General features: G+C 46.4%; 1 protein-coding gene across 2 annotated transcripts; it reads left to right on the forward strand.

Annotated features, from left to right (window-relative positions):
- The first annotated feature begins 7,383 nt into the window (after window positions 1–7,383).
- Window positions 7,384–43,628, forward strand: SKP1 (S-phase kinase associated protein 1). 2 transcript variants are annotated; one of them, XM_089669953.1, is made up of 7 exons: window positions 7,384–7,478; window positions 7,564–7,647; window positions 28,239–28,335; window positions 38,012–38,085; window positions 40,620–40,763; window positions 41,010–41,150; window positions 41,686–43,628. In XM_089669953.1, the coding sequence occupies exons 3-7, from the start codon at window positions 28,239–28,241 to the stop codon at window positions 41,719–41,721; spliced, it is 492 nt and encodes a 163-aa protein (XP_089526079.1). In that variant the 5' UTR covers window positions 7,384–7,478; window positions 7,564–7,647; the 3' UTR covers window positions 41,722–43,628. The 2 variants fall into 2 exon arrangements, with proteins under 2 accessions (XP_089526079.1, XP_089526078.1); XM_089669952.1 differs by lacking the exon at window positions 7,384–7,478 and having other exon boundaries at window positions 7,509–7,647.
- Window positions 43,629–71,867: the final 28,239 nt, after the last annotated feature.

The raw sequence follows: 71,867 nt of genomic DNA on the forward strand, positions 1-71,867 counted from the left end.
TCTCAGTTTGAATCAACTTGCCTGGTTCTGGAAAGGTCTGAAATAGGTTTCCCCAGGGGGTCCTCTCCCAATAAATGATTCTTTCTCAGATATATAAAGCCTTCTGTTCATGGGTGGTTGGAGGGCCTGCGCTCTAAGTGGCGGGCTCACTTTCCACAGATGAATGTGGAGAACTGGGAGGATGTTTGCAAGTACCCATTTCAGCAATTAGTGGCAGTTAAGGATGGGCTTATACAGTTCAAGACATTACAAAGGACATATTATATGCCCCAGCGTTTAAATAGAATTTATCCAGGGGCTCACCCCCCACTGCTGGAAATGTACCCAACCAGATGCTGACTTCATGCATATGTTCTGGAACTGTTCTGCAGTTCAGGGTTTTTGGGAAGCAGTTACAAGGTTTGTCTCTGAGTTGACTGATACCCATACTGTTGACGGCTGAGGTCTGCTTGGTAGGTCATATGTACAGTTCAGAGCTGACAAGGGGATTTTTTTTTTTTCCCTAAAGGGCCCTTTTCTCCATTCCACAGACCTTTTACGGACATGTCACAGACCCTCAGCCTTGAGAGATGAACAGCTGCTACAGACAGCTTTTCCTAACAACATCCTGGGGTGGGGGGGGGGCTTGGCCCACCCCAGCAACCCCTAGATCCGGCCATGCTGCAGGGTGTATTTTTCCATTAAGCCCCCACTGCAGCACCCTGTGGTTCCTAGGGCTAACAACTTGGTTCTCTTTTCCCTACAGAAACCATTCTTTGAACCTATCAGGGATAATCCCCTAGATGACCTCTCCTGCATAGTAGCCTGTCTAGAGATCTGTCTACTACTGACCACTAAAATGAAACTTCTATATTTTAAAGCCACAAAGTTATTATCTGGTTGCAACAGTCAAGTATTTTTTTTTTTATTGTCTCAACATCCCTCACTGCTCTCTCATGCTGTGCTGCACCTTGCTGGCTATGTATTCACATCCCACTTTCCTCTCCCTTCTGCTGTGCTGTTCATTATTGTCTGCCCTTCCTCAGTACCGTACTGTGTACATATACCACTGTGCTAAAGGTTTATATTTTAAAACAATTTTTAAGGGCTTGTGAACATGGATGTAAAATACTGTGTAGTGTTTTATGTATGTGCACATCCTTACTAATAATAAAAAACATCTTTATGCAGCTGTATACTAGTCTGTGAGGCCAATTCACACAGCTATGTATTGCAGCATAAAGATCTAGCTGCATATAGCAGTCCAAAAATTTGAATACAGCTGTGCTGCCTATCAGTGCCCATCATTGTTTCATATCAGTGCAGCCTCATCAATGCACATCAGTAAAGGAGAAAAATTACCTGTTTGAAAAATTTTATAATCGAAACAAACTTTTTTAATTTTTTGCAGTTTTTTTTGTTTATAGTGCAAAAAAATAAAACACCCAGCAGCGAGTAAATACCACCAAAAGAAAGCTCTGTGTGAAAAAAATTATAAAAATTTTCATATGGATATAGTTTTGCATGACCGTGCAATTGTCATTCAACATCTGACAGCACTGAAAGCTGAAAATTGGTTTGGGCATAAGTGCCCGGTAGGCAAGTGGTTAATCCTTCTCTTTACAGGAAATGGTCCTACAAATTTGGAACACAGCTTTTTCATTGGACATGCCAATTTCAGATTGGTAGTAGATAGTCACACTTGGTTTCAGAATTAAAAGCACAAAGTGCTCTCTAGATCTTCAATGTGAACTGGGCCTCTTGATCAGAGATGATGTTCCTAGGAACACCATGAAGCCTTACAATTTCCTTTATAAAGACCTGGGCCATCTCTATTGCAGAAGGTACATACTATCTTCCAAGGTCTCTTGAGGACTGGTAGAGGCCTAAGTAAGCCTCAGGTCTTGCTCCGAGTACTCTTATTGCAAATACAAGTAGTGCATGAATTTGCATAGTCATTACAATCCTTGTCCATGTCTGGCCACCAAAATAAGCACTGTACCAGATCCGAAGTCTTATGAATCCCAAAATGTCCTGCCAAAGGATGATCATGGCATAGCCCCAGAACTGTTACTTGGACACTCTGGTACAAATATTTTATCTTCCAACCATAGAAGACCTTCCCTTGCAGATATAGTCACCTTGGGAGGAGAGGGAACCCCCAATGAGGCCTGTTTGATTTGTGAAAGAAGATCTGCTTGCAGTAGCAAAACGTTTCTTGCAGATAGCAGTGTCAGAAGTAGGTGGGTCTTTGGAATCATCAAACATTAGAGAGAGGGCATCAGGTTCAATGTTCTTCAAGCCCGGCCAAGTAATATGAAATGGGAACCTTGTGAAAAACAGTGCCCATCTGGCCTGGTGGGGTTTTAGGCATTTAGCCATTTTAAGATATTCAAGATTCTTATGATCTGTATAGATCAAGATGGGATGTGCTGGTCCCTCCAGAAGGTATCTCCATTCTTCTACAGCAGATTTAATTGCGAGCATCTCATGATCTCCTACATCATAATTCTTTTCAGCAGGAGACCATTTGCGAGAAAAAAAAAAAACACGACACTCGGTCTAGTAGAGTTTTTAGCCCTGGTGCTGTTACAGAACTGCTCAGACTATGTTTTCAGATGTGTCCACTTCCAAGATGGCTAGGATGGGATCTGGATGACCAGCAAAACTGAACACCCTGTTTAGTCAGCTGAGGTATGGGAGCAATGATAGTGGAAATCCATTAAAGTGTTTGTAAACCTGAAAAACACAAATCAATCTAATCATACAACTGAATAGATATTATACTACACTAAGCATTGGAGCTTAGTTTGATATCTTGAAGCAATCCCCTTCTCCAGAAATCCTACCCACTCTTCTGAACAGAATAAATCTGACACCAGCAAAAACTGCCACTCCCCTTCTCCTGTGAGTGGCAGACTGTGCTGAAGACGAGTCCAGCACAAGCCTTCGTGTATTACACTGCATGGGTAGGAGGGGCAATTGTGTCCTCTCTCTGCCTTCACAAGGTCAAGCTCCTGACAGGAACCCTCAGGGAACTCAGCTGCCAATGCAGCACCAGTGATTTGACATACACTTATTGGCCACTTTTTATTAGATACACATTGCTAGTACCTGGTTGGACCCCTTTTTGCCTTCAGAACTGCCTTAATCCTTCATGACATAAATTCACCAAGGTGTTGGAAACATTCCTCAGAGATTTTGGTCCATATTGACATGAGTTACTGTTGCCTTTCTATCATCTTGAACCAGTCTGCCCATTTCCCTCTGACCTCAACAAAGCATTTTTGTCCACACAGCTGCTACTACTGGATATTTTCTCTTTTGGAGCGTTGTCTGTAAACCCTAGAGATGATTGTGTGTGAAAATCCCAGTAGATCAGCAGTTTTTTAAATACTCAGACCAGCCCGTCTGGCGCCAACAACCATGCCAAGTTCAAAGTCACTTAAATTCCCTCTCTTTCCCATTCTGATGTTCGGTTTAAATTTCATCAAGTCGTCTTCACCATGTCTAGATGCCTAAATGCATTGAGTTACTACCATCCGGCTGATTAGCAATTTGTGTTACAAGCAACTGAACAGGTGTACCCAATAAAGTGGCATAATTTCAATAACACTGTGGTTACCATCTAAATCTACTGACAGCTGAATATTGTCCTGCTCTATTCACAGCACCTAGTTTGTGAATTGCTGTTTAGAGAGTTTTGCATGAGAATGTTTCCCAGTCCACATTGCCACTTTAGGCTGCAGGATTCCTAGGATGTTTTACTATTAACCCCTTCCTACCAGCTTTCTCCTGATTAGCACAGATCATGCGATGTAAGCAGAGCACCTGTGTATTCCCCTGGATGTACTCAGGAGATATGCCCAAAGGTATAAAGATGTCAGGTAGCTGTGCTGTTTGCATTCTTGAGCCAAGACTGGAGTGTATGTAGAACTGAGGAATTGTGTGACATCACACCTCCACCTACTATTCTCCGGTCCTAAGCCACGCCCACAGACCAGCAGTTTTAGAAGGGTTGATACAAGCTAAGGAAGCATTTTTATGAGGTACAGTCATAGCTGTATGTATGTTTACATTAAAATGCATTCATTTATGGCAAAGAGTAATTTTTTTTATAGTTGTGCAACCACTTCAATTCATTTCCGACAGAAACGTGCAAATCCTACAAAGAGCTGGATTCCTTTCTAGTCAGATGGGGAAAGCTATTCTAGTATGGCAGAAACTTTTTGTGGGTCCATCTTAATGCCCTCAGTAGAAATTATTAGCCCCAATAACTGAATGCTTTGTTGCTCAAATTCAAATATGGAAGGCCATCATCTATTCACCCCCTTCCTGGATGCGGACACAATTGTGAGCTAACCTGCAAGTCTAACTTTGTGAACACTGTTGCAGATCTGAGTCTCTGGAATAATTCAGGAACTAACAGAAGGGGATACCAGTTTTTGACCATCATTTTATTGAGTTCTCTGTAGTCCATGCAGAATCGGACGGAGTGATTTTTCTTTTCTATGAAAAAGATGCCTGCTCCTGCTGGTGAAGTGGAAGGATGAATGAATCTTTTATACAAGCTATCATCTATGTAATCCTTCAGTGCTTCCAGTTCATGCTTGGACAAGGGGAAAATCCACCCAAATGGAATTTTCACCCCGGATTACAGCTTGATTGGGCAATCATAGGCTCTACGTGGCAGAAGTGTGTCAGCCCCGTTATTGCTGAATATGTTCCAAAAGTCACGTTACTAGAATGGTTTGGCATAGTTCCACATCAGAGTCCATGCAAAGTAAGGGTGAAGATTGAACTGAAAGTCCTGAAAGGCAGTGCACACGACAGTAGGAAGATTGAAAGGGATGCACTGATACCATTTTTTGAGTGGTGAGTACAAGTAACGATACTTTTGGTCAAGTATTCACCAATACCGAGTACCGATACTTTGCGGTGCGCTTTGCGTCAGTACAAAATGTATGGGCACAAATTGCGCCGCAAAGAATAGCATGTGATTTGAACAGGAACACTATTCCTGTCCAAATCGCATGTGGGTTCCCCACTGCTCCTGTGTGAACCCAGGCTTGTCATAGCCTGAGTTCACACAGGAGCGGTGCAGGAAACCTCCCTGCACTGATACCGTGCTAAGCGGAGAGTTGGAGAGAAGGGCGTGTAGGGATGTATATCTTGGTGTCAGCCATTGGAGAATGGAGGCAGATGCTCCGGATTCTTAGCTGTAGGAGAGCAGAGAAAGCCGCAGCAATGCTCCAGATTTTCAGCTGTAGGAGAGCAGAGAAAGCCACGGGATTTTGAAAATGGTTTATCCACGGCTCCTGTGTGAACCCAGGCTTGTCATGCAGGGAAACCTCTCTACACCGATCCCATGCTCTCACACAAGGAAAAGCCGCTTCACAGGTCTGGGGATTTGAAATCCCCACGGTTTTCTCCCCTCTCCATGCAGGGATGACAGTACAGGCTAAACGACTTTTGATTGGTCAGCACCATTATGTATTTAAATAAATACCGATTTGGGTTATTTTACCAAAGAAATGTAGCAGAATACATCTTGGCCTAAATTTATGAAGAAGAAGTATCTATTTGCAAACGTTTATAACAGAAATAAAGAAAAACATGGGTTTTTTTTCTTCAAAATTTTCTGTCTTTTTTTTGTTAATTTAGCAAAAAATAAAAACCCCAGTGGTTATTAAATACCACCAAAAGAATGCTCTAGTTGTGTGAACAAAATGATAAAAAATTTAGTTTAGGTACAGTGTTGCATGACCGCGCAATTGTCATTCAAAGTGTGAGAGCGCTAAAACCTGAAAATTGGCCTGGGCAAGAAGGGGGTAAAAGTGCCCAGTATTGAAGTTGTTAAAGAAGAGTTCTGAGCAAAATTTGCCCACACTGCATTGTTAACTGCTTGTTTTTGTCTAGCACTGGGGTGTCCAACCTGCTGCTTGGGAGAGTTCTGCATGCAGCTGAGGGCTTTGCTGCAAGAACCCCATGCAAGAAAAGCCACTGCGGCTAGCACATATGGAGGTTTGCAGGGGATGCCATATATACCTATTGCATAGAAGTCTTGGTGGCAGAGAATGCAGGAATGAGAACATCTAAAGGGATGCCTGGGATGCTGTTTTTGTAAAACAGTTAAATCAGGGATTCTACATAGTGCCAGATTTCAGTTGCTCTCCCTGAAACCCCCCACCCACAACCTCCTCACACAGTTGCTAAGAACAGTTTGTAAAATCCATGATTTTTATAACTGTCCAGGAATGTCTGTTATGGAAATGCAGTCTGCAAATATTAACAGACAGATGTAAAAATCACAGATTTTACAAACTGTGAATTTAGGCTAGGTTCACACTACTGCAGGTATTGCAGCTGTTCCCGCAGCAGAAATATGCTGCTCTTTACAGGTGCGCAGGGCTGGCAGTCATTCTTAACAGCATCCCCATACATCTAAAAACAACGCAGCGCATTTTCAGGTGCAGGAACCAATGGGAAATTACATGCTGGAAAAGCACAATGCAATTTCCCAGACACTGTGGTTCAAAAATGGTGCAGGAAACTTTTTCCTGCATGAAACGTAGGCCGAGCAGCCCTTTCAAATGAATAGTTTGCCGTGTCCAAGCAAATGCTGCTCAAGACAATTCCTCTTCTTCCAATGTGGCCCAAGGTCAAAATATTGGACACCCCTGATCTAGGGGATTTCAGAGCAGAGAGATACTTACCTAATCAGCCGATCCTCCTAGCACAAGACAAGTCCTTGCTGTCCGTCCGTCCCCCCCCCCCCCCCACGCTAGGGGTCTCGTGAATGGACTGTTCCTGATGTCTTCATGCCCATAGACTGGCTGTGGGCATGAGGACAGCAGGAACACTCCACCACTTGATGTGGGGGGAATGTAGTTTTCTCAGTGATCAGGTAAGTATAGCCTTTTGGTGGCGGTGTGCATGGGAGAACATTTTTTGTTCATGGAGCTCTGCTTTACATGTGGGAAACTCAGAATACAAACAAAGACCAGGAATCTGACATTCCCAAAAGTATCAGACTCAGAGGACTCTTCATACAGGGGTCTCTCTTTATTACAGCAGCTGACATGGTTTCTAATTTTTTTTTTCTGAGGGCATTTTATATTGCAGCGTTATTTTAGGCACAGGGTCGCATTAGTGGCTCTAATCCATTCCACTCACTAACAACGTAAACATATCCAGCCATGACTTAGCACTTTCACCTCTTCCCCACACCCTCCCGCCGTTGTTAGGCGATTCCACTGCAACAAACGCTCGCGCCTCTTCCTCATTGGTCTTTCCGGCGTTACGTAATCCTATCCTGTCATCTTATTGGCGCCCATCACTGGGACGCTATGCGCCCGGAATTGTAGGTATTTCCAGCTACGCCCCAGCAGCAGGAAGTGTCTCCTTCTGCCACTTCAGTCTCTTCCATTTTCTAGTAGACTCAGCGCTCAGGGGCTTCTCGGAAATTGCGCACAGAAGTGTTTATCTACGGAGACAAGGTGGTTAGCCGGAGTATTAGCTCTAGTAATGGAAATTTTTTATGTTACGTTGAACCGCCCCTTCCTTCTTTGCTGCTTGGTTTAGGTGACGCAGTTGTGAGAGGAGGAGCGGTGTGGCCGGCAGATAGTCGAGATACTGAGGCCTGGTCTGTGGACGTTCGTGGTCGCGGTAATTGTGTGCTAAACGTATTTTTATTGTGCTTCTTGTGATATTGGGGAAACACATCGCATGGGAGTGTTATGGGCCTCGGCGTACTACTGCATGTGCCTGTGAGGACAGGTGGAGGGGTTTGGGGACCAGTCAGGCCTGTTGGTACTGATTCTTGTGTGTTAGTGACAAATACTCCTGCTATGTCCTTTCAGACTGGATATTCCACTGCTGCTTTATTTCCATGTACATTTTGTTTTAGTAACTCGGAGAAGTAGGACCAAAGATCGTTTGACTGTACTTCTGTGGGTTATAGGAGTGCAGTTCATTCTCTACTCCTGTGACCTGTATTCAGCCGACAGTGGGCTGAAGTCCATCACTGACGTCAGCCAGTTCTGAGAGATATCAAGTTCTTCCTCCTCCCTTTTTCACATTTGGCCCATCATTTTGGTTTTTTTTGGGAGGAGGTGGTGTCAGTAGCTGTTAGCTAGTTTTGACAGGCGCTTGCTTCTGCTCAGATTACCTAGGTGATCTGAGCATAAGTTTCCTCCCCCTACCAGCAGCCTTCTGGGACATGTCACAGGTCCAAGAAAACCATTGGATCACTCAGCGCAGGTGGCTGTGAAGCTGCAAGCAGTCGCATCTGGCTGTCCACAGTTAATATGCCAGGGACTGAAGACCAGTAAAAAAAAAATATGCAGGTCCGGGCACTGGGCAGGTGGTTATTTTTTTAAATGTAGCCCTTAACAGAGCGGACACCGATGTAGCATTAAGATCTGTATCCTGTGAGCTGCAGGGTGTGCAGATCTTCATGCTGTACCGGGAAAGGCGGGCAGTAGTGTGGCCAGGCTGTGGCAGCTTTCCTGAAGTACCCAATGATGGTACAGTGTGGACAGATCTACTGCTGGCACTGCATGAGGGGGAAGTCCTGAAGAAGCTGCCAGTGTCATGGGGAGGTGGGCCACCTGCCCTGTTGGAGCTGTGTGATCAAATGGCTGACAAGTATCACCGGGGGGGGTGCCAGCTGCCTACACCAGGGCAATGCCGAGAACACTGCCCACACTCCACTTGGCCATACATACAGGTGTGTAGGGGGTTATATCTGCCCTCTTATTGGGGGGGGGGGGTCATGTCTGACCTCTTATAAGGGGGTGGGGGTCATGCCTGCCTTTTAATAGGGGGGAAGGGCTGCCGTGCCTGCCTTTTAATAGGGGGGAAGGGCTGCCGTGCCTGCCTTTTAATAGGGGGGAAGGGCTGCCGTGCCTGCCTTTTTAATAGGGGGGAAGGGCTGCCGTGCCTGCCTTTTAATAGGGGGGAAGGGCTGCCGTGCCTGCCTTTTAATAGGGGGGAAGGGCTGCCGTGCCTGCCTTTTTAATAGGGGGGAAGGGCTGCCGTGCCTGCCTTTTTAATAGGGGGGAAGGGCTGCCGTGCCTGCCTTTTTAATAGGGGGGAAGGGCTGCCGTGCCTGCCTTTTTAATAGGGGGGAAGGGCTGCCGTGCCTGCCTTTTTAATAGGGGGGAAGGGCTGCCGTGCCTGCCTTTTTAATAGGGGGGAAGGGCTGCCGTGCCTGCCTTTTTAATAGGGGGGAAGGGCTGCCGTGCCTGCCTTTTTAATAGGGGGGAAGGGCTGCCGTGCCTGCCTTTTTAATAGGGGGGAAGGGCTGCCGTGCCTGCCTTTTTAATAGGGGGGAAGGGCTGCCGTGCCTGCCTTTTTAATAGGGGGGAAGGGCTGCCGTGCCTGCCTTTTTAATAGGGGGGAAGGGCTGCCGTGCCTGCCTTTTTAATAGGGGGGAAGGGCTGCCGTGCCTGCCTTTTTAATAGGGGGGGGGGGGTGGCTGCCTTTTTAATAGGGGGGGGTGGCTGCCGTGCCTGCCTTTTTAATAGGGGGGGGGGGGGGGGTGGCTGCCGTGCCTGCCTTTTTAATAGGGGGGGGGTGGCTGCCGTGCCTGCCTTTTAATGGGGGGGGGGGGGGGTGGCTGCCGTGCCTGCCTTTTTAATAGGGGGGGGGGGTGGCTGCCGTGCCTGCCTTTTTAATAGGGGGGGGGGGGGTGGCTGCCGTGCCTGCCTTTTTAATAGGGGGGGGGGGGGGTGGCTGCCGTGCCTGCCTTTTTAATAGGGGGGGGGGGGGTGGCTGCCGTGCCTGCCTTTTTAATAGGGGGGGGGGGAAGGCTGCCGTGCCTGCCTTTTTAATAGGGGGGGGGGTGGCTGCCGTGCCTGCCTTTTAATGGGGGGGGGGGGGGGGTGGCTGCCGTGCCTGCCTTTTTAATAGGGGGGGGGGAAGGCTGCCGTGCCTGCCTTTTTAATAGGGGGGGGGGAAGGCTGCCGTGCCTGCCTTTTTAATAGGGGGGGGGGAAGGCTGCCGTGCCTGCCTTTTTAATAGGGGGGGGGGAAGGCTGCCGTGCCTGCCTTTTTAATAGGGGGGGGGGGGAAGGCTGCCGTGCCTGCCTTTTTAATAGGGGGGGGGGGGGGAGGCTGCCGTGCCTGCCTTTTTAATAGGGGAGGGGGGGGGGGGGGAAGGCTGCCGTGCCTGCCTTTTTAATAGGGGAGGGGGGGGGGGGGGAAGGCTGCCGTGCCTGCCTTTTTAATAGGGGAGGGGGGGGGGGGGAAGGCTGCCGTGCCTGCCTTTTTAATAGGGGAGGGGGGGGGGGAAGGCTGCCGTGCCTGCCTTTTTAATAGGGGAGGGGGGGGGGAAGGCTGCCGTGCCTGCCTTTTTAATAGGGGAGGGGGGGGGGGGGAAGGCTGCCGTGCCTGCCTTTTTAATAGGGGAGGGGGGGGGGGGGAAGGCTGCCGTGCCTGCCTTTTTAATAGGGGAGGGGGGGGGGGGGGAGGCTGCCGTGCCTGCCTTTTTAATAGGGGAGGGGGGGGGGGGGGAAGGCTGCCGTGCCTGCCTTTTTAATAGGGGAGGGGGGGGGGGGGGAAGGCTGCCGTGCCTGCCTTTTTAATAGGGGAGGGGGGGGGGGGAAGGCTGCCGTGCCTGCCTTTTTAATGGGGGGGGGGGAGGCTGCCGTGCCTGCCTTTTTAATAGGGGAGGGGGGGGGGGGAGGCTGCCGTGCCTGCCTTTTTAATAGGGGAGGGGGGGGGGGGAGGCTGCCGTGCCTGCCTTTTAATGGGGGGGACTGCCTTTTAATAGGGGGGGGGGGGGGGAGGCTGCCGTGCCTGCCTTTTAATAGGGGGGGAGGCTGCCGTGCCTGCCTTTTTAATGGGGGGGGGGGGGGGGGAGGCTGCCGTGCCTGCCTTTTTAATGGGGGGGGGGGGGGGAGGCTGCCGTGCCTGCCTTTTTAATAGGGGGGGGGGAGAGGCTGCCGTGCCTGCCTTTTAATGGGGGGGGGGGAAGGCTGCCGTGCCTGCCTTTTAATGGGGGGGGGGGGAAGGCTGCCGTGCCTGCCTTTTAATGGGGGGGGAAGGCTGCCGTGCCTGCCTTTTAATGGGGGGGGGGGGGGAAGGCTGCCGTGCCTGCCTTGCCTGCCTTTTAATAGGGGGGGGAAGGCTGCCGTGCCTGCCTTTTAATAGGGGGGGGAAGGCTGCCGTGCCTGCCTTTTAATGGGGGGGGGGGAAGGCTGCCGTGCCTGCCTTTTAATGGGGGGGGGGAAGGCTGCCGTGCCTGCCTTTTAATGGGGGGGGAAGGCTGCCGTGCCTGCCTTTTAATGGGGGGGGGGGGAAGGCTGCCGTGCCTGCCTTTTAATGGGGGGGGAGGCTGCCGTGCCTGCCTTTTAATGGGGGGGGAGGCTGCCGTGCCTGCCTTTTAATGGGGGGGGAGACTGCCGTGCCTGCCTTGCCTGCCTTTTAATGGGGGGGAAGGTTGCCGTGCCTGCCTTTTAATAGGGGGGGGAAGGCTGCCGTGCCTGCCTTTTAATAGGGGGGGGAAGGCTGCCGTGCCTGCCTTTTAATAGGGGGGGGAAGGCTGCCGTGCCTGCCTTTTAATAGGGGGGGGAAGGCTGCCGTGCCTGCCTTTTAATAGGGGGGGGAAGGCTGCCGTGCCTGCCTTTTAATAGGGGGGGGAAGGCTGCCGTGCCTGCCTTTTAATAGGGGGGGGAAGGCTGCCGTGCCTGCCTTTTAATAGGGGGGGGAAGGCTGCCGTGCCTGCCTTTTAATAGGGGGGGGGAAGGCTGCCGTGCCTGCCTTTTAATAGGGGGGGGGAAGGCTGCCGTGCCTGCCTTTTAATAGGGGGGGGAAGGCTGCCGTGCCTGCCTTTTAATAGGGGGGGGAAGGCTGCCGTGCCTGCCTTTTAATAGGGGGGGGAAGGCTGCCGTGCCTGCCTTTTAATAGGGGGGGGAAGGCTGCCGTGCCTGCCTTTTAATAGGGGGGGGGAAGGCTGCCGTGCCTGCCTTTTAATAGGGGGGGGAAGGCTGCCGTGCCTGCCTTTTAATAGGGGGGGGAAGGCTGCCGTGCCTGCCTTTTAATAGGGGGGGGAAGGCTGCCGTGCCTGCCTTTTAATAGGGGGGGGAAGGCTGCCGTGCCTGCCTTTTAATAGGGGGGGGAAGGCTGCCGTGCCTGCCTTTTAATAGGGGGGGGAAGGCTGCCGTGCCTGCCTTTTAATAGGGGGGGGAAGGCTGCCGTGCCTGCCTTTTAATAGGGGGGGGAAGGCTGCCGTGCCTGCCTTTTAATAGGGGGGGGAAGGCTGCCGTGCCTGCCTTTTAATAGGGGGGGGAAGGCTGCCGTGCCTGCCTTTTAATAGGGGGGGGGGAGGCTGCCGTGCCTGCCTTTTAATAGGGGGGGGGGAGGCTGCCGTGCCTGCCTTTTAATAGGGGGGGGGAGGCTGCCGTGCCTGCCTTTTAATAGGGGGGGGGAGGCTGCCGTGCCTGCCTTTTAATAGGGGGGGGGAGGCTGCCGTGCCTGCCTTTTAATAGGGGGGGGGGGGGGGAAGGCTGCCGAGCCTGCCTTTTAATAGGGGGGGAAAGGCTGCCGAGCCTGCCTTTTAATAGGGGGGGGGGGGGAAAGGCTGCCGTGCCTGCCTTTTAATAGGGGGGGGGGGGGGAAGGCTGCCGTGCCTGCCTTTTAATAGGGGGGGGGGGGGAAGGCTGCCGTGCCTGCCTTTTAATAGGGGGGGGGGGGGGGGAAAGGCTGCCGTGCCTGCCTTTTAATAGGGGGGGGGAAGGCTGCCGTGCCTGCCTTTTAATAGGGGGGGGGGCGGGGGAAGGCTGCCGTGCCTGCCTTTTAATAGGGGGGGGGCGGGAGAAGGCTGCCGTGCCTGCCTTTTAATAGGGGGGGGGGGGAGAAGGCTGCCGTGCCTGCCTTTTAATAGGGGGGGGGGGGCGGGGGAAGGCTGCCGTGCCTGCCTTTTAATAGGGGGGGGGGAGGCTGCCGTGCCTGCCTTTTAATAGGGGGGGGGGGGGGAAGGCTGCCGTGCCTGCCTTTTAATAGGGGGGGGGGGGGGGGGGGGGAAGGCTGCCGTGCCTGCCTTTTAATAGGGGGGGGGAAGGCTGCCGTGCCTGCCTTTTAATAGGGGGGGGGGGGGGGAAGGCTGCCGTGCCTGCCTTTTAATAGGGGGGGGGGGGGAAGGCTGCCGTGCCTGCCTTTTAATAGGGGGGGGGGGGGAAGGCTGCCGTGCCTGCCTTTTAATAGGGGGGGGGGGAAGGCTGCCGTGCCTGCCTTTTAATAGGGGGGGGGGGAAGGCTGCCGTGCCTGCCTTTTAATAGGGGGGGGGGGGGGGGGGAGGCTGCCGTGCCTGCCTTTTAATAGGGGGGGGGGGGGGAGGCTGCCGTGCCTGCCTTTTAATAGGGGGGGGGGGGGGGGGGGAGGCTGCCGTGCCTGCCTTTTAATAGGGGGGGGGGGGGGGAGGCTGCCGTGCCTGCCTTTTAATAGGGGGGGGGGGGAGGCTGCCGTGCCTGCCTTTTAATGGGGGGGGGGAGGCTGCCGTGCCTGCCTTTTAATAGGGGGGGGGAGGCTGCCGTGCCTGCCTTTTAATAGGGGGGGAGGCTGCCGTGCCTGCCTTTTAATAGGGGGGGAGGCTGCCGTGCCTGCCTTTTAATAGGGGGGGAGGCTGCCGTGCCTGCCTTTTAATAGGGGGGGAGGCTGCCGTGCCTGCCTTTTAATAGGGGGGGAGGCTGCCGTGCCTGCCTTTTAATAGGGGGGGGGGGGAGGCTGCCGTGCCTGCCTTTTAATAGGGGGGGAAGGCTGCCGTGCCTGCCTTTTAATAGGGGGGGCGAGGCTGCCGTGCCTGCCTTTTTAATAGGGGGGGGGGGGGAGGGGAAGGCTGCCGTGCCTGCCTTTTTAATAGGGGGGAGGGAGGCTGCCGTGCCTGCCTTTTTAATAGGGGGGGGGGGGAAGGCTGCCGTGCCTGCCTTTTTAATAGGGGGGGGGGAAGGCTGCCGTGCCTGCCTTTTTAATAGGGGGGGGGGGAAGGCTGCCGTGCCTGCCTTTTTAATAGGGGGGGGGGGGGGGGGAAGGCTGCCGTGCCTGCCTTTTTAATAGGGGGGGGGGGGGGAAGGCTGCCGTGCCTGCCTTTTTAATAGGGGGGGGGGGGGGGGGGGGGGAAGGCTGCCGTGCCTGCCTTTTTAATAGGGGGGGGGGGGAAGGCTGCCGTGCCTGCCTTTTTAATAGGGGGGGGGGGGAGAAGGCTGCCGCGCCTGCCTTTTTAATAGGGGGGGGCGGCTGTCGCGCCTGTCTTTTAATAGGGGGGGGCGGCTGTCGCGCCTGTCTTTTAATAGGGGGGGGCGGCTGTCGCGCCTGTCTTTTAATAGGGGGGGGCGGCTGTCGCGCCTGTCATTTAATAGGGGGGGGCGGCTGTCGCGCCTGTCTTTTAATAGGGGGGGGCGGCTGTCGCGCCTGTCTTTTAATAGGGGGGGGCGGCTGTCGCGCCTGTCTTTTAATAGGGGGGGCGGCTGTCGCGCCTGTCTTTTAATAGGGGGGGGCGGCTGTCGCGCCTGTCTTTTAATAGGGGGGGGGGGCGGCTGTCGCGCCTGTCTTTTAATAGGGGGGGGCGGCTGTCGCGCCTGTCTTTAATCGGGGGGGGAGGAGGAGGCTGTCACGCCTGCCTTTTAATAGGGGGTCCTGTCGTGCCTGTCTTTAATGGGGGGGGGGGGGTGTCGTGCCTGTCTTTAATGGGGGGGGGGTGTCGTGCCTGTCTTTAATGGGGGGGGGGGGGTGTCGTGCCTGTCTTTAATGGGGGGGGGGGGTGTCGTGCCTGTCTTTAATGGGGGGGGGGGGTGTCGTGCCTGTCTTTAATGGGGGGGGGGTGTCGTGCCTGTCTTTAATGGGGGGGGGGTGTCGTGCCTGTCTTTAATGGGGGGGGGGTGTCGTGCCTGTCTTTAATGGGGGGGGGTGTCGTCGTGCCTGTCTTTAATGGGGGGGGGGGGGGTGTCGTGCCTGTCTTTAATGGGGGGGGGGGGGTGTCGTGCCTGTCTTTAATGGGGGGGGGTGTCGTGCCTGTCTTTAATGGGGGGGGGGGTGTCGTGCCTGTCTTTAATGGGGGGGGGGGGTGTCGTGCCTGTCTTTAATGGGGGGGGGGGGGGTGTCGTGCCTGTCTTTAATGGGGGGGGGGGGGGTGTCGTGCCTGTCTTTAATTGGGGGGGGGGGGGGTGTCGTGCCTGTCTTTAATGGGGGGGGGGTGTCGTGCCTGTCTTTAATGGGGGGGGGTGTCGTGCCTGTCTTTAATGGGGGGGGGTGTCGTGCCTGTCTTTAATGGGGGGGGGGGGTGTCGTGCCTGTCTTTAATGGGGGGGGGGGGGGGTGTCGTGCCTGTCTTTAATGGGGGGGGGTGGTGTCGTGCCTGTCTTTAATGGGGGGGGGGGTGTCGTGCCTGTCTTTAATGGGGGGGGGGGGGTGTCGTGCCTGTCTTTAATGGGGGGGGGGGGTGTCGTGCCTGTCTTTAATGGGGGGGGGTGTCGTGCCTGTCTTTAATGGGGGGGGGTGTCGTGCCTGTCTTTAATGGGGGGGGGTGTCGTGCCTGTCTTTAATGGGGGGGGTGTCGTGCCTGTCTTTAATGGGGGGGGTGTCGTGCCTGTCTTTAATGGGGGGGGTGTCGTGCCTGTCTTTAATGGGGGGGGTGTCGTGCCTGTCTTTAATGGGGGGGGGGGGTGTCGTGCCTGTCTTTAATGGGGGGGGGGGGTGTCGTGCCTGTCTTTAATGGGGGGGGGGGTGTCGTGCCTGTCTTTAATGGGGGGGGGTGTCGTGCCTGTCTTTAATGGGGGGGGGGGGTGTCGTGCCTGTCTTTAATGGGGGGGGTGTCGTGCCTGTCTTTAATGGGGGGGGGGTGTCGTGCCTGTCTTTAATGGGGGGGGGGGTGTCGTGCCTGTCTTTAATGGGGGGGGGGGTGTCGTGCCTGTCTTTAATGGGGGGGGGGGGGGTGTCGTGCCTGTCTTTAATGGGGGGGGGGGGTGTCGTGCCTGTCTTTAATGGGGGGGGGGGGTGTCGTGCCTGTCTTTAATGAGGGGGGGGGTGTCGTGCCTGTCTTTAATGGGGGGGGTGTCGTGCCTGTCTTTAATGGGGGGGTGTCGTGCCTGTCTTTAATGGGGGGGTGTCGTGCCTGTCTTTAATGGGGGGGTGTCGTGTCCGTCTTTAATGAGGGGGGGGGGGTGTCGTGCCTGTCTTTAATGGGGGGGGGGGTGTCGTGCCTGTCTTTAATGGGGGGGGGGGTGTCGTGCCTGTCTTTAATGGGGGGGGGGTGTCGTGCCTGTCTTTAATGGGGGGGGGGGGTGTCGTGCTTGTCTTTAATGGGGGGGGGGGGGGTGTCGTGCCTGTCTTTAATGGGGGGGGGGGTGTCGTGCCTGTCTTTAATGAGGGGGGGGGGGTGTCGTGCCTGTCTTTAATGGGGGGGGGGTGTCGTGCCTGTCTTTAATGAGGGGGGGGGGTGTCGTGCCTGTCTTTAATGGGGGGGGGGGTGTCGTGCCTGTCTTTAATGGGGGGGGGGGTGTCGTGCCTGTCTTTAATGGGGGGGTGTCGTGCCCGTCTTTAATGGGGGGGTGTCGTGCCCGTCTTTAATGGGGGGGTGTCGTGCCCGTCTTTAATGGGGGGGTGTCGTGCCCGTCTTTAATGGGGGGGTGTCGTGCCCGTCTTTAATGGGGGGGTGTCGTGCCCGTCTTTAATGGGGGGGTGTCGTGCCCGTCTTTAATGGGGGGGTGTCGTGCCCGTCTTTAATGAGGGGGGGGTGTCGTGCCCGTCTTTAATGGGGGGGGGGGTGTCGTGCCCGTCTTTAATGGGGGGGGGGGTGTCGTGCCTGTCTTTAATGGGGGGGGGGGGTGTCGTGCCTGTCTTTAATGGGGGGGGGGTGTCGTGCCTGTCTTTAATGGGGGGGGGGGGGGTGTCGTGCCTGTCTTTAATGGGGGGGGGGGGGGTGTCGTGCCTGTCTTTAATGGGGGGGGGGTGTCGTGCCTGTCTTTAATGGGGGGGGGGTGTCGTGCCTGTCTTTAATGGGGGGGGTGTCGTGCCTGTCTTTAATGGGGGGGGGGGGTGTCGTGCCTGTCTTTAATGGGGGGGGGGTGTCGTGCCTGTCTTTAATGGGGGGGGGGGTGTCGTGCCTGTCTTTAATGGGGGGGGGGGTGTCGTGCCTGTCTTTAATGGGGGGGGGGGTGTCGTGCCTGTCTTTTAATGGGGGGGGGGGGTGTCGTGCTTTTCTTTTAATGGGGGGGGAGGAGGAGGAGGAGGAGGAGTCTGAACGTAGCCTTACTCTCTCTTCTGCTGAGTGTTAAAAGAGCCCGACCCTTTCCTGACAATCGCCATGCAAGGTCTCTCCCCTCTCTGCTAGTCCCTGGGTGAGGTGCTGGAGACAAGCAGGGAGGTGTCATAAAATATATATATATATATATACATACATACATAATTTTTTTTTTTTTTTTTTTTTAGGACAAGTAGATTGTAATGAAGGACAAGTAGATTGGGACCCAATTTAGTCCCTTGGACAAGTAGCTTTCAAAGCCTTCCCTCCAATCTGCTCTCAGAGCTCTCCTCACTGAGCTCTGCAGTGTCATTTTAGCTCTCCGCCCCCTTTTTCTGAACTCTTACAAGCGTTATAAATTTAGCACTTTGAAAGGATATAGAGAAGAGAAGGTTGTTTAATCTCTGTGTTTCACCTTAGACCAGTAATTCCACTGGGTATATGTAAGAGTATACAACCACTTGAAGATTGCCTAACGTACATATACATTATGGCTTTTTTTTTTTCTTTTCAGGAGATGATTGGCTTCTTTGTAAAAACGGGTTTGAAAATTTTTGAAATAACTAATTGTCCAGGGACTGAATCGTGGGCCCCAATCTACTTATCCCTCATGACAATCTACTTGTCCAGATAAAAAAAAAAAAAAAATGTATCCAAAACCGTATTTAAATTGGAGGTGATTTTAGGAATGTCTGGGGCTTTTAAAAACAAGAGGCTTTATGGTGACTTAAATGTGTAATATTTTTAACATTGCGCTGTTTATCTCCACCTCCCCCCCTGCCTGTCTCCAGCACCGCACCCGGGGACTAGCAGGGAGGGAAGAGACCTTGCAGTGTGATGAACGATTGGCTGTTCATCAGGAAAGGGTGGGTCAGGGCTTATACTTTATCCCTTTCGCTGCCAGAGCTGTTTTTGCGTTTTTTGCACATGTTTAAAATATCATTTTAGGCCTGAAGGTTACATAAACCCCACATACATTATATTTTTTCCGAAAGCAGAGACCCCAGAAGATAAAATAGTGGTAGGACATGGACACATAGAATAACCTGCTGGGGAGTTTGCTGGCTGTAGAAATATACGGTAGAAGCCAAAAATCAGCAGCTGTAAAAACACCCAGTGTCCATGAGTAAGTGTAAAAATAAAATAAAAAATGTAAAGCGCCTCTGCGCTTGCGTGCATAGGTGAACACACGCTTCCCACACGCATATGTAACAGCGATTGCACTACACATGTGATTGGGTATTGTAAACCTGTAAAGGCTTATAAAGCATTGGCTATAGAGATTTTTAAATACCGTAGTTTGGTGCCATTGCATTAAGCGTGCACAATTTTAAAGCATGGCATGTTTGTTATCTCGTTACTTAGTGTAACACCATATTTTTATTTTACAAAAAAAAAAAATTGGTTATTATATTTGTGCATTAAAATTCATGAAGTGTATTTTTTCCCAGGTAATTGCATCCGAAAAACCACTGCGCAAATACTGTGTGACATAAAGAAAATTGCAAAACCCACCGTTTTAACCTCTACGGTCTCTGCTGAAAAAAATTTTTTGAAAAAGTGTAAGAAAACTCTGGATTTTTAAAGTGGATTTGCACTGCATCTGAGTACCACAAACCAAAAATGCTATATAATTTATTTTTAATTTTCAAAACAAACTCTCATCCATGTCTCCATGCTTTATTTTGATAAGAAATCCTTTTGAAAAACGCCTCCTGGCATTTCTGGCAGTGGCTATCTTGAGTAAGGTGATGATTCATGTAGCAGTTACCGTATTTGTCGCTCCATAAGACGCACTTTTTTCCCCCCAAAAAAGGGGGGAAAATGTCAGTGCGTCTTATGGAGCGAATATAAAGCGGCCGGTCCGGTATTTCCGCCGCCACCATATCAGAATACCGGGCCGGCCGCTCAGCTGTTCTCTGCGGCAGGAACTCACCTGTTCCTCGGTCCAGCGCTGTAGTCTTCCCGCCCCGGAATCTGTGACAGCCAGGTGCCCACTGCGCATGCGCGAGAAGCGCTGTGCTTTGTGAATGGTCCTGTGACACATGACAAGTCCTAAAAGACACCGGGCCATTCACAAAGTGCAGCGCTTCTCGCACATGCGCAGTGGGCACCCGGCTGTCAAAGTCAGGTGCCCACAGTATAGGAAGGAGAACTCCACGAAAGTGGGAGCGGGTACCTGTCAAATTCAGGTATCCTCCCTAAAGGTCCGCAGTCTCTGGTCATGCCCTGTGCTGTCTCTGCAGTCTCTGGTCATGCCCTGTGCTGTCTCTGCAGTCTCTGGTCATGCCCTGTGCTGTCTCTGCAGTCTCTGGTCATGCCCTGTGCTGTCTCTGCAGTCTCTGGTCATGCCCTGTGCTGTCTCTGCAGTCTCTGGTCATGCCCTGTGCTGTCTCTGCAGTCTCTGGTCATGCCCTGTGCTGTCTCTGCAGTCTCTGGTCATGCCCTGTGCTGTCTCTGCAGTCTCTGGTCATGCCCTGTGCTGTCTCTGCAGTCTCTGGTCATGCCCTGTGCTGTCTCTGCAGTCTCTGGTCATGCCCTGTGCTGTCTCTGCAGTCTCTGGTCATGCCCTGTGCTGTCTCTGCAGTCTCTGGTCATGCCCTGTGCTGTCTCTGCAGTCTCTGGTCATGCCCTGTGCTGTCTCTGCAGTCTCTGGTCATGCCCTGTGCTGTCTCTGCAGTCTCTGGTCATGCCCTGTGCTGTCTCTGCAGTCTCTGGTCATGCCCTGTGCTGTCTCTGCAGTCTCTGGTCATGCCCTGTGCTGTCTCTGCAGTCTCTGGTCATGCCCTGTGCTGTCTCTGCAGTCTCTGGTCATGCCCTGTGCTGTCTCTGCAGTCTCTGGTCATGCCCTGTGCTGTCTCTGCAGTCTCTGGTCCATCTCCCGTGCTGTCTCTGCAGTCTCTGATCCATCTCCCGTGCTGTCTCTGCAGTCTCTGGTCCATCTCCCGTGCTGTCTCTGCAGTCTCTGGTCCATCTCCCGTGCTGTCTCTGCAGTCTCTGGTCCATCTCCCGTGCTGTCTCTGCAGTCTCTGGTCCATCTCCCGTGCTGTCTCTGCAGTCTCTGGTCCATCTCCCGTGCTGTCTCTGCAGTCTCTGGTCCATCTCCCGTGCTGTGTCCGCAGTCTCTGGTCCATCTCCCGTGCTGTGTCCGCAGTCTCTGGTCCATCTCCCGTGCTGTGTCCGCAGTCTCTGGTCCATCTCCCGTGCTGTGTCCGCAGTCTCTGGTCCATCTCCCGTGCTGTGTCCGCAGTCTCTGGTCCATCTCCCGTGCTGTGTCCGCAGTCTCTGGTCCATCTCCCGTGCTGTGTCCGCAGTCTCTGGTCCATCTCCCGTGCTGTGTCCGCAGTCTCTGGTCCATCTCCCGTGCTGTGTCCGCAGTCTCTGGTCCATCTCCCGTGCTGTGTCCGCAGTCTCTGGTCCATCTCCCGTGCTGTGTCCGCAGTCTCTGGTCCATCTCCCGTGCTGTGTCCGCAGTCTCTGGTCCATCTCCCGTGCTGTGTCCGCAGTCTCTGGTCCATCTCCCGTGCTGTGTCCGCAGTCTCTGGTCCATCTCCCGTGCTGTGTCCGCAGTCTCTGGTCCATCTCCCGTGCTGTGTCCGCAGTCTCTGGTCCATCTCCCGTGCTGTGTCCGCAGTCTCTGGTCCATCTCCCGTGCTGTGTCCGCAGTCTCTGGTCCATCTCCCGTGCTGTGTCCGCAGTCTCTGGTCCATCTCCCGTGCTGTGTCCGCAGTCTCTGGTCCATCTCCCGTGCTGTGTCCGCAGTCTCTGGTCCATCTCCCGTGCTGTGTCCGCAGTCTCTGGTCCATCTCCCGTGCTGTGTCCGCAGTCTCTGGTCCATCTCCCGTGCTGTGTCCGCAGTCTCTGGTCCATCTCCCGTGCTGTGTCCGCAGTCTCTGGTCCATCTCCCGTGCTGTGTCCGCAGTCTCTGGTCCATCTCCCGTGCTGTGTCCGCAGTCTCTGGTCCATGTCCCGTGCTGTGTCCCACTCTTCAGAGAGCATTTGACTGGCAGTGGAGAAGTGTAATGCCTCTTCGCTGCCTGCTTTAACCAGTTCTCAATCTGCCAAGTCTCAAATTTTTTTTATTTCCTCCATGTAAAAAAATATTCTTTTGCTCGAAAATTACTTGGAACCCCTAAACATTGTGTGTTTTTATATACATTTTTAATTTTTCTTTCTAGAGAATAAAATGGTTGGTTTTGCTATATATATATATATTTTTTTTTTGTCACATGGAATTTGCAAAGCGGTTTTCCAAATGCAATTCTTTTGGAAAAAATACACTTTAATTTTATTTCACACAAACACTATATAATACGTAATCTTTTGTTAAAATATAAAAGCTAATGTTATACCAAGTAAATGGAAAACTTGCATGTCACAATTTAAAATTGCGTACGCCTGTAGAGTGGCGCAAAACTACAGTACTTCTAAAATCTCCATGGGTGATGCTTTTACAAGTTACCAGAGTCACACAGGAGCTCTGGTGATAGAATTGTTGCTCTCGCTCGGACATTGGCGAGGATACCTCACAGGTGTGGTGTGATCACCATTTACATGTGTGCAGGACTTGTGTGTGTTTGCTCATAAGCGGAGGGGGAGGGGCGCTTTAAAAACTTTTTTTTTTTATAAACTTTATTTCTTAAACAACATCCCTTGAGAAAGCACAGACCATAACAGGTCCTCTTTATAGAGAGATTTGGGGTCTATTAGACTCCAAATCTCCTCTCCTGGTCTTCAGTGCAGCTGGTCAGACAGGAGAGCCTGGGAAAGGTGGGGACACAATATTCCACTACCCGCAGAAGTGACCAAGCAGCTATTCAGCCACTTGAATCACTCTTTGCTGAAAAGAGAATCTGCAGCAGAAAATTTTGGCGATGCTCCAAAATTAAAATTCTGGTGCTGAAACCGAAAATTCAAGATGCACTTGACCAAAAACCAAAACAGACAGGTTTTTTGATTATTATTTTTTTTTTTTTTTTTTTTTTTTTAAATTTAACCACTTGCCCTCCAGAGGATTTACCCCCCCTTAATGACCAGGCCTCTTTTTGCTACTCGGCGCTGCTACACTAATTCAACTGATAATTGCACGGTCATGCAACGCTTTAGCCAAATTACATTTCTGTCCTTTTTTTCACACAAATAGTGCTTTCTCTTGGTGGTATTTGATCACTTGTGCTCCTTTTTTTTTTCTTTTTTTTTTTTTCGCGCTATAAATGAAAAAAGACCGAAAATTTTGAAGAAAAACTATATTTTTTTACTTTCGGCTATAAAAAAAATATATAGTAAACTCCGTTATAAATTTAGGCCAAAATGTATTCTGCTACATGTTTTTGGTTAAAAAAAATCCAAATAAGTTTATATTGATTGCTTTGTGTGAAAGTTATAGCATCTACAAACTATGATCTAGATCAGTAATGGGCAAACTACGGCCCGCGGAGCTAGGCTCCCGCTAGGCTCCTCTCACAGTCCGCCCTGAAGACCGGTGTAGCGTGAAAATCTGTCTCCTATGAGGATCTGTCCCCCCTCGACGTATCTGCGCATGTGCTGGAGATCGCCGATCGGCTGCTAATGCCTGAAACTGGCACATGCGCAGATACGTCGAGGGGGACAGATCCTCATAGGAGACAGATTTTCATGCTACACCGGAACGGCGCAGGAACACGACGAGAGGAACGCGTGGAGCAAAGGTAAGTGAATTGACACAGGGGGGACTTGGGGACTTAATATGGGGGATGAATTACTCTATGGGGGATGAATTACTCTATGGGGGATTAATTACTATGCTTACTATGGGGGAATATTACTATACTTACTATGGATGACACATACACATCATTCATCTACTCTTGGTCTGGCCCCCGGGTCCAATATATGAACCCATTGTGGCCCTCAAGTCAAAAAGTTTGCCCACCCCTGATCTAGATAATGGAATTTACACAGCTTTTACTTTGACTACCCATCACATTTCCTGAGGTGCTAAAATACCAGGATAGTACGAACACCTCCCCCCCCCCAAATGACCCCTATTTGGAAAGTGGACACCCTGAGCCATCTGCTGAGAGGCATACTGAGTCAATGGAAGATTTTTTTTTTTTTTTTTTTTCCACAGGTTTCTGGAAAATGACATCTTTTTTTTTATCACTTTTAATGCTATCACAGGAAATGCAAATATCCCCTATAACTTCAATGGGCATTGTCATATATTCTTTGAGAAATCTGGGGTCTGTGAGACTCTAGATATCTCCTCTGCCCTTACATTATCTAATCAAACCAAGATCGGTGTGATCAGATGCTTTCCCAATTTACAAATGGGAAAGGGGAGGGAGTGTGTTGGCTGGACGAGTGTTACATTCACCAAGCACAGCTGCAACCGTTTTGCCTGTGTTTACCGACAGCCCTGCTGCTTGCCCCCGCAGCAGGGCTGAGTGAAGGAACAAAAACAACCTGCCCAGAACTACATGTCCTGGGCATTGGGCGATAGGATTTGCACATCCCTGCTAGAACATTTTGATACCGGGACGATTTCTGTAAGAATGGGTTGTGCTCCGTGTATAGCTTTTACTTGGCTTGTTCCTCTGCTACTGCAGCAGATGGTGTTCCAGCAGTGGTCTGTTCCTTGACATTCCCACATCCAGTGGTTTGGACCTAATTGAGCAAGTAACCCTTTCTCCGCCAGGTGTCTGTACGTCCTATGGACCTTACAGCGGGGGGGTATACACAATCTGGTGGCTGCAGCCAGATCACTTCCACAGCCCGTGGTACTGATGACCCCCGCGCATGCGCTCCTGGAAAGCGCCATGGCGGGTGTCAGCAGATGGAGGGGAGAGCAGACAGCAGATGTTTGTACAGTTTTTTTTTTTTCTGTGACCCAGAAGTGGTGTGTGACGTTGATTCGGATCACCCGTCACTTTTTTGGCTACCACAACCAAGAAACAATGTATTGCAATGCAGTCTCCACTGGAGCCCAGATGAGACATTCAAAAATATGGTCCGCACATAACGTAAACAAACATGGCAGGGTGTCTATGTGTGAAAACCTTGATTGCGTTACACGTTACATTATGCAGCGTACGCTGGAGTGAGCCTATAAAAATATAGGGTACTGAAGTTTGCCGCTATGTCATAGGCGCACACAAATTTAAGGTTTGGCATGTTTATTTACTCAGGGCAACCTCCGCTTTTATATTTTATCAAAAATGTGGGTAATTTTGCCATAAAATTCACTTCTGTGTATTTACTGAAATTTTGCGTTTCCTAGACCTTTGCAGTAATGTGTGTCGTAAAAAAAAAAATGGAGCTACCACTATTTTATTCTCTGGGGTGTCTGCTTTCAGAAAATGTATGTTTCTGCTTAATCTTCAGGCCTAAAATTATTTTTTTTATGTGTGGGGGGGGGGGGGGGAGACGGACAAAAATGCAAAAAAATGGCTCTGGCAGCAAAAGGGTTAAGGTCACCTTTTTGTAAGAAATAAAAACTAAATGCACATCTTTTTTGCAGGTATAAAAAGTGCATTTATTTATTTTATTAGTCTTCAGAGCACTGCACCCGCAATCGGCAGATTGTGGGTGTAATGCAGGACTCCAGCAGACTGTCATTGTAAGCTGTCTGCTCATTCCTCATATGAGCAGGCAGTTACACAATGAGCGGAAGGATTAATGAACTACCTAGAGCACTCACCAGCTCCCTGGTAGTTCAGAGAACTACAAGCTGTCAATCGTAAAGACTGGGAGAGCAATAACTACTGTTATTCACAGAACTCTATAAATGAGTGATGCGGCTGGGTGGCGAAGCCCTGCTCGACCGCATTTTGTTTTTTTTTTGTTTTTTTATATTGTGACTTCAGGGAAAACATCCCTGGCCCACTGTCACAGGGCCCCTTTCCTGGTACTGATCAGGGCTGAGAGCTGCAGGAACGGGAACATGTTACATGTTCTACCTTAAACGCGTGGAAGATGTAACGCGTTTCTGAAGGGATATTCGTATGGTTTCTTATTCCTGACTGTTAAACTCTTCCCGCACGGCCAATTAGATCTTTTACATAGGGTCACCAGAGCAAGTGTGTTGTCATTAGGGTGACGTACTGCTGTGGTAGTGATAATGTACAGTGGCTGGCTGCTCTGATATCGCTGTTTTGTCAGTTTTTCCAACCATAATCTCTGATCACTACCACACCATTACAATGCATTGCTTTTGACACAATTGGTTGATTTGTGTGGTACACAAGATGCAATGTCCAGTATATAATCCGTCCAAAAAGAGAAGTCTCCATATGTGGTATCGCCATACACAGGAGAAATGGTAGAATGCATTTTGGGGTAAAATTCTATGCTGCATGTGGGAAATCTTTAATTTTATTTCTGCTTTTTCCAAAAATGTGGCAAAGTCTTTAAAGTACTCACCATTCCTCTTAAAAAAACAAAAAAAACTTTGTGGGGATGCTTGCTCGCCAAAATGTGGTCATTGTGTAGATATTTGTACTGTCTTGGTGCTCCAAGGCCTCCAAGAATGTGATAGTCGGGAAATCAAATGTGTAATTGATGCCCCTGGAATGCTTGAAGGTGCTTATAAGTATGCCTATTCTGTGTCTGAGAAATAACTTACAATGACAACTTTGTGCAAAAAAAAAACACAATTAGGGGGGTACTTGTACTGTCCTGGCACTTGAGGGTCTCAAGAAATGACATGGGCAGTCTCATTTTTATATTATATATGATTTATTTTAGTGTGTGTGTGTGTGTGTGTGTGTGTGTGTGTGTAAAATATAATATACACTGCTCAAAATAATTAAAGGAACGCTTTTTAATCAGAGTATAGCACAAAGTCAAGACACTCCTGGGATATTGATCTGGTCAGTTATGTAGCAGAGGGGGTTGTTAATCAGTTTGAGCTGCTTTTGGTGTAAATGAAATGAACAGGTGCACTAGATGGGCAACAATGAGACGACCCCCAAAACAGAAATGGTTATACAGGTGGAGGCCACTGGCATTTTTTTCCCTACTCTTTTCTTACAGTTTTTCACTAGTTTTGCATTTGGCTAGGGTCAGTGTAACTACTGATAGCATGAGGCAATACAGAGGTTATTCAGAGACTCTACACAGGCAGTCCAACTCCTCCAGGACAGCACATCAATACATGCCATTGCCACAAGGTTTGCTGTGTCTCCCAACAGTCTCTAGAGCATGGAGGAGATTCCGGGAGATGGGCAGTGGCTCTAGGAGAGCTGAACAGGGCCATAGAAGGTTCTTAACCCATCAGCAGGACCAGTATCTGCTCCTTTGTGCAAGGAGGATCAGGATGAGCAATGCCACCAGAGCCCTACAGAGTGACCTCCAGCAGGCCACTGGTGTGAATGTCTGTCTGACCAAACAATCAAACACTTCATGAGGGGGCCTGAGGGCCCGATATTCTCTCTTGGGCCCTGTGCTCACTGACCAGCACCATAGAGCTCGATTGTCCACCACTAGCGTCCAGTGCTTTTCACAGATGAGAGCAGGTTCACCCTGAGCATGTGACAGACCTGAAAGGGTCTGGAGAAGCTGTGAAGAACATTATGCTGCCTGTAACATCGTTCTGCATGACCGTTTTGGTGGTGGGTCAGTGATGGTCTGGGGAGGCATATCCATGGAGGGACACACAGACCTCTACAGGATAAACAATGGCATCCTGACTGCCATTAGGTATCGGGATGAAATCCTTGGACCTATTGTCAGACCCTACACTGGTGCAGTGGGTCCTAGGTTCCTCCTGGTGCACAAAATGCTGTCCTCATGTGGTGAGAGTAGGCAGGTAGTTCCGGGAGGATGAAGGCATTGATACCATTGAATGACCCTCACACTTGCCTGACATAAATCCAATAGAACACCTCTGGGATATCCTGTTTCAGTCCATCCAACGACGCCAGGTTGTACCTCAGACTATCCACGAGCTCAGTGATGCCCTGGTCCAGATCTGGGAGGAAATACCCCAGGACACCATCCGTCGTCTCATTAGGAGCATGCCCCGACGTCAGGCAAGTATGTAGAGGCCATACAAACTACTGAGTACCATTTTGAGTTGCTGCAATGCAATTTCTGCAAAATGGACTAGCCTGCTTCATAATTTTGTCACTTAATTTCCATCAAATGGTGTGGCATCCTTACATTCCTAACAGATTATCCAGTCCATATCAATATAGATACCGAGCATGACATTTTTCCCCCTTTTGAGATCTGATGTGTTTTTCAAAGTGTTTCTTTAAATTTTTTTTGAGCAGTGTAACACACACGTACACGTACACACACGTACGTACACTGACTTTCATGCAGACTAAATATTATACACTGATTTTGGATTATTTTTAGCAAATGTAGCATATTACATTTTAGCCTATTTATGAAGATTTTTGTGCCAAATTTTACAGCATAAATTAAGATATTTTTTTTATTTTTTTGCAAAATGTTTGTTATTTTATAATTTATAGAAAGAAATAAAAATACCATCAAAGGAAAGCTATATCTGTATAAAAATGATTTAAAAATGTAATTTGAGTACAGTGTTGCATAATTAAAAAATCCTCATTCAAAGTGAGACAACACTGATCTGTGAAAATTAGCCTGGGGTGAAAGTGTCTGGTATTGATGTGGTTAAACTAACACTGGTAAAAAAAAAAAAGTGCTTTTCTTTTCCTAGGGATTGCATTAAAAATCATTTTTGCTAGAGAATATCACTAATATAAAGCCTGTTTGTGCTTGAAAAACAATGTATGACTTTGTTTATTGCCAAACTAACCACCCCGTAGCTCTGGTCCTTTAGGGGAGTGTACAGGTCATGTGCATTGTTTTGGTTTAGTGTGTGGTGTGTTTATTTTTATATGGGCAGTTGTGACCTTGCCTAGAGAAGAAAGATTACCTGTAATAGATTTTCTATGATTTTCTCATGATTTCTATTTGAATGTAGGTGTGTTTTTGCTTTCTTGAAACCTGAACATGACTTATGGTTTGATTTAGCTGTTTGGTTTTTTTGTTTTTAATTTTCTTCCCCAGATGCCTTCAATAAAGCTGCAGAGTTCTGATGGTGAGATTTTTGAGGTAGATGTTGAAATAGCAAAACAGTCTGTAACTATCAAAACAATGTTGGAGGGTAAGTTGCAAAAAAAAAAAAAAACTTTGTATTTGTGTGTTTTTTTTTTTTATACTTGTCAACTACCCAAAGCTTCTGTTTAAGGCCCAGTTTACACTGATGTGGTGTAAATTCCATCTATTTTTGACTGCAAGTTCTTGGTGCAAATTCACAGTGTGATTTCTGTGTATGGTGTGATTCTGATGCGAATTGTTCAGCAGTTCAAGTTCAAATCAGATGATATTAAAACATAGTTACGTATAGTCTGGCTAAAAAAAAGACAAAAGTCCCTCCAGTTCAACCGTTAAATAAGCCTCCTATTAACTTCAGTGCAAAATTGCCTCCCATTGACTTCAGTCAGCTGGATTCCATCTAGTCCCCATTGAAGTCTATAAAGATGAAATTCAAACTGCACAGGACCCCTTGTGTGTTTTTTTTTTTTTGTTTTTTTTTATTATTATACAGTATTTATAAAGCGCCAATCGTTCACTCAGCGCTGTACATTACAAAGGGGGACAGAACATGTGACAGAACAATACCAATACAATGCAGAACATGACGGGATTGAGGGCCCTGCTCTTTCGAGCTTACAATCTAGGAGGGAGGGGATGGTGGCACAGGAGGAGAGAGCTGTGGGTGATGGAGTGGTAGGAAGAGTGGAGGAAGTCGGCAAGTTAGCAGGGGGTGGGGTAGGCTTCCCTGAAGAGTTGGGTTTTCAGGGTGCGCCTAAAGGAGAGGAGAGTAGGTGATAATCTGATGGGTTGGGGCAGGGAGTTCCAGAGGATGGGTGACACCCTGGAGAAGTCCTGGAGGCGAGCATGGGAGGAGGAGATCAGGGAACTAGAGAGGAGGAGGTCTTGTGAGGAGCGGAGTGTGCGTGCTGGGCGGTACTTGGATGTTAGGTCAGTGATGTAGTTCGGGGCAGTATGATGGACAGCTTTGTACGTCAGTGTTAGGATTTTGAATTTGATCCATTGCGCAATCGGAAGCCAGTGGAGGGATTGACAGACGGAGCGATTGGAAAGGTGAATGAGTCTGGCAGCCGTATTCAGGATTGACTGAAGCGGGAATAGCTAGCGGCAAGGCAGGCCAGTAAGGAGGGAGTTGCAGTAGTCGAGTCGTGATATGATGAGGGAGTGGATGAGCTGTTTAGTGGTTTCTGGAGTTAGGAACGTGCATATTTTGGCGATGTTGCGGAGGTGGAGTCTGCACGAGTTTGTTAAAGATTGGACTTGGGGCTGGAAGGATAGGTTGGGGTCCAGAATGACACAAAGTACTCTGGCCTGCAGGGCGGGTTTGATGGTGGCGTTGTTGGATGTGATGGAGAAGTCAATGGGGGGTGGTGTCCGGGCTGGGGGGAAGACAAACTCTGTTTTGGAGAGGTTCAGTTTAAGGAAGTGGAGTGACATCCAGTCTGATATGTCGCTCAGTAGGCGTGTGATACGGGCGGAGACCGAGGGGGTGAGGTGGGGGGTTGAGAGTGAGATTTGTGTGTCGTCGGCATAGAGGTGGTAGTTGAAGCCATGAGAGTGTATGAGCTGGCCAAGGGAGGAGGTGTAGATGGAGAAGAAAAGGGGCCCGAGGACAGAGCCTTGAGGGACCCCAACAGAGAGGGGGAGTGAGAGGGAGGTGGTAGCATATATGACATGTGAATCTGTATATTGGATCAAATCCGTATAGAAATCTAGACTGGCTGTATTTCTTTTGGCATACCCCAGTCCTCTTGATATATAGAATGCTGTTGAATGATTTCAAAACACTTTTTGAAACTCATTGAAGTCTTGCATACTGGTTACTATTGTGTTCTCCCTCTGGTGGGTTCCAGAGGGAAATTGGTCATGTTAAGTCTGGTGTCGCTCAGGGCTCTCTTGGGTTCTTTTACTTTTTTAGCATTTACATGTTTCCTGTTCAGCTTTTAACCAGTTCCCGCCCGACCAATAGCACAAAGGCGGCCGGGCGAGCAGCTCATCCCTCCGGGTGGACGCCATATGACGCATGCGCAGTGCGCCCGCCTGCAGGGCCACCCTGCGGCGCGATCTGACACCGGCCATGTACCTCGGACACGGCCGATGACAGATCTGTGTACCGGCCCCATTTCCAGTACCGTGTGACCAGTCACAGCAGGTCACATGACAGTTGTATACAATGGATGGCATTAGCAGAAGCCTTCCATTGTATACAAAGTGTGTCTAGCTGTCAGTGGTCACAGCGATCATATGCACAAGCTGGGCCAATCCTAGCCCAGCTGTGTCATGTGATTAGCCATGGCCAAATCACAGCTAAGAACAAAAAAAAAAACCCTGAATGAATCGATGTCAGGTAATTTGCTATAAGCAAATAGTGTGTAAAAATAAAAAAATACTGATCACTTCCCCAAAGTAGTACAATATTACTATAGTAACATTGTACTACTTTGGTCATAGTGAAATATGAAAAAAAAATCTTTAAAAATGTAATAATTAAAACTAATCACTTTTTTTTTTTTTTTTTTTTCGTACTGTCACCAGTCAGTGTCCCTGATCACCGCCATGCCAGTTATATGATGATGCCGTACTGCGCTGGTGTCAGTATGTGAAAAGAGAGTGAAAATTACTTTAAATTTTTTCATTTTCCAAAAAATTGCCAAACAAATTACAACTTCAAAAAACTCGCCATGCCTCTTATGAAATACACCGGACTGTCTACTTTGCAAAAAGGTTGTCATTTAGGGGATATCTGTACTGTTCTGACATTCTTGGCCCTCAAGAAATTAGATTGGCCATCAGTACTTCAGGATTGATCAATATTCAGATATATACCATAGTTTGTGAACTCTATAACTTTCCTACAAACTAAATAATGCATCCTAATTTAGGTTATTTTCACCAAAGACATATAGTAGAACACATCTTGGCTTAAATTTTATGAATAACAATTATTTATTTGCAAACTTTTATAACCGAAACTAAAAAAAAAAAACCCACATTTTTCTTTAACATTTTTGGTCATTTTTTTTTTTTTTTTTTTTTTTGTTCTAGCAAAAAATAAAAACCCCAGTGTTGCCTAAATACCACCAAAAGAAAGCTCTAATTGTGTGAAGAAAATGATAAAATTTTAGTTTGGGTATAGTGTTTTATGAGATCAAATAAATATTTGATGTGACCACACTTTGCCTTGAAAACAGCATCAATTCTTCTTGGTACACATGCACACAGTTTTTGAAGGAACTTGGGTAGGTTCCAAACATTTTGGAGAACTAACCACAGATCTTCATTGAATGTAGGTTGCCTCAAATCCTTCCTTTTTGTCTCTTCATGTAATCCCTGCCAGGGTGGATTTGATTTAAATCAAACTGATTTAAATCACGATTTAAATCACTAGTCAGTAAGGCTTGATTTAAATCATACTTTTTTACATAGACTAATTCTTGCTGGTATAACTTTAATATGCAAGTAGATGAAAATTTTTAGAATAACAACTTTTCATATTAGTTTTTTTATCCCCAGTTTAATAGGTTAATCATTCATATTTGGACAACTTTTTGTACTTAGGAAGGAGAAAAATAATCATTACCTTAATAACAATTTAAATAGATTTATTCAACTGAAACCATAACATTACAGAATGTTATTTGCTTAAACAAACATCCATGTTTGTTAACTAATTTGGCTAAACAAAATATATATATTTTAAGAAATTTAGACTGTCAGCCCCTTCCTCCTCACACTTAGTTTCACTTTCTTCTTGTGCAGATCTATTCCACTCCAAACAATCAGAAAAATATTGTTTCTATTCACTGAACTTTTTGAAATTTAGCACTGAAGGGGTTGATTCTTTTTCTTAACTCATGTTCATGTTATAACATTTTTGCTGTGAAGAAGAGGCATGTGATCTCCGACATTCACTATTGTACAGTTTTCCAGACCTTTGGCAAACTGTCTTCTGCTACAACCAAATATGTCACATTTTTAATAATCAGTCCAAAGCACCTGCTGCCATTTTTCAGCACCCCAGTTCCTATATTTTCATGCATAGTGGAGTCAGCCTTGTTTCCATGTCAGAGATATGGCTTTTAACTGCAGTTGCAGTTTTTCCATGAAGACCACTTCTGGCCAGTCTTTACTGGTTTCTGCCAGTTCTGTGCTGATGGCACTGCTGGATGTCTTCCGATGTCTCAGGGAAGTAAGCATGATATGTCTAAATCTGCTGCTTCAACTGTCCTTGGCCAACCACTGCGTCTGCAGTACTCAGCATTGCCCGCTTCTTTGCGCTTCAAAATAGCTTGAACAGCATATTTTGAAACCTGTCTGCTTTGAAATCTTTGCCTGGGAGAGACCTTGCAGATTTAGTATAACTACCTTGTGTCTTGTTGCCATTCTCAGTATTGCCATGGTGTATGACCTTGACAAGAAATAGTCTTCAACAACCTCACTTTAGTAGCAGAGTTTTGACTGTTCCTTATCCAGTTTCAAGCCTCCTACACAACTATTTTGGTTTCAGCTAATTTAATGACTGTTTTCAACATACAAATGAAATTGATGATCTTTGGAACCTGCTTGGTGTAATTGGTTAATCAGACATCTGACTCTGACACTACAAAATCCCTGAATTCGTGTAAGTGTAGGAACTGATCCTGGATTCAAATCAAAGGGTAGTCACAAAATATTGATTCTGATTTACTTTTTTTTTCCCTTTGGTTCGCTCCTTTTTTGCAATGTGCAATTTGATAAAAATATATATTTGAAAGCATTCATACTTTACAGCATTTATTCACACTTACGTAAAACTTTTACACAGTTCTGTACATGCATATTAAACAGGATTCTAAGGCCTGTTTCACACAGGCTTCAGCTTGTATAGGAGCAGTGTGAACAGCAAGCTTTTATGAAAATTTCTCAAGCTTTTGCAAAGCTTTCGGCAACTTTTGACCAGCTTTCTCTAAGCATCTAAAGCACCCTTCAGCTCCTGTTTGGGAATGTTATACACAGATCCTTGTGGTAGTGGTGATTGTCACTTTGAAAGTCAGCTGAAGCCTGCTAGCAGCTTATTTAAAGAGCTTCACATGTGCGCTTACTTCCAGCCTGCTTGAAGTTCCAATCAGCACTCCCCATTAGGATCGGTGTTCAACATTTAGAAACTGGAACTAAATGTTCCTTTGGCAAAGCTGAAATAAAATGTAAATAGTTCCTTGTGCATCAATTGCCTTACTCCTCCTGATTCCAAACACCTTTTTCTTAAGCCGTCCTGTAGTATAATTCATCAAAATCAGTTTCCTCTAAGCCGAGCTGATTTCCTTAGAGACGAGGCATTTTTCCTACTAGCCATCTTCTTGGGCACTGGTCCTCTCACCACCCCTGTGAGCTCTTTTGCCTCATGAGGACCTGGCTGCTGTAAATTTTGCCTCAACCAACAGATATCCACATCATGCTGGCAGTAATAGGTGTGCGCCTTTAATATGCAATAAACATAGAAATCAATAATGTGTATAGTGAAAAATATAACCCAGGTAAACCAATAAATGCTAAAAAAGCAACAAATGTGAAAAAACAATGAGTGTAGCAGATGGCAACAGAGGTAAAAATGTGGCCAAAAATCGTAAATTCACAATAAGATGTGACCGACCAAGTGAATACGTGGTCAATAGATAAAAGAAATGTATAAATGGATACAAATAGTCCCAAAAAACTTCAAAAACAGTGAATCTTCAACACAAGCCGTGAGACATCCATGATCCCTGCAAAAGGGCAACCCTTCACCAGCTAGCGTGCACACTCGCCTTCCAACTGCGACCCACAAGGGGTCAAAAGGCACATGCATAAACCGATTATCTCAATGAAGATGAATCCCAGTGGTAAAGAAAGCAAGGACTCTTCTTAATGGCAAGCACACCCTGGCGTAACTCCGATATCCTTAATAAGGGTATGACCATAGATCTATCTCCTCACATGGAAGATCAAGCAAGAGAATTTCCCATAGTGTAGTAAGTTTAAAATGGACTTTACTGTAAAATGCACAGAGAACCTACTCGCATGTAAAAATGGGGTCCGCAGGCCCATACAGGCAATCACTGCAACAAAAAAACTGGAGGGTGTATGTGGCTGGAAGTACCAAGATGGCGGCTGCCGACTGTACAGGAAATGATGTCACCATGCTTCTGTCCTACGTATTGCATCACATGACTTCATCAAGGCTCTGATGACCTGATGAAGTTACGTGACTCAACGCGTAGAATGGAAGCGTGGTGACGCCATTTCCGGTACTGTCAGCAGCTGCCATCTTGGTACTCCCAGCCACATATAAAAAATGCACAGGGAACCTACTCGTGTAAAAATGGGGTCCGCAGACCCATACAGGCAATAGTCAGTGCAGTGGGGAGAACCTACTGGACTTGAGGTTTGGAGACCCCTGGCCAAGTGCAAGTGATCACATTACTCCTATCTTTAACTCCTTGTATTGGTTACCTGTCATAGGTTAGCATGAGGACTCAGAAGACCTCTAAGGCTCTGCACAGCTTGGCAGCCCAATATCTGTCTGCACTTTTATCACCCTACTCCCCCTCCTGGTAACCTTCACTCCTGTAATATTTGTCTTCTGTCTCCCTCAAACCGATCTACATGCTAAAGGGGACAGTGCCTTCTCCTGATATGCTTTGAAACGTTGGCATCTGCTTCCCAAGAACAGAGAATCAGTCGCACCTTTTAAACGCTCTCAAAGCAAAACTGAAAACTTTCTTTTTTAGATAACCCTTCACTTTTTTTTTTTTTTTTCTCCTGTCTTTCATTTCTGTCCCTGTACACCTGTCCGGGTGAGTCCTTTACAGCTGCATGCAACTTCACACTACTCTAGATGAATAAACAAGAGCTTGTGTACTCTATATAGCGGGGGTCGGCAACCTATAGATCGCGATCTACCAGTAGATTGCGACCAGGTGACTGGTAGATCATGGTCAGGGATTGCTGACCTGCCATCCCAGAGCATCAAAGTGTAAAGCAGAGGGACTACTTGTAAAGGTGATGTAAGGAGCAAGAGTGGCTTAAGTCGATGCCTCCTCTGTGGTGCTGGCTTCTGCCCCATACAGAATGATTCCAACTACACTCCACCTCTTATCCCAGCTAGCGATCTTTGTAGTGGTGCCAGAAGCAGGAGTTAGGAGATCTTCAAGTCAGTGTGAAGCAATACACTTGGCATAATAGTATCGGACTGCTTTCACACTGATGCACTGTGGTTTACCCACACCGCTGGTGCAGTGTACTGCAGGTACACCTGCGGGTTTGCTGCGCTTATCCATAGACTTCTGTTATATCCTGGTTTGGTGAACTTTCTGAAAGCGCATCATTACTCCTGAATGCAGGTGTTTTAGTGCGTTTTCAGGAAGTGCACCACACCTGTGGAATATAATAGAAGTCTACGGTGAAGCGCAGCTAACCCAGGAAAGTTACAGATGCAATGTGCTGCATCTGCGGTGCAGGTAAACCACAGTACACCAGTGTGAAAGCAGTCTTATAGGGGGCTCAGAATAGTAAGGGTTCATTTACATTTACAGTTTGGTGGATTGTAAAATCCCATAAACAGAAAATTGATGCGCTAATCACAATGCCACAGACATTCAAAGACAAATAGTGAGATGAGAAGACAATAAATAATACACCATAACATAATCCGTAAATGGAAGGAATATGGGAGTGAAGGGAAAAGTGAAATAAGAAAGGTCCAAAATGAGGACCAAAAGGTGTAACGGACAATAAACCGTGACCGTGGGCAAAACGCACGGAAATGATCAGGGAAAAATAAAATATGAACTAAATCACAGTAATGGTGGGACATTTAGAGTCACATTTTTTGGCCTCACTGTTCGTTGTTATTGTCATTTTCTCTGACAATTGATTTGTCCACTTTTAATATATAAGCACTTCATTTTGTATTTTTCACATTCTGCTCCACTTTTTCAGTTGTATTCACGTTATTTCATTTGTTATGATGGATTCTAATGTCCCACCATTACTGTGATTTACTTAATAATTTATTTTTCCCTGATCATTTCCGTGCGTTTTTGCTCACGGTCACAGTTTGAAAATAAGAAAAGTCCAAAATGAGGACCACTTTTCCCTTCACGCCCATATTCCTTCCATTTACTGATTATGGTGTATTATCTATTGTCTTGTCATCTCATTATTTGTCTTTGAATGTCTGTGGCATTATTGTGATTAGCGCAACATCAATTTTCTGTTTGTTGTTTTTTGCTAGTGGTATAGCCAGGGCTATCCCAATAGTCCCATCTTTTCTAGTAGCGGCACAAAAAGTTTTTTTTTTTTTTTGTTTGTTTTTTACATATGTAAAACCCCATTGTTGTGTTTTTACTACCCCTGCCCCAACTGCACCCCTTTTAGCGTCAGTGGTCTGGGGTGTAAACATGCCGCAGCAGGAGTTATATGCCCTGTCTTGGTGGGTGTAGCACCTACCAAGCATGACCCATTCAAGTGAATGATGCCTCTCTGCAAGTGCCCTGCAACTTGTGCAGTACAGCAAACAAGGGGTTAAAGCAGGCAACGTTGTGTTGCTTTCTCACTGTCTACTTTAACCTCTTGGACCCTGCAGAAGCATGCAGTTATGGGGCGTTGCAGAGTGGCCCTATTTACTTGAATAGGTCTCGATTGGCAGGTGGTAGCACCCACCAAAAGCAACAGGAAGTTTAATTTCTGCTGCGGCACTTGTACACTTTTTTTGGCTGTTGCCTCAGCAGCTAAAGGGGGTAGGGATTGGGGGAGGTAAAACCACAACTCGACTGCAGGGTTTTACCAACCCCAGCTTTATACATGACCAAGTCCTAAGGGTTAATTCACAAGTGCAGCAGGCTCTGCGGCTCCTCTGAAATGCGATCAAAGTGTTAGGTTGTACGGAGGTGATGTTTTGCAATACTGTAGCTACTGGCTTTTAATATTAGGGCACTTGCCTGTCCGGGCATCCTGCGGTATCCTTACCCTAGCTGGTTCTTCAGTTGGCTATCGGGTGCTGGTGCCACCATCTTGACTAAGGGGGAGTCTGGCAGCCTTTTGGCTTCACAGCCGGGTCCCTACTGCCCATGAGCGAAGCACGATGCGCTTTATGAATGGGCTGCAGCCTTCTGGAACTCGTGAAGTGTCCCAGAAGCCTGCGGGGGGGGGGGGGGAACTAAACCCCCAGGTCAGTTCACTCTGGCGCATTGAGCTGGAAGTGGGAGCGGGTACTTGTCAAAACCAGGTACCCGCTCCTCCCCCCCCCCCCCCCCCCAAAAAAAGAAGGTGCCAAATGTGTCAGCGGAGGGGGGAGGAGGAAGACAAGTGGAGCTTCCCTTTTGGATGGAGCTGTGCTTTAGGTTGTTGCCTACCCCTGCTATACAGGCCTCTGAATCCTTGTGAATGAGGCCTAAGTCATTAAGCCAGGCAAGTGTGCAGCAACCATAGTTTGTGTAGTAAGAACTCCTGGTCTGCATACACGTTCCAAATAAGTGGCTTAAAATACAGAAGACACTAGATAAGGGTGGCAAGGCTAGCATTTTCAGAATGAGAGTTTGGAAATGATGGCCTTCACATTGCCTCAGTACTGGTTAATGCTAGGCAGGATAATCACAACATTCACGTCTTCTTTTGGAAACCTTTTTTAAGTTTGAAAGGTTTACTGTAACTTGTTACGCTATGTTTTTTTTGCATTTCTCCTGATTACTAAATATTTTTCTATTCAGACTTGGGGATGGATGATGAGGGAGACGACGATCCTGTTCCACTTCCAAATGTTAATGCTGCCATTCTAAAAAAGGTATGTTAAAGCTTTGTAAACAATCTGAGGAAAGTGAAAATAGTGTCGTTTCAATTCACATTACATTCTACCACATATTGGGAGCTATGAGGGGTTTTTGATTATGTAGTGCTCTGCTTAATTTATAGGACTGTAAAAAAGGCGCTCATTTATCCAGTTCAAACTACGCGTGTGTATGTTTTGGGTTTGTTTTTTTTTTGGGGGGGGGGGTTTGGGTTTTTTTCCCCACTCTAAATAATTCTTAAAGCTCTGTATATTCTGCTTCCTAATGAAAACATCTACAATTTTTTTTTTTTTTTTTTACTTTTTTCCTGAAGTTGACACTTGGGCTAGTGTCACTTGGTGGAGAGAGATCCACATTTTTACTGCTGTAACAGTAAAGAATCTTTTCTGCTATCTAAGGTTAAACCTTAAATCGCCATGATGTTGAGGGACCTTGGAGTAAACCGTTTATTATAGCTACTGGAGTCGCCTGTAATATATTGTGTTGTGTATACTGTAATCATCCCCTCTGTAAGTGTCTCTTCTCCAGCCTGAGGATCGCTGACCTAAAACTTTACTGCATAGCCAAGATGAGACCAAAAACATTTTTTTAATGCATTAGGGTATTTGGCAATCTGTTATCTGTGGCTTGGCATTTCGTGCTGTTGCCATTATTTTGCATTTTCTTGTTTTGAGATACAGTATCAAATGCTTTTGAAAAACCTGGATAAACTATGTCCACTTGACTTCCTCCATCCAGTTTCTCAGTTACTACTTAATGTTAATTTTGGTTTGACAAGCACTTGATCATAAATCTGTGCCAATTGTCACTTAGAATTCCTTTTTATTGCAGTAAATTTCTGAAGTCCCTTACCATTCCTTCAAATACTTTGGAATACTTTTGATGCTAGCCTGACTGGTCTGTAGTTTTAGTATAGATATCCTTTTTTGTGAATTGGTATAAAGAGCAAATGTGGTAACAATCAGTTGGTACCACTCACGTCAATAAGGGCCAGTTCACATTACAAAAATGCACTCCGGATAGGTTTTTGCTTACAGTTCACATAACATGCAGTTCCGGTGCAGTTTTCTATTTTCCAGTGTGGCTCTGTGAAGAAAAAATGCCGCATGTTCTATTTTTTTTTTTTTTTTTTTTTTCTGCACGGGAAATTGACTGCACTGGTGTGAACTAAGGCTATTGGAATACATGGAAAATGCTGTGCATGCATTTTTGATGCAGAAAAAAAAGCACTCTGAACTGAATCTAGTGTGAACTAGCCCTAAATTTAGAAATTACATTGTCTTGGTCCTTAACCGCCTCCCACCCACCATACAGTACAATGACAGGCACAAGGCGGTTCTCTCGATCTGGGAGGACGTCATGACATCCTCCCATTCTAACCACGCATGTGCTGCTCCGGGAGTGCGTGGCAAGCGGCGGTGCGCTGTGTCCCTCGGACACAGCGGATCACCGATCAACGGAAAGAGCTGAAGATGTTGGCTCGGTCATGTGATCAGCTGTGTCCAATCACAGCTGATCACATGTAAACAGGGAAATGCCGGTTATCGGCATTTCTCTCCTTCACGAGCTGTCACGCTGACATCTCGTGAGGAGAGGAGAACCGGTAATCGGCATTCCTCAGAGGGGACATGTACACAGATCATCAGAGCACTGATGATCTGTGTGCCCTGATGATCTGTGTAGCCCCAGCAGTACCACCTATCAGTGCCAGCTCTCAGTGCTCATCCATTCCACCTGCCAGTGCCATGTTAATGCCACATATCAGTGCCTACCAGTGCATATCAATGCCACATCAGTGCCCATCTGAGCTGCCTTTCAGTGTCACCCATCAGTGCCACCTATCAATGCCAGTCAGTGCTGCCGATCAGTGTGCATCAGTGCCATATATGAGTGCTGCCTTTCAGTGCCACCTATCTGCGTCCATCACTAAACTAAGAAAAAGGTGTTTTGTTTTTGTTTTGTTTTTTAACTTTTTAGTGGTTTTTGGTTTGGTTAAGAAAAAATAAAAAATCCCAGAGGTGATGAAGTACCACCAAAAGAAAGCTCTATCTGTCTCAAAAAAATGATAAAAATTTCATATGGGTACAGTGTTTCATGACCGCACAATTGTCATTCAAAGTGCAACAGCGCTGAAAGCTGGAAATTGGCCTGGGCAGGAAGGGGGTTTAAGTGCCCTGTAGGCTAGGGGTTTAAGAACCCTTTGTGGATGGGGAAATGTGATGCTATTAAACAGTACATTCTTCATACGCTATCTGTTTCAAACAATACCTATTCATGTACCTATGCAATACTTTAAATTCCTTCAGTTGTATGGTCTGTTAAATCAGCATGTTTAAAACACTCCATTCTTGGAAGAACTAAAGAATCTGGGAAAGGGGGTGGCACTCCCAGACGTATGGATGTATTCTATTGCCACCCATTTAACGAGAGCACTAGAATAAACTTCAGCTTCGAGAAGCATGCTTCCTAGTTTTTACGGTATCCATCAGCAGAAAGTATTTGTCTACTCTAATTTTGTACCATTTTCTAGGTAATCCAGTGGTGTACTCATCACAAAGATGACCCTCCTCCGCCTGAGGATGATGAGAATAAGGAAAAGAGAACAGATGATATTCCTGTATGGGACCAAGAGTTTCTTAAAGTTGACCAAGGAACACTTTTTGAACTTATTTTGGTGAGTATGGTGTAAGTTTACTAAGATATTTCGATTGTAAGCTCCTTGAGGGCACTGACCGATGTGAATGTACAATATATGTAAAGTGCTGCATAAATTGATGGTGCTATTGTTTGGTATGAAAAAAAATGTCTGTGCTAGAACTTTCTTGCTCCATATCTTCCATGAGACACAGTGTGAGGATGTGGTGTTGGTGTTATTTTTAATACTTGATTTTTACTTTTATTTTTAAACCTCCATCTCCAGGCGGCCAACTATTTGGATATTAAAGGATTGCTTGATGTCACCTGCAAAACGGTGGCTAACATGATTAAAGGCAAAACACCAGAAGAAATCAGGAAGACCTTCAACATAAAAAATGACTTTACTGAAGAGGAAGAGGCACAAGTAAGATGATGATAATTATTTTATTTTTTTTCCCCCAACTGGTTCCAATATGGTTGAACTGGATGGACTTTTGTCTTTTTTTTCAGCCAGACTAACTATGTAACTAAAAAATAATAATTTTTTTCAACTCATTTTGTCCATGTTTCTGAAGGGGAAAATCTGGTTGCAGACAGTTCTTCCTCACCCCAGGGGCGCAGACTGTCTGCGTCCAGGGCTGATCATTTGCAGGTAATTGCTCTATGAACGCTTAAGCAGCTGCGAGTGCTGTCAGCCTTCCATTGCTTTCAATGGGATTTCCACCCGCAACTAGTCCTAGGGAACCATCACTAAGTCTCTGATTGCAAACAGCCCTACTTGTAAGTGTAAATGAGGCCTAAGACTGGATGCTTGAGATATGTTTACTGGCTAATATTAGTTTGTCAGTGATCAAAATAGATGTTTGATAATTTAAAATTTGCTCTTTTCATTGGACATTTTGCTGTTTAAAATATTCTGTTTCCCTAATGTTTGGTTACAATTTTTGTTTGTGTTTTAGGTACGCAAAGAAAACCAATGGTGTGAAGAGAAATGAGCTGGTGGTGTGTCCCTTTTTGTCAATAACACACTGTATGAATTGTTCCAAATAGTTGCACTGCTCTGTTTATAATAGACAAGTCGGCTCAGCAGCTTACCATATTAGCAGCAGGGTGTTTATTGCTGCATGTTTTTGTCCTGTATAAATATATTTTTTTTTTCTCCCCAAACTGTGTTTTTACCATTGTAATCTTGTGTGACTTTTACTATTAAACTGTAATAAATCTGTGACTTGTGTGCTTTGAAGGCACGAAGTAGAATCAAATTCTCTTCTAATGTTATCTCAACTAGTCTAATTGGTTTGTGAACCAATCAGTCCCATCCTTATGCACTGGTGCATCTAATGCATTATGGTTTGGAAACAGAGGACTCTCATTGTCACTGCTGCACAATAGTCTCCCTAGCATAATGACACAGCAGAAGATAAAACTTGACAATTCACTCAAGTCATATTCACATCTTCATATTTCAATTGTAACCTCATTTCAGCACCAACCACTAACCTAAAAGGAGGTTCCATCAGTGCTGCTGTTTTTAACGTTAAGGCTGAAGCTACACATGCATTAATGTTAAGATTTTTCTTTGTGGGAGAGTGATTTAAATTGCTCTCATTTTTTGTTTTTTTTTGTGGGACCCCCTACCACACAGGGTATTTGGTCTTCACATTCTGTCTCCCTGGGCTTGTCAGTGAGTTCCCACCCCCAGATTTTGGTCTTGTAGCAGAAAGCAATAGTGGTTATCTAGAACTTAACTTCACTTGAGAAAGGCGTTTTAATCTGCCACCCTTCTTTTTGGCTTACTATATGGAGTACACTATTGTGAGTAATACCTGAAACTGATTCTATGATACCATGGTGCACATGTAAAATCACACGTGCAGCAACAGCCTAAACGTAGTACTTTACATGAGCTCAGGAGATCCTGTTCTAAATCTTGATCGATCTCTGCTTTTTCCCTCTTTTGTAAATGTATTTATTTTAGTTGTTGCTGGTGCTTTTCATTTGAAGAAGGAAAAAAAAAAGACAATGGCGAACATAGGCTGTACTGACTTTATTTACTCAATAAATTGTAATTGCATTCACAGTATGTTACTTGCTCTGTTTGACTAAACTTGACTGTATAGATGGCAAAAGTAGTATTTGCATTACATCTTCCAGTAAATATGGCTCATTGCTTGGTACACAGTTATGTAGCATTACCTTGTTTTGCTAGAGCTCTGCCCCCCTTCCCCATACTATAGATCAAACACTTCTGAAGACAAGTCTCAATACCAGTTTTGAGTCCTACTGTATTTAAGGGCCAGTGTAATCAGCAAGTCCCAGTGTTCAGACTGGAATGCTACCTGAAAGTACTAGCATTTAAAACTTTCTGAAGCTGTCTGTATAGTCTTAAAAAAAAAATCTAGGCGACACAAGCTTCATGGTATTTGTAGTCTGGATTCTTTATTGGTATCCGAAAGGTGTGTGTGTGTGTGTGTTATTTAGCGAGGAACCAGGAAATTAAGGTAACACTGCTACCATCTGTTATCCCCAGCCTAGACAACAAACGGCTGACTAGCAATAAACACTGGCTTACTGTACCTAAAACAAATAGATTTGAGTATGCAGGGGGCATCTGTTACTGTGTTTTTAGAGTGTAAATTGCAGGTCTAGTAGGGGAATACCTTTTTAGCCTTTCAAATCGGCAAAAAAACTTGTGCTGTTATGGTTTTTATAACAGTGATGAGTAGTTTTGTTTCTGACAGTAACATAGCTTGAGTTGCAGAATCTGCAATTTTCATACACTTACAGCTGTTCCACATGTTTAATCCTTTAGCTTCTATATTTGCCTCATTGTTCCGTGTTCGTAATACTTTTAATCTGTAAGAGCAGGTTTGAACTTTCCTAATAAACTGAGTTTAAAGTATTTTGCTTTCACTTTTTTTATTTTTCTTCAGTTTTAAAGTATCTGTTCAAAAATCATACTTTTTTTTTTTTTTTTTTTTTTTAAGTATATCTATTACTTCTTTGGCTTACTCCCTATTTGTTTGTATGATCTTGAAGTCTGAAAACATACTTTTTGAAGAATCCCACATTTTAATTCTGTGCCACATATTTGCTATTCCTTGTAAATATGCACAGTTCGGGTCATATTTTACAGAGCAACAGAAACGATAACAAAGTGGTCACATCTCAGTTATGACTGCCAACATCGCTAATTCTTGAAATATATCTTACTATGTTTAGCTGGGACTTTTCAGGCATTCTGCTTATGCACACATGTAAATCTATAAAATGTTATTTATTAGTAATATGTTAAAATTACACATGAAAACACAATATCAGGCTATGATAATGGATCAAAGCATGTTGGGTACAATTCTTTTCAATGCCAATGTATTTCAGATAGACTAGATTTCTTCCTTGGGTCCATGAGAATCTGTAAGCTAAATGACAATTTGTATACAAAGTTAGAGAACACACAGACCTAAACAGTCATGGCAAACATATGGGCAACATCATTGCCACCAGGGAAACTCCAAGCAGTGCCTTTCTCAGCAGGGCCCAAGGTGCCACTCCAATTCCCCCCCCCATCCCCATATCATCATCGTCCTCCTAAATAATACATGTCGGAGAGCTTGTCTTTTACCCCAATTCAAAAGAGCCTGAGCAGTATTAAAAAAAAAAAAAAAAATATTACAGGTGTGTATAAATATCTCCAAATTAACCTCACCCCTCTCAATCTAAACATTTGATTAGAAAAAAAAATGCATTGGAACAGTCAACAGGAAAGAGATTACTCAGCACCATTGAGCCTGTCCAATTCCAAAAGTGAAAGGTCTCCTGTCTGCAAATCAATGTATTTGTAATGCTTTCTATAAGGCTAAATTAGCCCAAATAACTACACCTGGCAAGTTAAAGTATTGGCAGATTCCAATATTTTTTAAATATGGTGCTTCCAGCTAGTGTATTGGCAGATTGCAATAGGTTTCAATGGGAGTAGGGGGAAAACTAGTATGGTGCAACACCTAGTAAGCTGAAGTACTGGCAAGAGTCAATGCAATCTTAAAAAAACAAAAACAAAAAACAACCTGCCACACATGCATGAGACATACAACGGCGGAGTCTTGCCAAACAAGCATGTTGGCTGGAGGACTGAATAGCACTGATATAGAGCTTGCCAAAGCCACATACCAGCCCACTGCTCCGAAGTACCTCCTGCCACAAATGGAATTGTTCTGGGGACATCAAGGCCAAAGATGAAAACCATCAGTCCATCAAGAACACTAGCCTGGGCCCCAGCCAAGATGGCACCAGCATCCTCCTCTGCTTCCACCACAGAGCGCCCTGTGAGGCTTCATCAGACTCTGCCAAGCTCGCAGGGTGAGCCAGACACTGAATTCACTGTTTCGCAGGACATACATGATGACCCAGAGTGCAACCCAGGAGCTTTTGACGGAAAAGTGGAATATTCTGCAATGGCCGAGTTAATCACCTGATCGCAACCCAATTGAGCATACATTTCATTTGCTGAAGGCAAAACTAAAGGCAGAAAGACACACAAAGAACAACCTGAAGGCAGCTGCAGTTTGAGCCTGGCAAAGCATCAGAAAGGAGGAAACCCAATCTTTGGTAATGTCCATTGGTTCCAGATTTCAGGTAGTCATTGCCTGTAAAGGATTCTCAACAAAATATTAAAAATGAACATTTTATGATTATATTCATTTGTCCAATTACATTGGAACCTGTGAAAATGGAGGGACTGTGTATAAAAATGGTTGCAGTTCCTAAAATTTTTACTTGATGTTTATGTTCAACCCCTTAAATTAAAGCTGAAAGTCTGCACTTCAAATTCATTTGGAATGTTTAGTTTTAATTTATTCTGGTGGCATACAGAGCCAAAAGTATGAAAATTGTGCCTGTGTTCATACAGTTGTGTCCAAAATTATTCAACCCCCAATGCTGTAAAGGGGTTTAGGGACTATAGTGTACATTTGGAATTGTATTCAGAATCAAATCCTACAAGGACGTTGTAACTACCCAAATGCAACTAAAATGACATCAATTGTTTATGTAATACAGTAGTAAATGGTTCTTATGTGGTTTCTTCATTGCCACAATTATTCAACCCCTTAAAGACTACCACTCTGAAGAACAGAGGTTCATACAGGTGCTTTCCATCAGGTATTGAAAACACCTGTGGATGTCACCGAGCAGCAATCAAGCATAATAAGCACCAATTAGGCAGCTTTAAAATGACTGTGATACTCAGCTCCTTCTAGACATTTACTGGTGTGGTTACAAACATGGTGAAGGCAAGAGAATGGTCCAGGAAGACAAGAGAAGAGGTGATTTCTCTTCACAGGAAGGGCAATGGCTATAAGAAGATTGCAAAGATGTTAAACATACCAAGAGACACCTTAGGAAGCATCATTCGCAAATTCAAGGCAAAGGGCACTGTTGAAACGCTACCTGGTCGTGGCAGAAAGAAGATGCTGACTTCGACTGCTGTGCGCTACCTGAAGCGTAGAGTGGAGAGAAGTCCCCGTGTGACTGCTGAGGAACTGAGAAAAGATTTGTCAGATGTGGGTACAGAAGTTTCAGCCCAGACAATAAGACGCACACTGCGTAATGAAGGCCTCCGTGCCAGAACTCCCAGGCGTACCCCCTTGCTGTCTCCAAAGAATAAGAAGAGTCGACTGCAGTATGCCAAAAGCCATGTGGACAAACCACAAAAGTTGTGGGATAGTGTTCTGTGGACTGATGAAACAAAATTAGAACTGTTTGGGCCCATGGATCAACGCTATGTTTGGAGGAGGAAGAACAAGGCCTATGATGAAAAGAACACCTTGCCTACTGTGAAGCATGGTGGAGGGTCAATCATGCTTTGGGGCTGTTTTGCTTCTGCAGGTACAGGGAAGCTTCAGCGTGTGCAAGGTACCATGAATTCTCTTCAGTACCAGGAGATATTGGATGGAAACGTGATGCAGTCCGTCACACACCTGAGGCTTGGGAGACGTTGGACCTTTCAACAGGACAATGATCCCAAGCATACCTCCAAGTCCACTAGAGCATGGTTGCAGAGGAAAGGCTGGAACATTTTGGAGTGGCCATCGCAGTCACCAGACTTAAATCCGATTGAGAACCTCTGGTGGGACTTAAAGAAAGCAGTTGCAGTGCGCAAGCCTAAGAATGTGACTGAACTGGAGGCCTTTGCCCATGAAGAATGGGCGAAGATACCCGTAGATCGCTGCAAGACACTTGTGTCAAGCTATGCTTCACGTTTAAAAGCTGTTATAACTGTAAAAGGATGCTGTACTAAGTACTAAGATTGAATGTCACTTGGGGGTTGAATAAAACTGATAATGCTGTGAGCACAGAAAAGACATTTGTGGTTATTTCATTATAACTGTTATGTTATATTTGTCTGACCTACAAGTGCCTCTTTAATGTAAATGTAAGCAAGATGACTGAATGATCAAAAGCAATGTCAAACTGGCCAAAACACTCAATTTCAGTGGGGGTTGAATAATTTTGGACACAACTGTATATATATGGACCTAACTGTATGATCCTCACTGGTCAGCTTATGGACACTGCTGTTACCATTGTCTCATACTATGCTCCTATATAACAGGTATGGGTATACTCTGTGGAGACTCAAAAAAAGTCCAATTTCCATTTTTAGATAAATCCCCTGCTTCTCCCTCCACTAGTCCTGCAAAGCTTTCTTTTAGCCATCTCCTCACCAAATACAACCTGGTGCACTAAACCTATTTGGCTGAAATTGGTTTGGGACATATACACAAGAAACCCGGTCGAGATCTTACACAACTTCCAGTTGCATCTAACCTCTTTATATACGCCTGAACACTACTAGTTGGACACTACCTTGGCGGAAGATTTTTGTTTCTCGCATATTACCTTGCCGGTGCTTTCTCAATCCCACCGAGACCAGCTAGAGTCTCCAGACACTGAGCCCGAAGTATCTACCACCATTCGCACTCTGAAGCTGAGCAAGCGCCCAGGCCCTATATTATAAAACATTTACATAAATCCTAAACCATATTTTAACAAGTACTTTTAACACCCTGCTTGACGGACATACTTTCCGAGCAGAAACACTGTCAGCTATGCATGCTCCCAAAACCACATTCTGATGACTCTACCTGGACTAAGTATACAAAATCAAACAATTGTGCTGCGCTCCTGTGCTAATATAAATACACTACAAAATAGTGTGTGTCCTTAAAATTATATAATCCAAATAGTGTGAAAAATTGCTTAAAACATCCCTTTAAAACATAAAATTATATTACTAGTGTATTAATATCCACAAACAAATAAAATATCCCATCATCTAGTGTCCAAAAACAAATAAAAGAGAAAAGTTCTCCTTTCTTGAGATAATAGTACAAACAGGTGGATTCAATCCAACCTATGAATGACTGCGGAATATATAAAGCTCAATTATGCGCTCACCTCCATTTTCAGCCCAATATATAGGCTAAACCAGCTGTTTATCCTAAAAGGATAAATATATAATGTTGTTCACAACCTCCTTTGAATGGTTCCACAGCGTGATGTTCTAATTATCCACCTGGTGTCTCTCCACTCATTACTATCCTATGTAGGTCTGAGGATGTATAGATGGATGGATGTTTTCTCCTCACCTCCAGGGGTTTAATCCTCCTTATAACCACTCCAAAGTCTCCACTCATATAATGCCAAAAAAAGAGAGCAAGAGATAGTGCTTTACCCTTAAAAGACACTTTATTGCAAAGCCATTAATCGCACTCACATATAGATAGTTAAAAACCAGCCTTATTGAATAACTCCTTGTGTGTTCCACACACTTGCTGTACTCGCCGTGTAAAAGCCGACTGGACGTATTTTCTCAAATCCCCTTAATGATCATTTAGACAGGAGACACGACAATATGCTGATCAAACAAATGACTACATAAAGACAATGAGAGACCTTGAGGATGGGTCTCCCCATACAATCTTATTAACCACTTGCCCTCCTGAGGATTTACCCCCCTTCCTGACCAGGCCATTTTTTGCTGTTCGGCACTGTGCTATTTCAACTGGTGATTGCATGGTCGTGCAATGCTGTACCCAAACAAAATTTATGTCCTTCTTATCACACAAATAGAGCTTTCTTTTGGTGGTATTTGATCACCTCTGTGGTTTTTAATGTTTGCGCTATAAACAAAAAAAACGCAAATGTTGAAAAATAACTATATTTTTCACTTTTGGTTATAAAAAATATCCAATAAACTCAAAATTAGTCATAAATTTAGGCTAAAATGTATTCTGCTACATGTCTTTGGTAAAACAAATCTCAATACATGTATATTAACTGGTTTTGTGAAAGTTATAACATCTACAATCTATGGTATATATATTGGAATTTACGTAGCTTTTACCTTCTGACTGCCTATCACATTTCTTGAGGTGCTAAAATTCCAAGGCAGAACAACCCCCCCCCCCAAATTACCCCTTTTTGGAAAGTAGACACCCCAAGGATTTTGCAGAGGCATGTTGAGTCCATGGAACATTTTATTCTTTGTCACAAATTTTTTGAATATGACATTTTTTTTTTTTACACATAGTTGTCACTTTAATGATATATTGCTCATGCATGTCATGCGTATATGTGGAATAACATACCAAAACACATTCTGCTACTTCATATGGTATGGGGATACCACATGTGAGAGACTTTTTGGCTGCCTAGCTACATACATTCCCCCAAAATCCAATGACCACCTCCAGGCTTTCAAAGGGCATATTTCCTCATATCACTTCCCCACTACCTATCACAGTTTCGGAGGACCTGAAATTCCAGGATAGCACCAAACCCCAACAAATGACCACTTTTTGGAAAGTAGACACCCCAAGGAATTTGATCAGAAGCATGGTGAGTATTTTGCAGATCTCGTTTGTTGCCACAAGTTTTTGAAAATTTAATTAAAAAAACAAAAACATATTTTTCTTTTCTTTTTTTTTTATTTCAAAACCTTGTGAGAAGAAAATGAGATCTGCAGAATACTCATCATGCCTCTTTTTAAATTCCTTGGGGTGTCTACTTTCCAAAAAGGGGTAATTGGGGGGGGGGGGGGGGGTTGGTGCTATCCTGGCATTTCAGGGCCTTCCGAAACTGTTATAGGTAGTGAGGAAGTGAAATGAGGAAGTTACGCATCTTCAGGCTTTCAAAGTGGTCATAGGATTTCAGGCTCCTGTATGTGGCTAGGCTCCCAAAAAGTCTCACACATGTGGTATCCCCATACTTGGTAGAAGTAGCAGAATGTATTTTGAGGTGTAATTCCACATATACCCTTAGCACCCTCAGTCGCTGGCCCGCAGCATCCACATGCACTGGCCCACAACACCCACTGACGCCGGGCCCTACTGCACCTACCAATGCCTAGCCCACTCCACTTCCAGATGCCGGGCCTTCAGCACCTCCACTCATACCAACCCCCAGCTCAACTTGACCTAAAGACTTGAACCCTTGTTGACTGCCACCACAACGAGAGACCCCTCTACACCCCAGACTGTCGCCACTCAAGCGCCCCTGGAAACCGTCCATCCACACCCGATCCCCTCTCCCTTCTCCCCTAAATTCCAGCCACCAGAAGACACATCGATGAGATAGTCCAGCAGGCAGAGGCGTATCGACAACCAAGCCTCCCACCACTCCTATCTGCCCTCCTAGGCACCTCCCTAAAATGCCTCTTCCACTCCTCCTTCTCATTTTCCTCAGTTCCCAAAATCCATTCACTATATCCCTCTGCTCCTCCCAAACAATTGTATATTGTGTCCTCACTGCTTCCTTCACCCCTCTACGGCACCCACCACCTCCTCCTAATACTCCACACTCCCACTGACCCGAACACCTCCACTAGTAGTTTCACACGCTCCTGCACATCCCGCTCCCATGCCACCTTTCTCACCCTTCTCCTCCTCCTAACCGCAGGGGACATCTCCCCGAATCCTGGCCCTCCACCACCTCCCTCACCCACACAACACACTCCCGCCTCCACGTCCTGCCGCAACTTAGTATCTGTCCCCCTGCTCCCTAAAATCACCCCCCCGTTTTCATGTGCACTCCTGAATGCCCGATCGGTGTGCAGCAAGCTTACCACCATCCACAACCTCTTTGTTTCCCACTCCCTCAACCTCCTAGCGATCACAGAAACCTGGATCCAGGTCACTGACTCTACCTCCCCTGCTGCACTCTATGGAGGTCTCACCTGGACCCACTCACCCAGACCCAACGGTCGTAAGGTTGGTGGGGTTGGTATGCTCCTGTCACCACAGAGCAGCTTCCGGGATGACTTTTCCTCCTGGCTACCCTTCTTCCTCTCCTCTGAGCTACCCACCATCATCCTTGGGGATTTCAACATCCCTGTCAACCTTGACAACCCGGCCACATCCCATCTCCTCCACGTAACCTCCTCCTTTGCACTTCCACAGTGCATACAATCCACCACCCACTCTGACGGTAATATCCTTGATCTCGTCTTCTCCAACCGCTGCGCTCCCCACAACCTCACTAACACCCCCTTCCCTCTCTCTGACCACCACCTGATTACCTTCTTTATCTCCTCGTCCTCCAACGCCTACCCCTCCAAATGTCACACTACTACCAGACGTAACCTCCGCAACCTTAACCCTGCCCCCCTCCAGTCTGCAGCTGATCAACTCTATGACAGCATCCTTCCCCTGTCCTGCCCCAACTTGGCTATGACTGCCTATAACAACACGCTGTCAACAGCCCTTGACTCACTAGCGCCTTTAACTACACGCAACATCAGTCCCCGGCCGCTTCAGCCCTGGCAGACTGATCACACCAAATCCCTCAAACGACACAGTCATGCCCTGGAGCGACTATGGCGCAAAACCAAATACCAACAAGCCTTCACCTGCTACAAATCTGCCTTCCACACCTACACCTCCTCCCTCCACGCAGCCAAACAAGCCTACTTCCTGACCCTCATCAAGGCCCTCTCCTCCAATCCTCGCCGACTCTTCTCCACCTTCAACTCTCTACTCTCTCCACCCCCAACTCCACTCAGCACCTCATTCACCGCCCTTGCAATTGCCAATCACTTCAAAAACAAGATTGACACAATTCGCAAGGACATCGCCGCAACTCACACTCCCTCTCAACCCGTCCCCTCTCACACAGCTACCCCCTCATCTCCCCTCTCCCTCGACATAACCCACAGGGACTTCGTCACTGCTCAAACTCCCTGCAACTCCGTTCCCCTTCACTCAGCTACCCCCTCATCACCCCTCTCCCACGGCCCCACCACTGCTCTGACCTCCACTTCCACCCCGCCCCACATTCCTCATACTGAAGCCCCCTCAACACTCTGCACCTTTGACCTTACTACCATCGAGGAAGTCTCCAAGGTCCTCTCTGATGCCCGCCTCACCACCTGCCCCCTCGACCCTATCCCCTCACAACTCCTACAACCTCCCTCCCCCTCCATCCTATGCTCCCTCACCCACATCTTTAATCTCTCCCTCTCCTCCGGCACTTTCCCCTCCCCTCTGAAGCATGCACACATCACCCCCATACTTAAAAAGCCCTCCCTGGACCCCAATGACCCAAACAACCTCAGACGCATCTCCCTGCTCCCATTCACATCCAAATTCCTCGAGCGCATAGTCTACACCCGCCTAAGCTCTCACCTCAATGACAACAACTTCCTCGATCCCCTACAGTCCGACTTCCATCCCCTACACTCCACCGAAACTGCATTACTCAAACTCTCCAACGACCTGCTAACCACCAAAGCTAATGGCCACTATTCAGTGCTCCTACTCCTTGACCTCTCCGCAGCCTTCGACACAGTCGACCACCCCCTCCTCCTCAAAAAACTACACTCCCTCGGCCTCAGAGATTCTGCTCTCTCCTGGCTCTCATCCTACCTGTCACAACGCTCTTTCAGCATTACCTATAATGCTACCACCTCCCCCTCTCTGCTGGGGTCCCTCAAGGCTCCGTCCTCGGGCCCTTTCTCTTCTCCATCTACACCTCCTCCCTTGGCCAACTCATACACTTTCACGGCTTCAACTACCACCTATATGCCGACGACACACAAATCTATCTCTCAACCCCCCACCTCACCCCCTCAGTCTCCGCCCGAATCATACACCTACTGAGCGACATATCAGACTGGATGTCGCTCCACTTCCTTAAACTGAACCTCTCCAAAACCGAGTTTCTTGTCTCCCCCCCAGCCCGCACACCACCCCCCATTGACTTCTCCATCATGTCCAACAACACCGCCATCAAACCCGCCCCGCAGGCCAGAGTACTTGGTGTCATTCTAGACTCCAACCTATCCTTCCAGCCCCAAGTCCAATCTTTAACAAACTCATGCAAACTCCACCTCTGCAACATCACCAAAATACGCACGCTCCTAACCCCAGAAACCACTAAACAGCTCATCCACTCCCTCATCATATCACGACTCGATTACTGCAACTCCCTCCTTACTGGCCTGCCTTGCCGCTGGCTATCCCGGCTTCAGTCGATCCTGAATACGGCTGCCAGACTCATTCACCTTTCCAACCGCTCCGTTTACGCCACCCCCCTCTGCCAATCCCTCCACTGGCTTCTGATTGCGCAACGGATCAAATTCAAAATCCTAACACTGACGTACAAAGCTGTCCACCATACTGCCCCGAGCTACATCACCGACCTAATATCCAAGTACCACCCAACACGCACACTCCGCTCCTCACAAGACCTCCTTCTCTCTAGTTCCCTGGTCTCCTCCTCCCATGCCCGCCTCCAGGACTTCTCCAGGGTGTCACCCATCCTCTGGAACTCCCTGCCCCGGCCCATCAGATTATCACCTACTCTCCTCTCCTTTAGGCACACCCTGAAAACCCACCTCTTCAGGGAAGCCTACCCCACCCCCTGCTAACTTGCCGACCTCCTCCACTCTTCCTACCACTCTATCCCCCACAGCTTTCTCCTCCTGTGCCACCATCCCCTCCCCTCCTAGATTGTAAGCTCGAAAGAGCAGGGCCCTCGATCCCCTCATGTTTTGCATTGTATTGTTATTGTTCTGTCCCCCATTGTAATGTACAGTGCTGAGCGAACTATTGGCGCTTTATAAATACCGTATAATAATATACCCATGACTTGTGTGAGATATATATAATTTAAATGACAACTTTGTGTAAAAAAAAAAAAGTTTTTGTCATTTTCCAGAAACTTGTGGAAAAAAAATAAATCTTCCATGGACTCAATATGTCTCTCAGCAGATAGCTTAGGGTGTCTACTTTCCGAAAAGGTGTCATTTGGGGGTGTTTGTACTGTCCTGGTATTTTAGCACCTCAAGAAATTTGATGAGCAGTGAGAAAGGAAAAGCTGTGTAAATTCCATTATCTATACCATAGTTTGTAGACGCTATAACTTTCACACAAAGCAATCAATATACACTTTTTGGGATTTTTTTAACCAAAAACATGTAGCAGAATACATTTTGGCCTAAAGTTATGACGAAATGTTAGTTTTTTTAGATATTTTTTATGACAAAAATGAGAAAATATTATTTTTTTAATAAACATTTTTTTTCTCCAAACATTTTTTTGTTTATAGCGCCAAAAATAAAAAGTGCACAGGTGATAAAATACCACCAAAATAAAGCTCTATTTGTGTGAAAAAAAGGACATAAATTTCATTTATGTACCGTATTGCATGACTGCGCAATTATCAGTTAAACTAGTGCAATGCTGTATAGCAAAAAAAATGGCGTAAATTACAATATCTATACCATAGTTTGTAGACGCTATAACTTTCACACAAATCAATCAATATACACTTATTGGGATTTTTTTTTACCAAAAACATGTAGCAGAATACATTGTGGCCTAAATTTATACCTAATTTTGAGTTTACTGTATATTTTTGATGCCCGAAAGTAAAAAATATAGTTTTTCTTCAAAATGTTCGGTCTTTTTTTGTTTATAGTGTGAAAAATAAAAAGCGCACAGGTGATCAAATACCACCAAAAGAAAGCTCTATTTGTGTGAAAAAAAAGGACATAAATTTCGTTTGGGTACAGCATTGCATGACCGTGCAATTATCAGATGAATTAGTGCAGAGCCAAGTAGCAAAAAGAGGCCTGGGGGGTAAATCCTCATGAGGGCAAGTGGTTAATCAACGCCGCTTCACAGTGCAGATGGACAATGACCCAAAGCATACTGCAAAAGCAACCAAAGAGTTTTTTAAGGGAAAGAAGTGGAATGTTATGCAATCAATCAATCACCTGACCTGAATCCGATTGAGCATGCATTTCACTTGCTGAAGACAAAACTGAAGGGAAAATGCCGCAAGAACAAGCAGGAACTGAAGACAGTTGCAGTAGAGGCCTGGCAGAGCATCTCCAGGGATGAAACCCAGTGTCTGGTGATGTCGCTGCGTTCCAGACTTCAGGCTGTAATTGACTGCAAAGGATTTGCAACCAAGTATTAAAAAGTGAAAGTTTGATTTATGATTATTATTCTGTCCCATTACTTTTGGTCCCTTAACAAGTGGGAGGCACATATGCAAACTGTTGTAATTCCTACACCATTCACCTGATTTGGATGTAAATACCCTCAAATTAAAGCTGACAGTCTGCAGTTAAAGCACATCTTGTTCGTTTCATTTCAAATCCATTGTGGTGGTGTATAGAGCCAAAAATGTTAGAATTGTGTCGAAGTCCCAATATTTATGGACCTGACTGTAGCAGTCCAGCGACAACATACGTCAGGCTGTGTTGATAGCCCATGCAGCCAAACCACGTTACATCCCCTCTTACTACCTCTCCTTAGACATAAAGCATTTGATACTGTGTCGTTGCCCTACCTGCTCTTTACCCTACAGAAATGGATCTTTGGTCCCCACTTCCTACTTTGGATCTCTGCTTTCTATGACACAGCCAGAGCATATACCAAATATGCTGGATATAAATCAGATCTGTTCAACATAGGAAGGGGCACATGCCAAATGTGTCCACTTTACCTGCTACTATTTGCTATTCTTATTGAACCTTTGGTGCAATGCTTAAGAACTGACCCCACTGTCACTGGCATTGAATTGGGCGTCTATCACCACAAAATCTGCTAATTGGCAGACGATATCTTGCTATTTTTATCATCCCCACACGTATTGGCACCCAACTTGATTGTCACACTTGCCCAGTTTGCCACCATCTCTGGACTCTCTTTCAACACCCAGAAATCCACTGCTCTTAATATAATCTCTGTCAGAGGAAGAATTGCGCCTGGCCCAAGGGGCGCTACTGTTTTCATGGGCTTTTCACCCCCCCCCCCTTATCTGGACATTCAACTTACTGCTAAACACTGATCTATTCGCAGCCAACTATCTGCTGATGCTGAAACAGGTCATAGGCCTGATGGTGCAAAGGTCCTCCCTCCCACTTTTTCAGATTGGCAAAAATGAATGTTATCAAAATGGTTATATTGCCCAAGCTCTTCTACCTCTTTAGAATTTTGCCAATCCCTGTTCTGGCCTGCTACCTAAGGATCTTACAAAGGAGATCTATGACGTTTATCTGGGGTACGACTAAACCGAGAATACCCCAAACTACTTTATATCTTCTCAAACTTCATGGGGGGACTAGCCCTCCCAACTGTTTCACCCTACTACTACGTAGCACACCTGGCCCACCTACCCAAATACCACGTGGTACAGGAAACCCCTTTGTGGGTATCAATAGAATCGGTTGATTGTGACCTGTCCGTGGCTAATCTACTATGGCTCCATCCTGCGGACCAAGCCTCCTTGCATAACCCCATCACAAAATAATATTTGTCAGTTTGGGATGAACTCAAGGCTACATACGGTCTACAATCCCCACACAACCCAATCCTATCTTTTCTCAAGAACCCAGCTTTCTACCCAGCCTGGGATAGCCCTATGTATTTCCATGTGTAAAATGCCTCTGGCCTTATCCGTCTGTTCAGCATGGTCAATGCATCCTCATTTCTCTATTTCCTGACTCTTTCTTGACCCGATTGGAGCTATTCTGTTATTTCCAAGTAAAAAATGTTTATTTGCCCTACATACATAGAGATAGTCCACTGACCCATCTAGCACGGTTTGAACATATCTGTAATAAAGACCCTCATGCCAGAGATTTTATTTCTACTCTCTACAATCATATACTTTTCAAACCTGACAAAGGTACCCCGTCTTATGCTGCGAGGTGGGAGAAAGGCTTGGGCCACACCCTCAACACCAATGACTGGCAAGCTAAAAAGGCCTCCTCATTGAAAGAAGAGGCCAAATGTAAAGTTCTAGTTAGGTGGTACCTAGTACCCACCAGAAAAGCATAATTTCCACCTGACAACTCAGCTCTCTGTTTTTGTGGCTGCTCATAACCTGGCACTCAAATGCACATTTGGTGGGATTGCCCAAGATTTCTGGAAGTCAATCTTTGCGCTTGCCACAGAACTCTTTGAGGTACCCCTCCCCCTGGACCCAACTAACACTCTCCTTGATATGAAGCCAGTGTCTCTGACATGCAGACAATTCAAGCTTTTTATCCAGCTTCTGACAGCTCCAAAACAGACGATTGCCAAGGTGTGAAAATTCCCCTCTTTGATTTTGGCTGAGACTAAACATAGAATGCACTGTACCATATAACATGCCAAAATGGAAGCCCTGGGAAAGGACCAGATAAGTAAATATGAGGTAATATGGCAGCCATGGATCAAACATTGTCTATCGCATGGCTTTTGAGTCAGTACTTCTACCATGGTGACCCATCCCAATAGGCATACCCAGGTTGCCAATTAGCTTTGGCTTTTTTTTTACAGCTTAATAGGGTATGTACAACATAAGAGAAAGCATTATACTGTATGTAAAATACAAGCATACATCCTCTAGGGCAGGGTTGTCCAACCTGCGACCCAAGATGGCTATGAATACGGCCCAACACAAAATCTTAATCTTGAAAATGTTAATTTTAATGTATGCAGTCAAACACTATTTGATAGTGTCTCTTTACTGGACATTTTTATCTTCCTAAAGAAAAATATTCCACTCAGGAGCGTATGGCGTATGTGCACTCGTGAGACTGCTTCCTAGACTGCTCCACACATCTCAGGCGCTCTTTTGGGTCTCTCCACGGCTGTCATTACCAGATATCTGCCGCTCACATCACTGGATGTAGTTCTTCTCCCTCTGCACATGATGAACTATTGAACACCTGGATAAATTGAAAGCTCACGCTGCTCTGGACCCGAAGCTGCAGCAGCGTCCGGCCACGAACATGGCATTGAGCCTGCCACAGCACGCTCAAGCACAGCATTCCCCTAGCTGCCTCAGGAGGATCCCCTGACAGCCTACAACAGTTTCCATCTACCCTGCAATTCCAGGAAGAGGATGGTGATGCAACCTGACTGGACAGAATTAGAGTGATTATCAGGGAGGAAATAATCACTGTCACCAAAAAGCTCTCCACGGCTCTTAATAAAGAACTGACGGAACTGGGCCAAAGGGCAACGGTCTCAAAAACTAGATTAAATGTACCCAGGACAGTGCTTGATGCTCATGAGACTGACTTTTAAGATCTACAATGTGAGATAGCCACTCTGCGCTCACAACTCAAGAACACAGAAAATTGTGCACAAGGTAGTAACATATGAATCCGGGGGAACCAGGAATACATAATGGACATCCAAGGCTCCACCTTTTCCCTACTGCAAGAGCTTGTACCCAACATTCCTACAGTCCTACAGATAGACTGAAGATGATCAAGTCCATAGGGCTTTGACCCACAGACAACCAGACTGCCCCACAAAGAGACATCATCTTGAAATTTCACTATTGCCAAACCAAAGAAACTGTAATGTGGGCCTTCAGAGACTCTTGTTTCAAGGTCAACCCTACCAGATCTATCCTGACCTTGCACAGTCCCCCCTAGTAAAGTGCAGAGCCTTAAAGCCTCTCTTACAGACTATGTAAGTTTACAATATCCAGTACAGTACAGATGGGGCTTTAAACTCTCCTTCGACTACTGTGACTCGCATTATGAATCTGTAACTTTTGCAGAACTGGGGCCTATCTTCAAGCTATAGGCCAGGATGTCTTAGTAGACCTTTGTTCCCAGCAGGATCAATGTCACAGAACCACTGTACACCAAAATCTACTCCAGTTGGATCAAGTCGTCGCGGTAAGTGTCCTGGTTCCCAGAAAGCTCAGACCTTCCAGCTACTCCACTTGCAGACCTTCCAATCTCTTACAAATTATTATTATATTATACAGGATTTATATAGTGCCAACAGTTTGCTGAGCGCTTTACAATATAACAGGAGACAATACAGCAACAATACAGTTCAATACAAGAGGGTTAGGAGGGCCCTGTTCCTTGGAGCTTACAATCTAAGAGGAGAGGGAGGGGCTAGTGTAACTAAAGTAGTAACTGTGGGGGATGGACTGGTAGGAGGAGTAGAAGATTCCATTATTAGCTGAGGGCAGGATAGGCTTTCCAGAAGAGATAGGTTTTCAGAGATTGCCTAAAAGTGATCAGAGTAGGCGATAGTCTGATAAATTGGGGTAGAGAGTTCCAGAGGATGGGGGAAGCTATGAAGAAGTCCTGGAGATGAGCATGGGAGGAGGAGAAAAGGGAGCTAGAGAGCAGGAGGTCGTGCAAAGAGTGGAGAGTACGGTTTGGGAGATAAAATTGGTGATATTATTTGGGGCAGAGTTATAAATGGCTTTATATGTTATTGTTAATGTTTTGAATTTTATCCGTTGGGCAATGGGAAGCCAGTGGATGGATTGGTAGAGAGGGGTGGCAGATATGGAATGGTTAGTAAGGTGGATGAGTCTGGCAGCAGCATTCATGATAGGCTGAAGAGGGGATAGCCTGCGATGTGGTAGGCCAATGAGGAGGGAGTTACAAAAGTCAAGGTGAGAGATAACAAGGGATTGAATAAGTTACTTAGTGGTGGCGGAGGTGAAGTCTGCAAGATTTGGACAGCGATTGGATTTGGGGCTGAAAGGACAGATGGGAGTCTAGGATTACACCTAGCACCCTGGCATGAGGGGAGGGACTGATGGTTGAGTTATTGATCTTGATGGAGAAGTCAGGGGAGGGGGCATGGGCTGGAGGGAATACTAAGAGCTCAGTTTTGGAAAGATTGAGTTTGAGGAAGTGCAGTGACATCCATGCCGATATGTCACTTAGTAGGTTAGTAATGCGAGAGGAGACTGGAGGGGTGAGGTGAGGAGTAGAAAGATAGATTTGTGTGTCATCAGCATAGAGATGGTAGATAAAGCCATGGGAGTTTATCAAGTGACCAAGGGAGGAGGTGTAGATGGAGAAGAGAAGGGGTCCAAAGAAAAAACCTTGAGGGACCTCTCTGTAGAAGAAGTGGAAGGTTGTTGTCAGGGAGGTAGGAGCTCAGGCGATTGTAGACTAAGCATTCTAAGAGTTTAGAGGTAAATGGGAGTAGGGAGATGGGTCTTAAGTTGTTCAGGTTGGTGGGGGTCCAGGGAGGGCTTTTTAAGTATGGGAGTGATGTGTGCATGCTTTAGAGGGGGGAAGGCACCGTTAGAGAGGGAGAGATTGAAGATGTGAGTGAGGGAGGACAGGATAGAAGAAGAGGGTGACCGTAGTAGTTGTGAGGGGACATGATCCAGGGGGCAGGTAGTGAGACGGGCTTCTGAGAAAACCTTATTGATCTCTTCGGTAGAAGCAAGATCAAAAGAGGAAAGTGTTGAGGGAGGTTTAGTATAAGGTATGCTAAGTGGGATGGATGTCTGTGCAGTGGAGATGCCCCTACGAATTGCATCAATCTTGTTTTTGAAATGATTTGCAATCTCGTAAGCAGTGAGTGAGGTACTGGGTGGAGGTGGAGAAAGTAGGGAGTTAAAAGTAGAGAAGAGATGACGAGGACTGGATGACAAGCTATTGATGAGAATGACAAAGTAGGCTTGTTTGGAAGCATGGAGGGAGGAATTGTATGTTAAGAAAGCAGATTTATATAGGGTGACAGCTTGCTGAGATTTGGTTTTACGCTATGGCTCCAGCGCACGACTATGTCGCTTAAGATTTCTGGTGTTGTCAGTCTGCCAAGGTTGTAATGGTCGGGGCCTGATGCTTCATGTAGTTAGAGGAGCAAGTGAGTCTAATGTGGATGAAAGTGAACTGTTGTAGACAGCAGTGGCCAGGTCAGGCCAGGACAGGGGAAAGATTCTGTGATAGAGGCGGTCAGTTGCAGAGTAGAAAAGAGAAGGGTTAAAGTTGTGAAGGTTTATGCGGGTAATTGTTTGCTGCTTGGAGGGATAGGTGTTTAAAGATGAGGACACTGTGAAGGTGATGAGATTGTGATCAGAGAGAGGTTGTAGGCAGCGCAACGATGGGAGAAAACAAGGTCTAATGTATTCCCATCAGATAGAGTGGAGGACTGTGTCTATTGTGTTAAGGCAAAAGATGAGGTTAGGTTGAAGAGTTGGGATGTAGCTGGGTTGTTCACATTAATGGCGATGTTATAATCTCCGAGAATGATAGTGGGTAGTTCAGAGGAGAGAAAATAGGTTAGCCAGGCAGAGAAGTCATCAAGAAAGCAAGACACTGGTCCAGGAGGCTGATAGATCACTGCAATCCTCAGAGAAATGGGAGAAAACAGATGAATGCAGTGAGTCTCGAAAGAAGAGAACGATAGATAGGGAGGGTTATGGAGGACTTGAAAGGTGCTCAGTGGGGATAGAAGCAAACCAACTCCACCACCTTTCCAACCATTGGGTCTGGGTGAATGGGTCCAGAGAAGGCCTCCATAGGAAAGTGCTGCTGAAGAAGAAGAATCTGCTGCTTGAAGCCAGGTTTCCGTAAATGCTAGTAGGTTAAGGGAGCAGGAGACAAAAAGGTCATGGACAGAGGTGAGCTTATTACAGACAGAGAGGGCATTCCAGAGTTCACAAGAAAAAGGGAGAGTGGTTTTTAGGAGCATGGGGATTGATAATAAATTGAGCGGATTGCGGCTATTCCCAGAGGAAAGAGAGTGCCTGGTGTGGGGGTGAGATAGTGGAGGACCAGGGTTTGGGAGATATCCCCAGAGGTAAGGAGAAGAAGGAGGGTGAGGAAAGTAAGGTGGGAGTGGGATGTATATGAGTGCACATGCCTTCCTGTCCTGGTGTTTGAGTCAGCAGGTGAGTAAAGTATAAGCAGGAGGTGATGAGAGCAGTAGTAGGGAGATGGTAGCAGTGAGGGTGAGATGTATAAGCTTTGGGGTGGAGAAGAGGGGTAAATAAATGAGATTTTTGTAACACAGGATAGTAATATGAAAAGGAGAAGTAGAGGTATTAAAAGGTACATAGAGTGGCAATCAGACTTGTAGATGTTTCCCAGTGTGTTTGCTTGCAGTCCATGCAGCTGGATGAGCAACTCTTCTCTGCCCCAATTAGGAACTGATAAGGATCACATGAATTGGGGGGGGGGGGGTGTTTCTCAAAGACAGACCAGCCACAGATACAGGCCAAAGTCATAAAAGAAATGCAAGAGGAGGTGAGAATCAATCACCACAAACAGACCATAAGATATACACTAATTGTTCTGAGTTTTGTAAAAAGTCTATGCATTGCAGAAATTACAGTTAAGGTGGAGATGAGACAGCAGATCAGAGCAGCATTTACCCAGAGTTAGCAGAAGTCTATGCATTTCAGAAATTACAGTTTAAGGTGGAGACGGGACAGCAGATGAGAGCAGCATTTACCTGTGAAAAAGACATGATCAGGGGGCTGTGTTCAACTGCAGCTTCACACTCCAGCATCAAACACACTCACCCAGAAAACTGCACCCCTGCCTGACTGTGCCCTCTGTCTATGACTGCGAGCCCTTTTCTGGCCTGCACGTCTGAGACGCTGACCTCTGGTTTCTTCTTGAATACTGCCTCTGCTCTTAGATAAAGGTTTGCAAGTCCGGGACCTCAAAGCATGCTGCACTATCAGGCACAGACCCCGATTTCCCACAAACTGGGTTCCTTCACTCAGTTGCAGACCCTCCTCACTTACAGGTCCTTGATGGACTCCAATTACTCAGATCTTGTACAATGAGTACTAAATTTGTAAACAATCCCCCCCAGTGGTTTTTCAGCCCCTGAGGCTCACTTTTGTATTAGAACTTTATATAAATACAAATTTATATTTGTATAAATCATTGCCTTCTACGCTGAACTTTTTAATCTTCTTTCACCACAAACTGAACTTTCTGATCATATGCAAGTACTGTACCTTGGTATATATACTTGATGAGCCCTAAAGGTGTCTCCTGATAAAGGCATGTGACTGTTTGGCCTAACGCCCATGCCTTCCAAGTGTTGGGAATACTGTTAAAAATGAGCCGCGCTCATAATGGGGCTTACCAATAGTAATGCTTCACTGGTTGCACCCTCACTTTTCTTTTAACCACTTGCCTTCCTGAGGATTTACCCCCCTTCCTGACCAGGCCTTTTTTTGCTGTTTGGCACTGTACTACTTCAACTGATAACTGCGTGGTCATGCAATGATGTACCCAAACAAAATTTACATCCTTTTTTTCACACAAATAGAGCTTTCTTTCGGTGGTATTTAATCACCTGTGTGCTTTTTATTTTTTGCGCTATAAAAAAGACTGGAAATTTTGAAAAAAAAATTATATTTTCTACTTTCGGCTATAAAAAATATATCGTAAACTCAAAGTTAGTCATAAATTTAAGCCAAATGTATTCTGCTACATGTTTTTGGTAAAAAAAAATTCCCAATAAGTGTATATTGATTGCTTTGTGTGAAAGTTATAGCGTCTACAAACTATGGTATAGATAATTTGAAATTTACACAGCTTTTACTTTCTGACTGCCCATCACATTTTTTGAGATGCTAAAATACCAGGATCTATCCCCCCAAAACACCCCCAAATGACCCCTTTTTGGAATGTAGACACCCTAAGCTATCTACTGAGAGGCATATTGAGTCCATGGAAGATTTATTTTTTTCCACAACTTTTTGGAAAATGACAAAAACAGTTTTTTTGTCAGTACACAATTTGTCACTGAAATGATATATTGCTCACAAAAGCCATGGGTATATGTGGAATTACACACTAAAATATATTCCGCTGCTTCTACTGAGTATGCTGATACCACATGTGTGAGACGTTTTGGGATCCTAGCCACATACAGGAGCCTGAAATCCAATGGCCCCTTTGAAAGCCTGAAGGTGCGTAACTTCTTCATTTCACTTCCTCGCTACCTATCACAGTTTTGAAGGCCCTGACATGCCAGGATAGCACCAAACCCCCCACAAATGACCCCTTTGTGGAAAGTAGACATTACCAAGGAATTGAAAAAGAGGCATGGTAAGTATTTTGCAGATCTCATTTTTTCTCACAAGGTTTTGAAATATAAAAAAGAAAAAAAACAAATATGTTTTTGTTTTCTTTCTTCATTTTCCAAAAACTTGTGGCAACAAATGAGATCTGAAAAATACTCATCATGCTTCTTATCAGATTCCTTGGGGTGTCTACTTTCCAAAAATTGGTAATTTGGGGGAGTTTGGTGCTATTCTGACATTCCAGGGCCTACGAAACTGTGATAGGTAGTCAGGGAGTGTAATGAGGAAATAAAGCCCCTTAAAAAGCCTGAAGGTGCTTATTGGATTTTGAGATCCTGTACTTGGCTAGACTGCCAAAATGTCTCTGACATGTGGTACCCCCATACTCAGGAGAAGTAACAGAATGTTTTTTGGGGAGTTATTCCACATATACATATGGCATGTGTGAGCAATAAATTATTTAAATTACAATTTTGTGTAATTTTTTTTTTTTTTTTTGCCATTTTCCAAAAACTTGTGGTAAAAAAATAAATTCTTCTAGTGATTCAACATGCCTCTCAGCAAATAGTTTGGGATGTCTACTTTCCAAAAAGGGGTCATTTTGGGGGGTGGGGGCATTTTATGCCCAGCATTAGAAGTTTATGCCACACATCACTCACTCTTCTAACCACCAAGCCTTTTCTGACACTTTTTGTTCACATTAAAAAAATCTGTATTTTTGCTAGGAAATTAAAGTGAAACCCCAAACATTATATATTTTTTTAAAGCAGACACCCTAGTAAATAAAATAGTGGGTGCTGCAATTTTTTATCTCACATAGTGCTCACACAGCGATTTTTCAAACGCAATTGTTTTGAAAAATATACACTTTTTTTCATTTTAATGCACAAAAACACAATATATTGGCCAATTATTTGGTATGATATAAAAGATGATGCTATGCTGAGTAAATAGATACCAAACATGAGATGCTTTAAAATTGCGCATGCCCTGTGAAATGGCGACAAACTGCATACATTTTTAATATCTATAGGCAACGCTTTACAAGCTACCATGTTAGATTTACAGAGGAGGTCTAAAGCTATAATTACTGCCCTTGATCTGACGTTCGTGGCGATACCTCACATGCATGGTGCAATCGCTGTTTCCATACTGGCACAGGGCCTCTCCAAATGCGATAGCCAGTTTCCTGACTACCTAACATTTTTCGAGACCCTGTGTAAATGTGCCCTGAACTGTGCTGTGCTGTACCCTATACTAATAATCCACTAGTGTATGGTAGAGACGGAAGCAGCCCTTGACGCAGAGGCCAGGTTGGTCTGGACAGGAGGGACAACAAAAGCGGGTGTCACGCCTAATTCCATGTCTGCTACAGACACAACATCTTTTTTGGGGGTTCCTTTGGGTTGGGGTACCAGGAATGGCATCGGGAAAATGCCTCTCATGCAGCTGGCTAACTGCATCTGGGTTAGGGGTTTGGGGCATAGCACTTCTTGTATACAAAAGGGACTTGATGATATCTTTCTGGAATTTGTGGAAGGATTCACTATGTCCAGTTGCTTTGTAAAGAACAAATGCATTATATATAGCCAATTGGAATAAATAAATAGACACTTTTTTGTACCAGCGTCTGGATTTTCGGGAAACTAAGTACGGCTGCATCATCTAGTCATTGTAGTCCACCCCTCCCATGTTAAGGTTATAATCGTGGACACAGAGGGGCTTCTCAACAACACCAGCTGCCGTGGAAATTTGGATGTTTGTACCTGCGTGAAAAGAAGACAGGAGGTAAACATCCCGTTTGTCCTTCCACTTCACTGCGAGCAATTCTTCGTTTCTCAAGCATGCTTTTTCCCCCTTTCTAAGACGGGTTTTTAAAAGCCATTGGGGGAAGCCCTGGCAATTAGGTCGCACAGTGCCACATGCGCTAATTCCAAGATTGTACAAATGTCTAAATAGTGGCACGCTTGAATAAAAATTGTCCATGTATCAGTGGTACCCCATATGGAAAAAGGATGACATCAAGTCCCAAACTATCTTGCCACTGTTCCCCATGTAGTCTGGGCATCCAGGGGGCTCCACGTGACTATCTTTTCCCTCGTAAATCCGAAACTTACATGTATAGCCTGTTGCCCTCTCACGGGTCTTATACATCTTGACCCCATATCTGGCACGCTTGCTGGGGATATACTGTTTGGATACAAGGCGGCCAGCAAATTGAATGAGGGACTCATCGATGCAGATGTTTTTATGGGGAGTATATACATCTGCAAATTTTTGGTTACAGTGATTTATGAGGGGCCGAATTTTGTGGAGCCGGTCAAATTCAGGGTCACCCCGAGGACGACTGAGTGTGTTGTCGTTGAAGTGCATAAAACGCAATATCATCTCATATCTTTTCCTGGCCATGGCAGCAGAGAACACGGACATATGATAAATTGGGTCTGTGGACCAATACAACCGCAATTCATTTTTTTTAGTAATGCCCATGTTGAGGGTTAGGCCCAAAAAAACTTTAAATTCGGAAGCCGTAATGGGTTTCCATGCAAATGGTCTAGCAAGGTTTGAATTTGGGTTGGCGGCGATAAACTGTCTTGCATACAAATTGCTTTGATCCACAATCAATGCATAAAGATCATCTGTCAAAAACAGCTCCAAAAAATCAAGGGGAGTATTTAAACTTGCTGTTTCCACCTCAATTCCGGGTTGGGCAGTGAATTGGGGAATTAAGTGTTCTTCAGAATTTGTGGGCTGCCAATCCGGATTTGCAAGCACATCCAGAAGGATACTAGGGGCTCTACGGGCCTGTGTGCGAATTCTTGGTGGTCGCGGGACACTACTTGTGCTCGCCAAGCACCAGCTTGTACTGCACTTATGGGACTCGCCACGTCACCAAGTGATACTGCAGTGCTGGTATGTATAAGACCAGGATATACTAGGCCGCTGGTGCTTGCCAGTTCACCAAAAGGTAGTGCGGCACTAGTGCTGGCACTCTGCTGCATATGAGAGTCATCATGTGTTTGTACCACCTCAGCAACCTGGAAATGGGGTCGGGTATGCCTGATCTTAGCAGGGACCTCTTCTCCGTTGTCTGAGCTACCTGTCAGGGTGCCGCTGCTGTCTACAGGTTCGCATTCTGAGCTGGATTCTGTCAGTGAGTCTTCCCCTTCGCTCTCACTTGACATGCTCAGAATCCTGTAGGCCTCTTCACTAGAGTACATTTGCTTGGACATTTTGGCCACTAAATTTATAGGTACCTAGTGCGACTCATGGGAAAAAGAGCGCCTGGCTATCAAAGACTGCTTGAACCGCTACAAAAAAATTTACCGACAAGTGCTAACAGAGATCAGGCCTGATTCTGTGAACACTGCGGTTTTGTGTGTAATGTATCAAGTGGCAGTTATCTACTGACACTGCACTTGCTGGGGGAGAAGGGGGGGGGGCGTAGGGGCTAAACGCAGGTGTTGGCAGGTGTTGGGGCTGATCCCACTAATGCTGCGTTTTTGGGGACACTATACTAATGTGAACGCTGGTATAGCGCTGATTTGATCAAAGATATTGATCCAATCAGACACTATACTAGCAATGGAGGTTTAATGTGCAAGTGAGCATGTTCCTGGCAATCAATTCCTGGCAATCAAGGGGTTAAATGTGATTACTGGTGTACTAGCGGGCAATCTGACGCTATCTGGAAGGGGCGCTAACTGACGCTAAAACGATTGTAAGTCGCCAGCGACACTAATACAGTGATGAGTAAAAATCTGTTCACTGTAATCAATGACACTGGTGACAAGGCAGTGAAGGGGTTAACTGGGGGGGGATCAAGGGGTTACATGGGATTACTGATGTACTAGCGGGCAAACTGGCACTATCTGGGAGGGGTGCTAACACTATCGGAAGTCGCCAGTGACACTAATACAGTGATCAGTAAAAATCTGTTCACTGTAATCAATGACACTGGTGAGAGGACAGTGAAGGGGTTAACTGGGGGGGCGATCAGGGGGTTAAATGTGACCTAGGTGTGTTCTAACTGTAAGTATTAGAGATGAGCGAATTATTCAAAAATTCGGTTCGGCTGATTCGCCGAATTCGCGGAATAAATTTGCTTCGAGCCGAATATATTCGCTGCGAATTTAACTTATAAAAAGGGTGTTTCTAGGCTTCAGAGAGCCTTTATATTAGTGCAGAACACTGTACCTTTAATTTAAATGCCCTTGGAGTCTGCTGGGGAAGAGAAATAATACTGTCAGTCAGTATGACATGCAGATGAGTGCCGTCGATCTTAGAATCACCGCACACTTCACTCATTTGGGCAGTCACGGGGCCAAAACCAGAGTGTGGAGCCACAGTGTGGCGGTGGAGGCAGCAGCAATGGGAGGCCATACAGCACCCTATGACAAAATGGAACCCACTAGCAGTGTGAGGAGACCTGAAAGTGGCACATGGCAGAGTGTGGCGATGGAGACAGCAGCAATGGGAGGCCGTACAGGGACCCATGACACACTCTGGACCTGGCAGCAGCATGAGGAGGCGGTACAGGGGCCCATGACAGATTACAGGCCTGGCAGCAGCATGAGGAGTCGGTACGGGGGCCCATGGCAGATTACGGGCCTGGCAGCAGCATGAGGAGGCGGTACAGGGGCCCATGGCAGAGTGGCGGAGCGTAAGCAGCTAAAATTGAAGGCCATACAGAGGCCTATGTTAAAAAGTCCCCCCAGCAGCAGCGTGGGGAGACGACTATCAAGAGTCCAATGGCAGAGTGGCGGAGCAGAAGCAGCTTCAATTGAAGGCCATACACAGGCCTAGGTTTAAAAGTCCCTCACAGTTAATTCCAATAACGAACTCTACTCCTCCGTGCAATCTACTTACGAGACCCTGGGCAGGTCTGGGTCCAATTTGTGGTAGAGACTGGTTTTGTTCAGCCATGCTTGAGCGAGTAATAACAGGTCTGTGCTGCCCTTTGGTGTCTGGCTTAATGCGCACAACACTGAACGTCCCAGCGTTTGTCAACGATTTGCCGTTAAGTGATGCAAACCCGCTGAACCACGTTCATGAGGAGCCGGTACAGGGGGCCATGAATCAGTATGGACCTGGCAGCAGCGTGAGCAGACGACAGAGGCACATGGCGCAGGGTGGCGGTGTAGGCAGCATTATTCTGAAGCCATACACAGGCCTAGGTTAAAAAGCGGAAGCCGTCAGCAGCGTGAGCAGACGACAGAGACACATGGCGCAGGGTGGCGGTGGATGCAGCAGTATTCGGAAGCCAAACACAGGCCTCGGTTAAAAAGCGGAAGCCGTCAGCAGCGTGAGCAGACGACAGAGGCACATGGCGCAGGGTGGCGGTGGAGGCAGCAGCAATGGAAGGCCATACAGCACCCTATCACAAAATGGAACCCACCAACAGTGTAAGGAGACCTGAAAGTGGCACATGGCAGAGTCTGGCGATGAAGTCAGCAGCAATGGGAGGCCGTACAGGGACCCATAACACACTCTGGACCTGGCAGCAGCAAGAGGAGGCGGTACAGGGGCCCATGGCAGAGTGGCGAAGCGTAAGCAGCTTAAATTGAAGGCCATACAGAGGCCTATGTTAAAAAGTCCCCCCAGCAGCAGTGTGGGGAGACGACTATCAAGAGTCCAATGGCAGAGTGGCGGAGCGGAAGCAGCTTCAATTGAAGGCCATACACAGGCCTAGGTTAAAAAGTCCCCCCAGCAGCAGTGTGGGGAGACGACTATCAAGAGTCCAATGGCTGAGTGGCGATCCGGGAAGTCAGCGTTGTGATTGCAGATGCAATGCAGAGATTCTATGAGGTGATGCCGTGGGTGCGAAGAAGATCATATACCGTCGTACTTCCATCCATAAGACGGAACAACCTGCGAACCGGGAGCTTTATTGCCCTGACCCGCTGAGCAGCTTCTGGGATACCCAAGAGGCCTATGGCAGAGTGGCGGAGCGTAAGCAGCTTCAATTAAAGGCCATACAGAGGCCTATGTTAAAAAGTCCCCCCAGCAGCAGCGTGGGGAGACGACTATCAAGAGTCCAATGGCAGAGTGGCGGAGCGGAAGCAGCTTCAATTGAAGGCCATACACAGGCCTAGGTTAAAAAGTCCCCCCAGCAGCAGTGTGGGGAGACGACTATCAAGAGTCCAATGGCTGAGTGGCGATCCGGGAAGTCAGCGTTGTGATTGCAGATGCAATGCAGAGATTCTATGAGGTGATGCCGTGGGTGCGAAGAAGATCATATACCGTCGTACTTCCATCCATAAGACGGAACAACCTGCGAACCGGGAGCTTTATTGCCCTGACCCGCTGAGCAGCTTCTGGGATACCCAAGAGTTTGGCTTCTGTGGGGAATATGGTTGAAAACTGAAACTTAAAGGCATGTTGACGGAAGGGCACCAGTGTCAGTGCTCCGGAGGGAATATAGCTTCAAAGCTGACACATAAAGGTATATCGATGGTCAGAGACCACAGGAAGTGGAGCTTGCGTCTTAAATCGACTGAATGTGGCAGACGTGAAACGTCTACGGGCCGTATATGAAACGGGTTGTTCCTCTTTCTGGAATAAGTGTTGGAAATGGCCACTCTTTTTGGTGTGGCGTTTTGTCTATTTAATTCCGATAACGGACTCTACTCCTCCGTGCAATCTAGTTACGAGACCCTGGGCAGGTCTGGGTCCAATTTGTGGTAGAGACTGGTTTTGTTCAGCCATGCTTGAGCGAGTAATAACAGGTCTGTGCTGCCCTTTGGTGTCTGGCTTAATGCGCACAACACTGAACGTCCCAGCATTTGTCAACGATTTGCCGTTAAGTGATGCAAACCCGCTGAACCACGTTCATGAGGAGCCGGTACAGGGGGCCATGAATCAGTATGGACCTGGCAGCAGTGTGAGGAGACCCGAAAGTGGCACATGGCGCAGGGTGGCGGTGGAGGCAGCAGTATTTGGAAGACATACACAGGACTAGTTTAAAAAGCGGAAGCCGTCAGCAGCGTGAGCAGACGACAGAGGCACATGGCGCAGGGTGGCGGTGGAGGCAGCAGTATTCGGAAGCCATACACAGGCCTAGGTTAAAAAGCGGAAGCCGTCAGCAGCGTGAGCAGACGACAGAGGCACATGGCGCAGGGTGGCGGTGGAGGCAGCAGTATTCGGAAGCCATACACAGGCCTAGGTTAAAAAGCGGAAGCCGTCAGCAGCGTGAGCAGACGACAGAGGCACATGGCGCAGGGTGGCGGCAGCAGTATTCGGAAGCCATACACAGGCCTAGGTTTAAAACTGGAACCCAGCAGCGTGAGCAGACGACAAAGACGCACATGGCAGAGGATGGATTTGGCAGCAGTATGAGAAGGCGGTACAGGTGCCCGTGGCACAGTGTGGTGATGGGGGCTACAGCAACTGGATGCCAGAAAGTGGCCGATAGGGCTATATACTGCATGGAATTATAAAGTTGTAAAGACAGCGGCCTATAAGGCTATACACACTATAACAATCATGACTTGATTGACCATTGGCCTTTAAGGCTATACACAGCATGAATATCATGACTTATTCTGAGAGTGGTTTGGAAGGCTATATACAAAAAGTAATTCATGAGCTGTCCGGACAGCGGACAATAAGTACATATATACAAATCAATTCATCAGCTGTCCAGCCAGCGGCCTCAAAGGCGACACATATAGAAAGCAATTCATGAGCTGTTCAGACAGCGGCCTCTAAGGCGACAGATATACAAAGCAATTCCCGAGGTGTTCAGGGAGCGGCCTGAACGGCTAGGTTATTACTAAATATATTTTTGTGGCCAAACATCGGCCTATAA

Source organism: Staurois parvus, unplaced genomic scaffold (genome assembly GCF_062004578.1).
Source record: "Staurois parvus isolate SC_StPar_1 unplaced genomic scaffold, SC_StPar_1.0 ptg000085l, whole genome shotgun sequence".
NCBI lineage: Eukaryota > Metazoa > Chordata > Amphibia > Anura > Ranidae > Staurois > Staurois parvus.

Excerpts from the sequence above, each read along its gene's own strand:
- SKP1 (XM_089669953.1), top strand. The coding sequence starts at position 28,239 with ATGCCTTCAATAAAGCTGCAGAGTTCTGATGGTGAGATTTTTGAGGTA. Across the intron at positions 40,764-41,009 it reads CACTTTTTGAACTTATTTTG|GCGGCCAACTATTTGGATAT; the intron begins GTGAGTATGGTG and ends CTCCATCTCCAG. Across the intron at positions 41,151-41,685 it reads CTGAAGAGGAAGAGGCACAA|GTACGCAAAGAAAACCAATG; the intron begins GTAAGATGATGA and ends TTTGTGTTTTAG.